The sequence below is a fragment of the Physeter macrocephalus genome, chromosome 19 (assembly GCF_002837175.3).
Source record: "Physeter macrocephalus isolate SW-GA chromosome 19, ASM283717v5, whole genome shotgun sequence".
In the NCBI taxonomy this organism is placed as follows: domain Eukaryota; kingdom Metazoa; phylum Chordata; class Mammalia; order Artiodactyla; family Physeteridae; genus Physeter; species Physeter macrocephalus.
In genome coordinates, this window is record NC_041232.1 from 26,015,188 (window position 1) to 26,066,503 (window position 51,316).

The following is a 51,316-nucleotide window of genomic DNA, read 5'->3' on the forward strand; positions in this document are numbered from 1 at the left end:
ATCTTCCCAGACCGGGGCACGAACACGTGTCCCCTGCATTGGCAGGCGGACTCTCAACCACTGCTCCACCAGGGAAGCCCCTTTACCGCCTCTTTACTGGGGTCCTCCTCGTTAGGGGGGACGCCCACACCCTCGCTCTCCGGGTGTGCATCTCTGCCCTGCTTCTGTCTTAACTAAACAAGCTGTTTCTCTGTGTTCTCTCCCACTTGTTGTTGTGCTGTGTCTCTAATAACAAACTTTGCACCTGTTTTTACAGTTTTGCCTCCATGAGAAATGCATCTTTCACTGGGGGCAAGAGCCAGGGGGTGTGGTGGCTGGGATTCCTGTTTTATTTTTTTAAAATAAATTTATATTTATGTATTTATTTATCTATCTATCTATTTATGGCTGCGTCAGGTCTCTGTTGCTGTGTGTGGGCTTTCTCTAGTTGCGGCGAGTGGGGGCTACTCTTCGTTGCGGTGCGCAGGCTTCTCATCGTGGTGGCTTCTCTTGTTGCAGAGGACGGGCTCTAGAGCTCAGGCTTCAGTTGTGGCACATGGGCTCAGTAGTTGTGGCTCACGGTCTCTAGAGTGCAGGCTCAGTAGCTGTGGCGCATGGGCTTAGTTGCTCTGCGGCATGTGGGATCTTCCCGGACCAAGGCTCAAACCCGCGCCCCCCGCACCGGCAGGCGGATTCCCAACCGCGCCACCAGGGAAGTCCAGGATTCCTGGTTTTCATCCAGGCTTCCCAGGTTCAATTCCTGGGCAGGGAATTAAGATCTTGCTTCACACCACCACTCACTGCTGCCTCTCTGAGATTACCAGGAGAGCCAGCTCTCTGCTGTTTCTTCTTATAAGGACATTAACCCTATGGGATCGGGGCCTGACCTTATGACCTCGCTTAACCTTAATTTCCTTAGAAGCCCCATCTCCAAATACAGCAACATTGGAGGTTACGATTTCAACAAATGAATTTTGGAGGGACACAAACATTCAGTTCACAGCACAATTAATAGGCAAAAAGAAATTATACTGGGGGAAAAAAGTTTGTCTTCATAATATCACTGGGAATGATAAACTACTTAGGAATACATCTGATAGAATGTTGAATTTAAAATGAGAACTATCTAGGAATAAATCTTTTTAAAAATATTTATTTATTTATTTACTTTTGCTGCACCTGGTCTTAGATGTGGCATGCGAGATCTTTAGTTGTGGCATGTGGGATCTTTAGTTGTGGCATGTGGGATCTTTAGTTGTGGCATGTGGGATTTAGTTACCTGACCAGGGATTGAACCCCGGCCCCCTGCATTGGGAGGGCAGAGTCTTATCCACTGGACCACCAGGGAAGTCCCTCTAGGAATAAATCTTTAAAAAACTATATAAACTGAGAATTTATTAATAAAATGATAAAATTAAAGTTCTATAAAAGTTCATAAAAGAACTGAAAATTGAAAGATATACTATCTTAATGGAGTAGAGTCAATATCGTAAAATATTAATTCTTATAAAATATATATTTAATATAATTTAAATCAAAACAAAATAACTTTTTTTGAAATGTGATAAATTCTAATATTTACATGAATGTTTACAGGTCTCAGATATACACGACAATAATGAAAATGCACAACAATCAGTGGAGCTTTCCCTCTTAGATACAAGAGGACAAGAGGTTTTTATCAAGCTAGAATAGTAAGACAATGTGGTATTCGCATAGAACTTCTCAGACAAGCAAAAACTGAAAGAGTTCATCAATACTAAAATGACCCAACAAGAGGTGTTACAAGGTCTTCTCTAAGTGGAAAAGAAAAGGCTACAACAAGAAGTAAGAATTTTATAGGAAAAGTAAAATTCCACTGGTAAAGGCAAATGTATAGTAAAGGCTGAGGATCAACCACTTAAATAAGTTAGTAGGAAGCTTAAAAGACAAAAATTGTAAAATCAACTGTAAGTACATTAAACTGTTAAGGGATAGATATGAAGATGTAACATATGACATCAAAAACACAAAACATGGGCTTCCCTGGTGGCGCAGTGGTTGCGCGTCCGCCTGCCGATGCAGGGGAACCGGGTTCGCGCCCCGGTCTGGGAGGATCCCACATGCCGCGGAGCGGCTGGGCCCGTGAGCCATGGCCGCTGAGCCTGCGCGTCCGGAGCCTGTGCTCCGCAACGGGAGGGGCCACAGCAGGGAGAGGCCCGCATACCACAAAAAAAAAAAAACAAAAACACAAAACGTGGGGGAAGGGAGTAAAAAAATGTAGATCTTTTAGAATGTGTTGAACTTAAATGACTATCATTTTAAAACAAGTGGATATCATTATAGGTAACATATATGAACTCCATGGTAACCACAAATCAGAAACCTACAAAAGATAACAAAAACTAGAGAGAAAGGAACACAAGCATACTACAAAATAAAGTCATCAAGCCACAAGAAAAGAAACTAAAAGAACAAAATAGAAAAGAATTTGAAAAACCAGAAAACAAATAACAAAATGGGAATAAGTATAGACCTATCAATAATCACTTTATTTTTTACTGTTTGTTTTTATTTTTGTTTAATTATGTTTTGTTTTTATTGAGATACAGTTGATTTACAATATTACTTTAGTTTCAGGTGTACAACATAGTGACTAAAATTTTTTGTAGATTATACTCCACTTAAAATTATTATAAAATATTGGCTGTATTTCTTGTGCTGTACAATATATCCATGTAGCTTATTTATTTTATACATAATGGTCTGTACCTCTTAATTCCCTCCCCCTATCTTGCCCCTCCCCCTGCCCTCCCACCACTGGTAACCACTAGTTTGCTCTCTGTATCTGTGAGTCTCTTTCTGTTTTGTTATAGTCATTCATTTTTTAGCTTCCATGGATAAGTAATTACAGTATTTGTCTTTCTCTTTCTGACTTATTTCACTAGGCATGATAATACCTTGTATTTCCCATCCATGTTGTTGAAAATGGCAAGATTTCATTCTATTTTTTATGGCTGAGTAATACTCCAGTATATATAACACATTTTCTTCATCCTTTTATCTACTGACAGGCACTTAACAATTGCTTCCATATCTTGGCTATTGTAAATAGTGCTGCTATGAACATTGGGGTGCATGTATCTTTTTGAATTAGTGTTTTCCTTTTCATCAGATATATACCAAGGAGTGGAATTGCTGGATCATATGGTACTTTTCTTTTTAGTTTTTTGAGGAACCTCCATACAGTTTTCCATGCTGGCTGCACCAACTTACATTCTGACCAACTGTGTACAAGTGTCCCCTTTTATCCACATCTTCACCTACATTTGTTATTTGTGGTCTTTTTGATGATAGCCATTCTGACAGGTGTGAGGTGATATCTCATTGTTGGTTTTGATTTGCATTTCACTGATGATTAGCGATATTGAACTTCTCTTCATGTGTCTATTGGCCACCTGCATATCCCCTTTGGAAACATGTCTATTCAGGTCTTCTGCCCACTTTTATTTATTTATTTTTTTTGCGGTACGCGGGCCTCTCACTGTTGTGGCCTCTCCCTTTGTGGAGCACAGGCTCCGGATGCGCAGGCTCAGTGGCCATGGCTCACGGGCCCAGCCGCTCCGCGGCATGTGGGATCTTCCCAGACCGGGGCACGAACCCTCGTCCCCTGCATCGGCAGGCGGACTCTCAACCACTGCGCCACCAGGGAAGCCCTGCCCACTTTTTAATTTAGTTTTTTTTTATGTTGAGTTTTACAAGCTGTTTATATATTTTGGATATTAACTGCTTATCATATCATTTGTAAATATTTTCTCCCAGTCAGTAGATTGTCTTTTCATTTGATTGATGGTTTCCTTCGCTGTTCAAAAGCTTTTAAGTTTAATTAGATCTCATTTGATTATTTTTGCTTTTGTTTCCTTTGCCTTAGGAGACAGATCCAAAAGAATATTGCTATGATTTATGCAAAAGGGTGTTCTGCCTATGTTTTCTTCTAGGAGTATTATGGTTTCTGGTCTCAAATTTAGGTCTTTAATCCATTTTGAATTTATTTTTGTATATGGCTTGAGAAAATATTCTACTTTCTTTTACATATAGCTGTCCATTTTTCCCAGCACCACTTATGAAAAAGACACTCTTTTCCCCATTGTATATTCTTGCCTCTTTTGTCATAGATTATTTGACCATAAGTGTGTGGGTTTATTTCTGGGCTTTGTATCCTGTTGCATTGATCTATATGTCTATTTTTGTCCCAGTACCATACTGGTGTTTTTTTTTTTTTTTTTTTTGAGGGACGGTGGGAGCTACGCTGAGTAGCCTTGACCAGGGATTGAATTGGGCCCTCAGCAGTGAAAGTGCATAGTCCTAACCAGTTGACTACCAGGGAATACCCTACCATATTGGTTTTTTTTTTTAATTTTTAAAATTTATTTATTTATTTATTTTTGGCTGCATTGGGTCTTTGTTTCTGCACATGGGCTTTCTCTAGTTGTGGTGAGCGGGGGCTACTCTTTGTTGCGGTGTGCGGGCTTCTCATTGCAGTGGTTTCCCTTGTTGCGGAGCACAGGCTCTAGGCACGTGGGCTTCAGGAGTTGTGGCATGTGGGCTCAGTAGTTGTGGCTCATGGACTCTAGGGCGCAGGATCAGTAGGTGTGGCGCAAGGGCTTAGTTGCTCTGCGGCATGTGGGATCTTCCCGGACCAGGGCTCGAACCCGTATCCCCTGCATTGGCAGGCGGATTCTTAACCACTGCACCACCAGGGAAGCCCTACCATACTGTTTTGATTACTGTAGCTTTGTAGTATGGTCTGCAGGCAGGGAGCGTGATTCCTCTAGCTCCATTCTTCTTTCTCAAGATTGTTTTGGCTGTTTGGGGTCTTCTGTGCTTCCATATACATTTTAGGATTATTTGTTCTAGTTCTGTGGAAAATGTCATGGATATCTTGATAGGGATTGCATTAAATCTGCACTGTGTAATGTTAACAATATTAATTCTTCCAATCCATGAACACAGGATATCTTTTCATTTTTTTGCATCCTCTTCAATTTCCTTCATCAGTCTTTTATAGCTTTCAGTGTATAGGTCTTTCACATCCTTGGTAAAGTTTATTCTTAGGTATTTTACTCTTTTTTATATAATTTTATTTTATTTATTTTTTGGGCTGCATTGGATCTTAGTTGTGGCACACGGGATCTCTGTTGAGGCATGCAGGATATTTCATTGGGGCACGCAGTCTTCTCTCTAGCTCTGGCGCGGGTTTTCTCTTCTCTGGTTGTGGCATGCAGGCTCCAGGGCACATGAGCTCTGTAGTTTGTGGCACATGGGCCCTCTAGTTGAGGCACGTGAGCTCAGCAGTTGTGGTGTGCAGGTGTAGCTGCCCCGCAGCATGTGGGAACCTAGTTCCCTGACCAGGGATCGAACCTGCGTTCCCTGCATTGGAAGGCAGTTTCTTTACCACTGGGCTACCAGGGAAGTCCCTTGATATAACTTTATTTTTAAATCTATTTATTTATTTATTTATTTTTGACTGTGTTGGGTCTTTGTTGCTGCACGTGGGCTTTCTCTAGTTGCGGCGAGCAGGGGCTACTCTTCGTTGCAGTGAGCAGGTTTCTCATTGCGGTGGCTTCTCTTGTTGCGAAGCACGGGCTCTAGGTGCACAGGCTTCAGTAGTTGTGGCACGCGGGCTCAGCAGTTGTGGCTCTTGGGCTCTAGAGCACAGGCTCAGTAGTTGTGGCGCACAGGCTTAGTTGCTCTGCAGCATGTGGGATCTTCCCGGACCAGGGCTCAAACACGTGCCCCCTACATTGGCAGGAGGATTCTTAACCACTGTGCCACCAGGAAAGCCCGTTTGATATAATTTTAAACAGGACTGTTTTCTTGCTTTTCTTTCCAATAGTTAATTATTAGTATATATAAAAGCATCAGATTTTCTGTATATTAATCTTGTCCTGCAACTATTCTGAATTCATTTATTAGTTCTAATAGTTTTCTTTTTTTTCCTTCAAAATGGCAAGGGAGGTGGGGGAGGCTAAAAATAGGTGAGGGAGATTAAGAGGTACAAACTTCCAGTTACAAGATAAATCAGTCATGGGTATGAAATATACAGTGTGTGGAATATAATAAATAATTATATAATGTCCTATATGGTGACAGATGGTAGCGAAACTTATTGTGGCGATCATTTTGAAATGTATAGAAATATAGAATTGAGACAGGCTGGCACCTGGGATCTGGGACCCTTTGCTGCAGTGCTGGCACCTGGACAAACATCTCCTTGAGCAACAGATACAAAGGAACTATAAGGGACTAAAAATAACTGCATGCATGCACAATTGGGGCAAATTATGAATAAGATACTAAAAGGCTAAAAACCACCTGATGCTTCTGAGGTGCAGTGAGCAAAAGCAGGGTACTGTGCATGATCCCTGCACCAAGGGGGTGGGCAGACCACCTAAGCCACCCCTCTGGCCCGACCCACTGATCTGCCCCTACCCTCACCCCATTTAGGGGACCAGCTTGCCCCACATCAGTAAGCAAGCAAGGGCACCTGTTTCTTGTTTTGCAGAGTCCCAGTAAAGCCTTGTTTGTGAGTTGTTCTTGTTCTTGTTTGTGAGTCCCAGTAAAGCCTTGCCCGAATTCCTCCTCTGGCCACTTACCAATTTCTGTTGATTAAAGTGTCCAAGGGCTGAAGTCAGTAACAGAATCACTGTGTTGTGTAACAGGAATTAACTTTTAACTTCCAGTTATAAGACAAATAGGTACTAGGGATGGAACGTGTGACACGGTAAACAGAATCAGCACCGCTGTGAGTTGTGAATACTGCTCCAAGTCATTAAGAGAGTAAAGCCTAAGAGGTCCCATCACAACGAGAACAAACTTCTTCTATTTCGTTAAATTTGTATCTATGTGAGATGATGGATATTCACTGAATTTATTGTGGTCATCATTCCATGGGGTAGGTAAGTCAAATCATTATGCTGTACACCTTAAATTTATACTGTGCTGTATGTCCATTATGCCTCAATAAAACTGGAGGAAAAAAAGAAGAGGAGATTAGGACACAGACACGCACAGATGGAGGACCATGTGAAGACACAGGGAGAAGACGGCCACCTGCAAGCCAAGGACAGAGACCTTCGAAGAAACCAAACCTGCCAACACTGTGAAATCAGACTTCTAGTCTCCAGAATTGTGACAAAATACGTTTCTGGTGTTTACCCCACCCAGTCTGTGATATTTTGTTATGGCAGCTCTAGCAATTGAACGCACTTGGGATGAGGAAATTGGCTTCCCATGTGGAAAGAAAATGAAATTATAGGGACTTCCCTGGTGGTCCAGTGGTTAAGACTCCGAGCTCCCAATGCAGCGGGCCCGGGTTCAATCCCTGGTCAGGGAACTAGATCCCAGATGCCACAACTAAGAGTTTGTATGCTGCAACTAAAGATCCTGCATGCTGCAACAAAGATCCCACACGCGGCAGTGAAGATCCCATGAGCCACAACTAAAACCTGGTGCAACCAAAAAAAAATAATAAATAAATATTTTTAAAAAAATGAAATTATATCAATATCTACACTATATGCACACACACAACTTCAGACAGATTCCAACTTAAATGTGAAAGTAAAATGCTGAAACTATTAGAAGATAATACATGGAAATCTTTTGTGATACCAGGATGTAGAAAGATTTCTTAACAAGACACATAAGTTAACCACAAATGAAGCCATAAAGGAAAAGCTAGATAAATTTTATGTCAGAAATAAAGCCTACAGGATCAACAATTTTATAAACAAAGTTCAAAGACAAGGAATAGACAGAAAAAAATTAAAATATACATTGCATATTGAGGATTAGTAAATAATATACATTCACCTGCATGAATAGATAACACACTAGAAAAATGGCAAAGATAATTGACAATTTATGGAAGAAAAACCCCAAATGGTGTAAAAATGTGTTTACTTCAGCAGTGATCATTGACACTTATCCTTGTGTCATAGGGAAGAATAAATCTGACTCCATATTTGATCTGTTTCTTTCACTTTAAGCTTTGTATTCTATTGCTTTTGCCATAATACAAGTTAAGAGTGTAGCCTATAGCCTGAAATTTACAGGATAACCCATTCTCAAGGCTCTGAGAATTAAGAGTATAACATTGTTATACTTATTAAGAGTGTAACACTGTTCCATTCATATAGAGGTAAAAAGTTGCAGAACAGAGAATAAGATTTGTCTTGTTGGGGGTTTAAAGGAACATTGTGACTGGACCTAGGTGGACAGCTGCAAGAACAAAGGATTCGGGCACCAAGAAGTTCGCAACAACCAACCACACCCCTCCCCTTTTAGTATAAAAGAAGCCTGAATTCTAACTCGGGGAAGATGGTTCTTTGGGACACTAGTCCACCATCTTCTCCGTCTGCTGACCTTCCAAATACAGTTGCTATTCATTGCCCCAGCAAATCACCTCTGGATTTACTGGCCTGTCGTGTGGTGACCAGCATGAGCTTGGACTTGGTAACACTTGTGTTCTGCATTTTAAGTATTAGTCCATTTTATTTGTGTGTTTTTGTTTTTGTTTTGGCTGTGCTGCATGGCTCTGGAATCTTAGTTCCCCGACCAGAATTGAACCTGTGCCCCTGCAGTGGGAGTGCTGAGTCCTAACCGCTGGACCGCCAGGGAAGTCCCAGCGTTAGTCCAGTTTTAAAAATCTTAATCCTGGGTATTAGTACCTTGTTCCTAACTCCTCCTTATATTCCACACTTAGGCAGCATACTGGCTTCATGGCTGAAGTCTGTATCTTTCATAAGGCTAAATTAGGAAACAACTTTTTCTGATTTATTTTTTAAAGTCTAGAATGTATTTTTTCAGTTAAATTTTTTTTTCATTTTATTGAGGTAATTCTATTTTCCCCTTATTTATTTATATTAACGTATATCCTGATCACCCTCATATTTCTAGAATAGAATCCGCTTGGTTCCTATTCTACAAAAATATTTCTATTTCTACAAAATATTGCCAAATAGTCTACAAAAATTATCTGTTGATAATTTCTCAGTATTTTTGCATGGGCAGCAATAATCAAGTTTTATCTGCGCTTCCTTTTCAAATCATACATCTGTCCATTTTGGTGCCTTTATGCTATTACATAAATAGAAAATTTCTCTTCTAATTCCTCTGTAACTATTTAAATACGAGTTCTCTGATCACTGGATGTTTGAAAGAATTAACTGGAAACTCAATGAACGATGCTTTTCGGCGAAGAATCTCTGACATTGTCTTCATTTCCATTCACGTTTGGGTTTTTTTGTTTCTTGGGTCGAATTTGACACATCTACCCCTTAAGAATCATTTGTGTCACAGAGAATTTAGAATTTATTAACACAGAGCGGATTCTCATTCAATCTCCTATGTATCTGTGATTATTCCTCTTTTTTCATCCTACCCTTCACTCTCTTTTTAAAAAAATTAGAGTGACTTATAATAACTCCCCCCACAGCCCTTGAATTATAAATTAACGTCCCTTTTTTTCTGCTTTACTATCTGCTTTTTTTTGTTTTCTTCAATTGAATTCTTAAGCCAATTCTCTATCACATCTGTCTACATACCTACCTATCACTTATCAATCTACCTGATTTGGATTCCCGGTCTTTTAAAAATCCTAATTCTTTACGTTTCCCCCGAACGCGCGTTGCCACAGCTCGCTGTGGCGGCCGCCGCCCGGGTCTCTAGGCGACCAGAGCTCCTATGACGCCGCACGCCGCGTGCCGCGGAGCCTCCTGGGAAGTGTAGTTCGGAGGCTCCTCTCTGTCGCGCACGCGCAGCGCACGCGGCAGGTTTGACCCTTCTCTTTGTCCTTCGCCGCCACGCGAGAGGCCAGTGGGCGCGTGTCCGCGTGCTCGTGCGCGCGCGCGGTTCTCCAGCCCGGCTCCGGGCCGTCCGGATCCCGTGGGTCCGCCCGGGTCGCGCAAAGGCCGGGGGCGGGGCGGTCACGTGGGTCCCGGTCCCGCGCGTCCGTGGTTCCGAGGCCTTTGTTGCAGGTTCCGGGGCTGGATTCCTGTGGGGCGGGCGGCTGGGGCTGAGGGGGCCCGCGGGGGAGGGGCTGGGGGGTCGTGCCAGGGCCGCCAGTCAGCGCTTGGGCCGGGGTCTCCGCGGCTGGGGTGCGGTGGGCACCGGTGGCCCCCGGGGGTCGGGGGGAGTCCCTTCGTCCGCCGCGGCTGTGCTCGTCGCGCCGGGGCGTCTCCTGCCAGGCCGGCTTGGAACGGCGGTGCCTCCCCGCGCGCGTCCCTGCGCGTCCCCGCCCGCGAGCCCTGGGCGGGCGCGGTCGGAGCGCCGGGACCCACGGCGGGTTGGGGAGCGTCCGGCCAGTGTTCGCGGCGTGACCCGATTGCAGGGCCCGTGTCGCCTCTCCACCCTGGCTCCACCCAGGTCGCCTCTGCCTTTATCAGGAGGGTTTTTCCGAGGCTCCAACACTAACGAGAACCCCCAAACAACTTTGACAGTAGCTGGCGGGGTGGGCACCGCGTTGGCTCAAGGCCTTGTCCCTGACCTGGACCGACGTCTGCCCCTTGGAACAACAGCCCACTCACGATTTCTGGGTCTCAGGCTTTTCATCTGAAAATGAGGGAATGGAAAGAAGTGACCTTTTCTGCCCTAGCCCGGAGGCTTTTTGCTGTCATCAAAACGTACATTATTTTATTTACTATTTACTGTTTACTTTGTTTCAGCCACGTGGTGCTGGACTGAAAGTGCTCTGCTTGCCTGTTTTCTTGGGTTAAGGACTTTAAAATATGTTCACTGTAGTTAATTTAGAGTATCTTGATAAACAGATTCAAATGAAAATCATTCATGATCCCATCAACAGGAAACAGTCACTGCTAACATTTTGTGCATTTACTTTAGTCAAGAAACGTGTGTATGTTTTGAATACACCTTAAGTGTTCCCTTTAAAAAAAAAAACAAAATTGGGAATATGCTGCAAATCCTGCTTAAAGCCCTTAAAGTATATCACAGATATGTTAAGTTGAAATATTTTGTCCCAAGTGGGGAGTTTAAACTTACCGGGGGAGTTTTTTTCAACTTGCCCCTGAGAACTTGTCTTTCTCTTGTTATTCTCCTTAGTCTGCCCTGGTGCCAACATTTCTGGACAGGGGACTGTGTCGTGCGTGTACTGGGACTATAAACAGGGACTCCCAAGGCCTTTGCCCACCCCTCCCAACACAGTTGTTGAGGGCCTGTGATCACAGGCTCTGGGGTGGGCTGCATGGGACCAGTGGCCCAGATTTGCCACTTCCTGTGTATGTCGTCTGTTTTTGGCATGTTATTGAACTTCTGTGCCTTATTGCTTCTTCTATGATGAGAACTGAATGCATCAAAAAAGTATGGTGTGTAGAACATCTGGCACATAGTAGGTGTAAGTAAATGTTATTTTTTTCATTATTCTTTCCCTTTCCCTTGCAATTCCACAGAATTTGATGCTGAGTGGGAGCTACAGGATGATGATGAAGGTGCCCCTTCCTCCTGCAGGTAAGTGTGAGTGCGTGGCAGGGAGAGCTGCAGTGCTCTGCGGGAAACTGCTGAGGCAAAGTCACACCCGTGAAGTTAAAAGGGGCCAAATTGGGGGCTTCCCTGGTGGCGCAGTGGTTGCGCGTCCGCCTGCCGATGCAGGGGAACCGGGTTCGTGCCCCGGTCTGGGAGGATCCCACATGCCGCGGAGCGGCTGGGCCCGTGAGCCATGGCCGCTGAGCCTGCGCGTCCGGAGCCTGTGCTCCGCAACGGGAGAGGCCACAACAGAGGGAGGCCCGCATACCACCAAAAAAAAAAAAAGGGGCCAAATTGTACAACGAAGGGTGGGTGTAGGCTTCCATTTGCTGAAGGGACACATAAGAGTCAAGTGTAAGAGCATTCAGGGAGAACTTCTCCCTCCAGGGCCAACTTGCAAAAACATTTGTTTAAATTAAAGGAAAATAAGGTCCAATCTGTACTGTGCTGAGCAACTAATATATCAGAAATATTTTAAAACTACCACACTGATGGTGTGTCACACTCTGTCCACCTCACATTCTCAACTCTGTGTGTTTGCGTAAAATCTGCCTCATTTTGACATAAGGGTCTCTACTCTTGATAAGTTTTTGCTGAAATCCAGCTAAACTTTGCCAAATAGTTTTTGACAAAACTACAAAGGAAATTTAAAAATCACACTGTGAATTTGGCTGTCTGCTTAAGGAAATAGTTTGAATGTAAACGTAGTTTTATTTGTCAGAATGCCGGAGTTTTTATTGCATGAAATGAGATGACGTGAAAGCATGACGCAAAGGAAATGATGTATTCACTGTAGGTATATTTTCCTTCTCTGGGGTGTGTGTGAGAGTGTGTGTGTGTGTGTGTGTGTTATGATTGATTTTTCTTGAACCACTCAGAGTTTATTATGTTTTTTAATGGTTAAATTTATTGACTTTTAAAATAAAATTGTATGGCTTTTGCCTTTGTATCATGTGTTGGGGAGACGTTTCCCCCCAAATTATACAAATATTCACTTGTGTTTTCTTTAGGTACTATCGTGGTTTCCATTATTTTAAATTCTGATCCATCTGGAAGTACAGTTGACCCTTGAACAATATGGGTTTGAACTGCATGGGTCCACTTATATGCAGATATTTTTCAATAAATACTACAGTACTATACGATCAGAGGTTGGTTGAATCTGCAGATATGGAACCTCTGATACAGAGGGCCAACTATAAAATTAATTATATGAGGATTTTCGAATGCGCGGGTGGGTTGGTGCCCCTAACCCCCAAGTTGTTAAGGGTCAACTGTAGTTTGTTGTAATGTATGAGATAGATAACTAGCTTTATTTTCTCTCAAGTGTTAATCACTTCTGTTCATTAAGTAATCCACTTTTACTTTGCGTGTGAAAAGCCACATTTATTGCATGCTAAATCCTTACATATTTGGACCATTATGCTTTATTTATCTATATATCTTTTCTGGAGGCAGTGTGAAATACTTTGTTGATAATATAATTTTATAATATATGTTAATATTACATGGGCCTGTTTACACTCATTATTTTGTATTTCCAAAAGTGTCCAAAGCTGTTCCTGAACCTTTCTTCTTCCAGGTGAACTTAAGAAAAGCTTTTTGAGATTGTGATTGGAGTTAACTAAAGATATAAATCATTCGGGGCTGACTTATTTTTACTGTATGAAATCTTCCTATCCCAGAACAAGACCAAATTGTGCATGTATGAAGTCTCTTCTTATAGTCCTCATTGGTGTTTTTAGTTTGTTTCATATGAACCTTACATATTTCTTGTCAAGTATATTTCTGCATGTTTTATGTATTTTTTTCTGTTATGCGTAGATTTTACTTTCTACCTTTTTATTTGTTTAAATAAGAAAGTTGTTGATATTAACAGAACTATGTCTGTTGATCTGGAAAGATGGTTTGCATAGCGGGAAGAAAACAAAAACAGTTTTTAAATGTGACCATATACCTCTTAAGAGTGGTTATGTGTGGTCACAGGTTATAGTTGTTTCTTATTTAGCTTACATACATTTCTAAGTTTTGCCATCATATTTTACTTTTGTAATAATAATTATGGCTTATATTTGTTTACTGCTGATGTGCACCAGTTCCAGTTGTAAGATGAGTATATTTTCACAATTTAAGATATATAAAGGAATCATTTTTTATGTAACCGGGGGGAACTTCAACATATGTTTCTGAGTTGGCACCGAAGGTTGAATCACAGGAAGACATGAAAGGGAAGAGCTTGGTGTTTTAAGTGCTGCTTTTTAGTCGTAGGGATGAGCAGGCTGTTCTTCATTTGTATTTCTGTGGAACTAAGGGGACCGAGTGTCTGCATGGAAATAAGAGCTAATTCCAGGATATATGGTGTGTGTGTGTGTGTGTGTGTGTGTGTGTGTGTGTGTGTGTGTGTGTACATATGTGTACATGAATACACACAAATGACATTATGATTTTGGTAGTAAATACCTTGAACAAGAGGTAGCAAGAAAGAGAAATAACATTCCATTTCTGATATTTAATAATTGTGCAATTATGGGCATATTCTAAGTCTCAGTTTTCTTTCTATAAGATGGAGATTTTGTTAAATGCCTTTTGGGTTGTCTGTGAGGGTTAAATTGTAAAGTGCTTAGTATTTTGTCATATATAGAAAGCACTCAGATGTTAGCTATTATTATTACAAGGAACTAGTCACTTTGCTTTTCATATCTTACTTATTCCTCAGAATCCCAGTGGCATTACATAATGATTAAAGAATAATCCTCCAGAAATAGATAGCCTCTGTGCATCAAGCAACATAGCTTTAAGCATACAATCAACAGAATTGCAAGGAAAAACTGACCAATCTGTAATCATATTGGGAGAGTTTAACACACTTCCTTCAGAAAATGATAGGATTGGCAGACATAAATTAGGAAGGTTATAGAAAATTTTAATAGGAAACCAAGGCTCAGAAAGATGAGCCTTAGTTTCCTATTTGTTTTTCCCCAAAGTCACAAAGCCAGCAAAGGGAAAAAGCTGATTGAAACTCAGATCTGTTATAATACAAATCGCATAAGCTTTCCAAAATTCCATCTGCCTAACACAGAGCTGTCATGCCCTTCACAGCACCTGTTCCTCAGTGTCCTCAGCGGACACTCACTGGATCTCAGAATTACTTACTGCTGGTACTTCTTTATCTGTGTGCAGCGACTTTTGCTGTTCTTTTACGTTACGTTCTGTTTCTCTCCCTGGTAGTCCTGTTTCTGTTATAGAGGAAACACACTCTGGCCTTAGATGATCATGAATTCCTAGTTCCTAGCAAGAGAGGAAAGGATTTTTGGTGCAGCGTGAATATACCAGTTGAAGTTCGTTTGTTTCCAAGTCCACAGATCCTGGTTCCACACAGATAAGCCTGCTCGTGTGAGATAAGAAAGGTGTTCCCAGAAGCAGAAATTCATTCCTAGTGTAAAAGACCTCACACCAGAGCTTCGGGGCAGAAGCAGAGGCTGCAGGACAGAACAAATCTCAGACCTGCTCCTCATCTTGCAGCAGAAATGACCATGTTACAGGTGAGTTCATGTTTATTCCTCATTATTTTTCCAGGGAATTAGAAGAGTTGTTTAAGACCGCTAGTGAAAAAGGAAAGAATAAATGGTTAAGAAATCGGGGAAAATACCCTCAGAATGGAAGATCCAAGTCGGAACAGAATTGAAGCAGCGATATGTTAACTCTAGGGCCTTGAGAAATTCTTAAAGTTTCAGTTTTTACAAGCCTTACTGTCCTACATAATTATTGAATTTGAGCTGTAAACTGGGTTCTCAAATTTTTGACAGGTGTAATGAGTAAGTTTATATGAATTGCATTAACCAAAGGAAAAAGCAAACTGATTTTTCATAGAAAGTAAATGTTTCTTGGTCATTCCTTGGTGAAGCCTTTGAATAAATGATATAGTGGGTAATGTCCTTAGGAGAAAGATTGTAATAAATACATGGTATGATAGCCATTTTTCATAGTTTTCCACAGAGTGTGACCCACGGGGAAAATGCCAAAGCAGAATTTAGTCCCCGTAATTATTTAAATTATTTATTTACCTCTTTAGTTGTGAAGCAGAATTCACATGGAGAAAAGTTCATAAAATGTAAAAAGTACAGCTTAATGTATTATCAAATGAATACCCATGAAGCCACCATTTCATTTCAAGAAATAGAGCATTCCCAGCCCAAATGAGGCCCTTCCTGTGCCCCCTCCTAATCACAACTTCTCCCTCCTGACAGACGGAGCCGGGACTCCATCTTTTGTAACCATTTCCTTGCTTTTCTGTATAATTTTACTCCTAAGTGTTTATCCTTAAACACTGCCATTTGGTTTTTGTCTGCTGTTGTGTATACTTGTTTGTGTTTTGCTTCTGTCACTTAGCAATTACAGCCTTCTCTCCAATTAAGGTAGCTTCTCAATATCACCAAATCCAGCCATTGTCAAATTTCCAGTTGTCTCATAAATTGTCCTCTGTTTGAATCAGAATCTAAGTAAAGTTCATACAGTGCAGTTGATTGATCTGTCTCTGAATCTTGTCTCTGCCTATTTTTTTCTGTCCAAACTATCTGTTGAGGAAGCCAGGCCGTTTATCTGTAGTTTCCCACGGTCTGAAGGCTTTGACTAAGTGGCATGGTGGGTAATGTCCTTGTTTGACTGATTGCACCCCCCAGTGTTGTTGGTGTGTTCTGCCATCTGTGTTTCCTGTGAATTGGTAGATTCAAAGCTGCGCTGTCCAGTCCTGAAGCCTCCGGCCGCATATGACTGTTTGAACTTAAGTTAATTCAATTAAATCCCTTTGTCACAGTTGACACGTTTCAAGTGCTCAGTAGCCACAGATTGGACAGCCACGAATTGGGTGGCACAGGTAAAGAAAATTTCCATCACCATAGGAGGTTCCACTTTGAGGCTCGATCAGATTTAAGTGTGACTTTTTGGCAAGAGTGCTTCCGAGGTTGTGGTGGTACTTCTTTCAGGAGGTGCATAAAGGCCACTTGTCTCTCTTTGTCTTGCTGATGGCTTTATTCTCATTTTTTTTGGTTGTGTTGGGTCTTAGTTGCAGCACACGGGCTCTTTGTTGAGTCATGTGGGATCTTTTTGTTAGGGCGCTCGGTCTGATCGGGTTTCTGTCTGGTTGTGCTGGGCAGGTTCCAGGGTGCATGGGCTCTGTAGTTTGCAGCATGAGGGCTCTCTCATTGAGGCGCGTGAGCTCAGTAGTTGTGGCGCGCGGGCTTAGTTGCTCCGTGGCACGTGGGATCTTAGTTCCCCGACCAGGGATCGAACCCGCATCCACCGCACTGGAAGGCAGTTCTTTACCACTGGACCACCAGGGAAGTCCCTTGCTGATGGCTTTAAATGATCGTTGCCCAGGTGGATTATTTCATCAGGGGCTGCAAAATGGTAACACCCTCCTTGTAACATTTCTTTATTGACTAGAAAGAAGCTTTCTAGCATGACAAGATATATCAAGGGTCATTTTGTACATTTTCTGCCCCAGAACTGCAATTAGTATCTTAAAATTTAGTCATTAGTTTTAAAAGTGTTTGTTGCCAAAACATGGAAATATACTAGGTTTTTGCATATTGACTTGGTATTCAGGAACTTTGTAAGCCCATTTACTAATTTTAATAATTTTTCTTTAGATTTTCCATGTTTATAAAAATATCAGCAGTACATTTTTTTGAGTGAAACAAAATTCCACTGACTTCCTAGTTTGATGGGACTTTCTATAACAAATAATTGTTGATTATTTTTCAGTTTTGGGTGTGTTCATTTGTTCTTTGTTTCATCTGTTTGTTCTTTTTCATACTTTTATAGTCTTATGAAATCTAGTCCTTCTTTTGAAAACTGTAAACGTGCTTTTGAAAAGCTCTGTTAGATTTTTCTGTTATCTGTAGTTCTTGTTATATACATTCTTCCATTTACAGATATGCTTTATCTGCATCTATCGAGGCGATACTATGTTTTTTTCTTAATCTGCTAAAGTAGTAAATATCAGTGACTTTTTAAAAAAATGTTAAATCAACCTTGAATTTTTGGGATAAGCTCCAGCTTGGTCTTTATATATTTTCTTCTTTATGTTTTGCTCAATATAGTAGTTTGGTAACATTGTTTAGGATTTTCACATCAGTGTTCATGTGTAAGTAGGCCTTTGCTTTTCCCTTCTTGCAATACCCTTATTGGATTTTGTTATCAAGGTCATGTTAGTATCAAAAAGTTTATCAAAAGTTGCTTCCATATTCTATAAGAGTTTAGTAAAATTGGAATTATTTCTGCATTAAATGTTTACAGAATTAACTGGTAAAGCCATTTTTTTGTGAGAAGATGTAAACTCAGGGAACCAGCGTTTTCCACATGACCAATGCATGATTTATAAAATCATTAGTGGGTAAATGATCCATTTAAGGAGGAAGATAAAACAATAGATCTTAATGTGACAGTGTGAGAAGTTCATTGATATAGTTGAAGATTCTACATTGTAGCTCATCTTTGTGAGACCCGTTGATTAGTTTTAGTGTTTATGAAAGAAGAATATCCACAATTAACTAATTCTAATTGTTGTAAGGTCTTTTGGATTTTCTTTATGCAGTCATGCCATCTATGACAGTTTTACATCTTCCTTTCAATATTTATACTCTTTCCTTGCATTATATTATACTGACCTCCTGGCCAGTACTGTACCTGTAGTACCTTGTGGACTAGAGGTGGCATTGGGAACACCCTTGCCTCGCCCTAGGCCTGCACTGTCCACTACATAGCACATCACAGCTGCTCACCTCTGACACCAGTCACCTGGAGTTAGCACAGACTCTACGGGGTGAGGGCACCATCCCCAACAAGAGTGCTTTCACTTCAGTAGCCAGCTGTAAGTTTCGGGGTCCCCAGGTCACCTGCACTTCTGACCAATAGGCTGCAAATTTGGGGGGTTCCTATGACCCCCTCAGGTTCACTGGAATAGTTCACAGAACTTAGGAAAGTGCTATACTTAAAACTGCAGTTTTATTGTAAAGGACACAAATTGGGACCAGCCAAATGAAGAGACACACAGGGTGAGGTCCGGCAGGGTCCCAAACATGGAGCTTCTGCGCCCTCTCCCCATGGAATCAGGGCACATCGCTTTCTTGGGCCATGTCTGTTTACCACCCAAAAAGCTAACATGAGGCAGCAGTATCCGGAGTTTTTACTGGGTATTCATTGTGTAGGTGTGATTGATAAAATCACAGCCATGTGACTGAACTCAGCCTCCAGCCTGGAGGGTGGGCTGATAGCGTCTGCCTCAAAGCCCCAACCCTCCAATCAAATGGTTGGAACTTCCAGCATGGGCAGTGCCCACCTGGAGACTCCAGGAGCCCACCATGAGTTACCTGTTCCATGAACTCAGGAGGGGCCCACCACGAATTACAAAGGAAGCTCCATCGCAGGAACCTGGGACAAAGACCAGACAGTCTTTATTATACAACAGGTAGCCATTAGCTACACATGCTCTTTAAATTTAAATTAATTAAAATTAAATAAAATAGAAAAGTCAGTGCCTAGTCACCTTTGAAGTATTCAGTAGACACTGGTGCCTAGTGGCTACTGTATTGGATGGTGCAGATATAGAGCATTTTAGTTGTCACAAGAAATTCTGCTGGACAGTGCTGTTCTGGTCCTCAGAGAGCAAGTACTCAGTGTTTTACCATAAAGTATGTACATATTTTGTAGATTATGATTATCAGATTAAATTTCCTTCTATTCCTAGTTTGTTGATAGTATTTTACAATGAACAGATTTTCACCGTATACCTTTTCTGCATTTTGAGGTGATAATGGCTTTTCTCTTTTATTCTGTTAATATGACAGGGATTTCTGAATCGGTATCTTGCACAGCTGAAGGAACCCTCATTTGGTCAGGCTATGTTATACTTTTTATGCATGGCTAGATTCAGTTTGTTAAAATTTTGTTAGGAATTTTGATTCTATGAGTTATTTGCTTGTAATGTTCTTTTCTTGTTGTGTTCTTGTCTGATTTGGGATTAGAGGTCTGCTGGCCTTATAAAATGGTTGAGAAGTTTGCAGTCTTTCTCTGTTCTCTAAAAGAATTTATGTGAGATCATTTTATTTATTCCTTAAATGTTGGGAAGAATTCACCCTTGAAGCCATCTAGACGTTGAGTTTTCTTTGAAGGAAGGTTTTAAAATGTGAGGGTTAATTCCTTTAACAGTTACAGACTAATTCAGACCTTTTTTCTTGTGTCACTTTTGAGTAGATTATTTTTCAAGAAATATATATGTTTCATCTAAGTTGTCAAATATGTTGGCATAAATTTATTAATATTATCTTTTTAACGGCTTTATTGTACTATGATGTCAGTAGGATCCACCTATTTTAAGTGTACAATTCAGTGATTTTTTTTTTTTTTTTTTTTTTTTTAGTAACTTTATGTTGTGTAACCATCATCACAATCCAGTTTTAGAAGGGTTCCATCACCCCAAGAGAATCTTTGTGACATTTGCAGTCAGTTCCTCTTCCTATCCCCAGCCTGTGGCAGCTACTAATTTGCTTACCCTCTATATAGGTTTTCCTTTTGGGCATATCATATAATGGATTTATATAAATGTGTAATCGTTTTGTGTTAGCCTCTTTCAATAAGCATAGTATTTTTGAGGTCCATCTATGCTTTAGCATATGTCAGGAATTCATTCTTTTTATTGTTGAATAGTATTCCATTGTGAGGATATACCACTTTTTATTTATCCATTCACCAAATGGACATTTGGAATATTTACACGTTTTGTTGGTTATAAGTAATACTAATATGAACGATCACGTACAAGTTTTTTTTTTTTTTTTTTTTTTAATTGAAGCATAGTTGATTTACAATGTCGTCTTTCAGGTTACAGCAAAGTAATTCAGTTACACGTATTTGTGTATATATATTCTTTTTCAGAACCTTTTTCATGATAGGTTATTACAGGCTATTGAATATAGTTCCCTGTGCTATACAGTAGGTCTTGTTAGTTATTGATTTTATATATAGTAGTGAGTATCTGTTAATCCCAAACTCTGAACTTATTCCTCCTCTCCTTTCCCCTTTGGTAACCGTAAGTTTTCTATGTTGGTGAGTCTATTTCTGTTTTGTAAATAAATTCATTTGTATTACTTTTTTTAGATTCCACATATAAGTGATATCATATATTTGTCCTTCTCTGTCTGACTGACTTCACTCAGCATGATAATCTCTAGGTCCATCCATGCTGCTGCAAATGGCAGTGTTTCATTCGTGTATATGTATCACATCTTTATCCATTCATCTGTCGATGAACATTTAGGTTCTTTCCATGTCTTAACTATTGTAAATAGTGCTGCTACGAACATAGGGGGTGCATGTATCTTTTCAAATTAGAGTTTTCATCTTTTCTAGATATATGCCCAGGAGTGGGATTGCTGGATCGTATGGTAACTCTATTTTTTAAGGAACCTCCATAGTGTTCTCCATAGTGGCCTCCATAGTGGCTGTATCAATTTACATTCCCACCAACAGTGCAAGAGGGTTCCCTTTTCTCCACACCCTCTCTACCATTTACTATTTGCAGACTTTCTGATGATGGCCATTCTGATTGGTGTGAGGTGATACCTCACTGTAGTTTTGTGTTGCATTTCTCTAATAATTAGCCTTTTTGAGCATCTTTTCATGTGCTTTTTGACCAGCTGTATGTCTTCTTTAGAGAAATGTCTATTTATGTCATCTGCCCATTTTTTGATTGGGGTGTTTGTTTTTTTGTTATGTTGAGCTGTGTGAGCTGTTTGTATATTTTGGAAATTAAGCCCTTGTCAGTCACATTGATTGCAAATATTTTCTCCCATTCTGTAGGTTGTCTTTTTAAAAAAATTTAATTAATTAATTAATTTTTGGCTGCGTTGGGTCTTCGTTGCTGCGTGCAGGCTTTCTGTACTTGCAGTGAGCGGGGGCTACTCTTCGTTGCAGTGCATGGGCTTCTCATTGCGGTGGCTTCTCTTGTTGTGGAGCACTGGCTCTGGGTGCGTGGGCTTCAGTAGTTGTGGCACACAGGCTCAGTAGTTGTGGCACACGGGCTTAGTTACTCCATGGCATGTGGGATCTTCCCAGACCAGGGTTTGAACCTGTATCCCCTGCATTGGCAGGAGGATTCTTAACCACTGTGCCACTAGGGAAGTCCCAGTGGGTTGTTTTTAATTTTGTTTCTGGTTTCCTTTGCTGTGCAAAAGCTTTTATGTTTAATTAGGCCCAATTTGTTTATTTTTGCTTTTATTTCCATTACTTTAGGAGACAGATCCAAAAAAATATTGCTGCGATTTATGTCAAAGAGTGTTCTGCCTGTGTTTTCCTCTAGGAAAGTTATAGTATCTGGTCTCACGTTTAGGTCTTTAATACATTTTGAGTTTATTTTTGTATATGGTTAGAGAACCTAATTTCATTCCTTTACCTGTAATTGTCCAGTTTTCTTAGCACCACTTATTGAAGAGACTGTCTTTTCTCCATTGTATATTCTTGCCTCCTTTGTTGTAGATTAATTGACCATAAGTGTGTGGGTATATTTCTGGGCTTTCTATCTTGTTCCATTGATCTATATGTCTGTTTTTGTGCCAGTACCATACTTTTTTGATTACTGTGGCTTTGTAGTATAGTCTGAAGTTAGGGAGCGTGATTTGTCTAGCTCCCTTAAAGATTCTTTACTGGCTATTTGGAGTCTTTTGTGTTTCCATACAAATTTTAATACTATTTGTTCTAGTTCTGTGAAAAATGCCCCTGTTAATTTAATAGAGGTTGCATTGAATCTGTAGATTGTCTTGGGTAGTATGATCATTTTAACAATATTGACTTCTCCAATGCAAGAATACAGTATATATTTCCATCTGTTAACGTCACCTTCAATTTCTTTCATCAGCATCTTATAGATTTCAGATTACAGGTCTTTCGCCTCCTTAGGTAGGTTTATTTCTAGGTATTTTATTCTTTGTGATGTGATGGTAAATGGGATTGTTTCCTTAATTTCTCTTTCTGATATTTTGTTGTTGGCATATAGAAATGCGAGAGATTTCTGTGTACTAATTTTGTATCCTGCAACTTTACTGCATTCATTGATGAGTTCTAGTAGTTTTCTGGAGGCATCTTTAGGACTTTCTATGTATAGTATCATGTCTTCTACAAAGAGTGACAGTTTTACTTTTTTTCCAGTTTGGATTCCTTTTATTTCTTTTTCTTCTCTGATTGCTGTGGCTAAGACTTCCAAAACTATGTTGACTAAAAGTGGTGAGAGTGGGCATCCTTGTCTTTTTCCTGATCTTAGAGGGGATACTTTCATCTTTTCACCATGGAGTATGATGTTAGCTGTGATTTTGTCATATATGGCCTTTATTATGTTGAGGTATGTTCCCCCTATGCCCACTTTCTGGAGAGTTATTATCAAAGTGAATGCTAAATTTTATCAAAAGTTTTTTCTGCATCTGTTGAGATGATCATATTGATTTTATTCTTCCATTTGTTAACGTGGTGTATCACATTGATTTGCGGATATTGAAAAATTTTTGTATCCCTGGGATAAATCCCCCTTGATCATGTTGTATGATCCTTTTACTGTTTTGTTGGATTGGTTTGCTAGTATTTTGTTGAGGATTTTTGTGTCTATGTTCATCAGTGTTATCGGCCTGTAATTCTCTTTTTCTGGTGACATCTTTGTCTGGTTTGGGTATCAGGGTGATCATGGCCTCATAGAATGAGTTTGGAAGTGTTCCTTCCTTTGAAGTTTTTTGGAATAGTTTCAGAAGGATGGGTATTAACTCTTCTCTAAATGTTTGATAGAATTCACCTGTGAAGCCATCTGGTCCTGGACTTTTATTTATTGGGAGATTTAAAATTACTGATTCAATTTCATTACTGGTAGTTGGTTCATATTTTCTGTTTCTTCCTGGTTCAGTCTTGGGAGATTGTACCTTTCAAAGAATTTGTCCATTTCTTCTATGTTGTCCATTTTATTGGTATATAGTTGCATCTAATAGTCTCTTATGATCCTTTGTATTTCTATGGTGTTGGTTGTAACTTCTTTTTCATTTCTGATTTTATTGATTTGGGCCCTCTCCCTTTTTTCCCTGATGAGTAATTTTATCTTTTCAAAGAACCAATTTTTAGTTTTGTTGATCTTTTCTATTTTTTTTTTAGTCTCTATTTTATTTCTGCTCTGATCTGTATGATTTCTTCCTTTCTACTAACTTTGGGTTTTGTTTTTCTTCCTCTAGTTACTTCAGGTGTAAGATTGGGTTGTTTTTTTGAGATTTTTCTTGTTTCCTGAAGTAAGCTTGTATCACTATAAACTTCCCTCTTAGAACTGCTTTTGCTGCATCCTGTAGGTTTTGGGTCATCGTGTTTTTATTTTCATTTGTCTCTATGTATTTTTTAATTTCCTCTTTGAATTGTTCAGTGATCCGTTGGTTGTTTAGTGGCATGTTGTTTAGCCTCTACGTGCTTGTGTTTTTTTGCCGTTTTTTTCTTGTAGTTGATTTCTACTCTCAACAACATTGTGGGCATCCTTGTCTTTTTCCTGATCTTAGAGGGGATACTTTCATCTTTTCACCATGGAGTATGATGTTAGCTGTGATTTTGTCATATATGGCCTTTATTATGTTGAGGTATGTTCCCCCTATGCCCACTTTCTGGAGAGTTATTATCAAAGTGAATGCTAAATTTTATCAAAAGTTTTTTCTGCATCTGTTGAGATGATCATATTGATTTTATTCTTCCATTTGTTAACGTGGTGTATCACATTGATTTGCGGATATTGAAAAATTTTTGTATCCCTGGGATAAATCCCCCTTGATCATGTTGTATGATCCTTTTACTGTTTTGTTGGATTGGTTTGCTAGTATTTTGTTGAGGATTTTTGTGTCTATGTTCATCAGTGTTATCGGCCTGTAATTCTCTTTTTCTGGTGACATCTTTGTCTGGTTTGGGTATCAGGGTGATCATGGCCTCATAGAATGAGTTTGGAAGTGTTCCTTCCTTTGAAGTTTTTTGGAATAGTTTCAGAAGGATGGGTATTAACTCTTCTCTAAATGTTTGATAGAATTCACCTGTGAAGCCATCTGGTCCTGGACTTTTATTTATTGGGAGATTTAAAATTACTGATTCAATTTCATTACTGGTAGTTGGTTCATATTTTCTGTTTCTTCCTGGTTCAGTCTTGGGAGATTGTACCTTTCAAAGAATTTGTCCATTTCTTCTATGTTGTCCATTTTATTGGTATATAGTTGCATCTAATAGTCTCTTATGATCCTTTGTATTTCTATGGTGTTGGTTGTAACTTCTTTTTCATTTCTGATTTTATTGATTTGGGCCCTCTCCCTTTTTTCCCTGATGAGTAATTTTATCTTTTCAAAGAACCAATTTTTAGTTTTGTTGATCTTTTCTATTTTTTTTTTAGTCTCTATTTTATTTCTGCTCTGATCTGTATGATTTCTTCCTTTCTACTAACTTTGGGTTTTGTTTTTCTTCCTCTAGTTACTTCAGGTGTAAGATTGGGTTGTTTTTTTGAGATTTTTCTTGTTTCCTGAAGTAAGCTTGTATCACTATAAACTTCCCTCTTAGAACTGCTTTTGCTGCATCCTGTAGGTTTTGGGTCATCGTGTTTTTATTTTCATTTGTCTCTATGTATTTTTTAATTTCCTCTTTGAATTGTTCAGTGATCCGTTGGTTGTTTAGTGGCATGTTGTTTAGCCTCTACGTGCTTGTGTTTTTTTGCCGTTTTTTTCTTGTAGTTGATTTCTACTCTCAACAACATTGTGGTCGGAAAAGATGCTTGATATGATTTCAGTTTTCTTAAATTTACCCAGGCTTGTTTTGTGGTCTAGCATGTAATCTGGAGAATGTTCCATGTGCTCTTGAAAAGATTGTATATTCTGCTGCTTTTGAATGGAATGCTCTGTATATATCAATTAAGTCCATTTGTTCTAATGTGTTCTTTAGGGCCAGTGTTTCCTTATTGATTTTTTTAGTCTAGATGATCTGTCCCTTGATGGGCTGTTAAAGTCCCCTATTATTGTTGTGTTGCTGTCGATTTCTCCTTTTATGTCTGTTAATATTTGCATTATATATTGAAGTTCTTCTATGTTAGGTGCATATGTATTTACAATTGTTGTATTTTCTTTTTGGATTGGTCCCTTGATCATGATGTAGTGTCCTTTTTTGTCTCTTGTAACAGTCTTTATTTTAAAGTTTATTTTGTCTGATATATAAGTAATTACTACTCTGGTTTTCTTTTGATTTCCATTTGTGTGGAATACCTTTTTTCATCCCCTCACTTTCAGTCTGTGTGTGTCCCTAGATCTGAAGTGGGTCTCTTGTAGACAGCATGTATATGGGTCTTGGTTTTTTTTATCCATTCAGCCACTCTGTGTCTTTTGATTGGAGCATTTAATCCATTTACACTTAAGGTAGTTATCAGTATGTTTGTTCTTATTGCCATTTTGTTAATTGTTTTAGATATGTTTTTGTAGGTCTTTTTTTCCCTTTCTTTTGTTCTCGTCTCCTGTGATTTGATGGCTATCTTTAGTGTTATGCTTGGATTCCTTTTTCTTTTTTGTGTGAGTATCTATTATAGATTTTTTGGTTTGCAGTTATCATGAGGTTTTTGTATATCAGACTGTATATATATGTGATTGTTTTAAGTTGCTGATCTTTTAATTTCAAATGCATTTAAAAAACCCTGCATTTGTATTCTCCTCCCCTCATGATTACTGTTGTTGATATCATATTTTACATCTAATTGTTTTATGTATCCCTTAACTGCTTATTGTGGATATAAATGATTTTACTAGTTTTGTCTTTTAACCTTCCTACTAGCTTTGTGTGTAGATGATTTCCTCCCTTTACTGTGTGTTTGCCTTTACTGGTGAGCTTTTTCGTTTCATAATTTTCTTGCTTCTAGTTGTAGCCTTTTCTTTTTCGCCTAGAGATGTTCCTTTTACATTTGTTCTAAAGCTGGTTTGGTGATGCTGAATTCTTTTAGCTTTTGTTTGTGAAGCTTTTGATTTCTCCATCAAATCTGAACAGGAGTGTTGCTGAGTAGAGTATTCTTGATTGTAGGTTTTTGCCTTTCATCACTTTAAATATATCATGCCATATATGGCCTGCTGAAAAATCTGGCCTGCTGAAAAATCAGCTCATAGTCTTATGGGAGTTCCCTTGTATGTTATTTGTTGCTTTTCCCTTAATGCTTTTAATATTCTCTCTTCATCTTTATTTTTTGTCAGTTTGATTACAGTGTGTCTTGGTGTGTCCCTTTTTGTGTTAATCCTGTATGGGACTCTCTGCATTTCTTGGCTGAGGTGACTGTTTCTTTTCCCAGGTTAGGGACGTTTTCAGCTGTTATCTTTTCAAATATTTTCTCAGGTCCTCTCTCTCTTCTCCTCTGGGACCATGTACAAGTTTTTTTGTTTGTTTGTTTTTGTTTTTTGTGGTACACGGGCCTCTCACTGTTGTGGCCTCTCCTGTTGCGGAGCACAGGCTCCAGACGCGCAGGCCCAGCGGCTATGGCTCATGGGCCCAGCCGCTCCACGGCATGTGGGATCCTCCCGGACCGGGGCACGAACCCGTGTCCCTTGCATCGGCAGGCGGACTCGCAACCACTGCGCCACCAGGGAAGCCCCCATGTACAAGTTTTTGTATGAGCATGTATTTATTTCTCTTGGGTACATACCTAAGAGTGTAATTGCTGGGCTGTATGGTAAAATTATATTTAACTTCTAAAGAAGTTGCCACAGTTCCAGTATCTGAACGTTTTATATTTCTCCCAGTATGAAGTTCCAGTTTCTCCACAACTTTTTGAACACTTGTTATTGTGTCTTTTTGATTATAGTCATTCTAGTGAACATGAAGTGGTGTCTCATTGTGGTTTTAATATGCATTTCCTTAATAAGTAATGATGTTGGCCATCATTTCATGTGCATATTAGCCATTTCTGTATCTTCTGTGTTAAAATGTAATTCAAATATTCTGCCTATTTTTTAATTGGGTTACTTATCTTTTATTATTGAGTTTTTAAAATAAGCTCTTGGGTCAAGTTCTTTCTCAGAAATAGGATTTACAAATAATTTTTTTCAGTCTGTGGCTTGTCATTTCATTTTTCAATTACGTTGGTTGAAGTGCAAAGTTTTAAATTTTATTTTGCCACTTCAATAGGAATGTAGAAACCTCACCACTGTCTAGGCCCCTCATCCTCTTTCCTATAATCGTAACCGTCTTACACAGTTACACCTGCATACACTGAAAACTCCATCAGAATACATTATGATTTTTGCTGTCAACCATGAAACATATTTAAAGAACTGAAGAAGAGAATAGTGTATTTTATTTGCCCATATATTTGCCATTTCTGTTCTTTCTTCATTCTCGATTTTTTTAAGTTGCCTTCTGGTATCATGTCCATCTAAAGATTTTCCACTAGTAAATCTTTTAGAGCAGGTCCGCTACCTTTGAATTCTCTTAGTTTTTCTTCATAAGAAAGTATTATCTCACACTATTCCTTTTTTTTAATGTAAGTTTATTTATTTCGGGCCTCTCACTGTTGTGGCCTCTCCTGTTGCGGAGCACAGGCTCCAGACGCGCAGGCCCAGCGGCTATGGCTCATGGGCCCAGCCGCTCCACGGCATGTGGGATCCTCCCGGACCGGGGCACGAACCCGTGTCCCTTGCATCGGCAGGCGGACTCGCAACCACTGCGCCACCAGGGAAGCCCCCATGTACAAGTTTTTGTATGAGCATGTATTTATTTCTCTTGGGTACATACCTAAGAGTGTAATTGCTGGGCTGTATGGTAAAATTATATTTAACTTCTAAAGAAGTTGCCACAGTTCCAGTATCTGAACGTTTTATATTTCTCCCAGTATGAAGTTCCAGTTTCTCCACAACTTTTTGAACACTTGTTATTGTGTCTTTTTGATTATAGTCATTCTAGTGAACATGAAGTGGTGTCTCATTGTGGTTTTAATATGCATTTCCTTAATAAGTAATGATGTTGGCCATCATTTCATGTGCATATTAGCCATTTCTGTATCTTCTGTGTTAAAATGTAATTCAAATATTCTGCCTATTTTTTAATTGGGTTACTTATCTTTTATTATTGAGTTTTTAAAATAAGCTCTTGGGTCAAGTTCTTTCTCAGAAATAGGATTTACAAATAATTTTTTTCAGTCTGTGGCTTGTCATTTCATTTTTCAATTACGTTGGTTGAAGTGCAAAGTTTTAAATTTTATTTTGCCACTTCAATAGGAATGTAGAAACCTCACCACTGTCTAGGCCCCTCATCCTCTTTCCTATAATCGTAACCGTCTTACACAGTTACACCTGCATACACTGAAAACTCCATCAGAATACATTATGATTTTTGCTGTCAACCATGAAACATATTTAAAGAACTGAAGAAGAGAATAGTGTATTTTATTTGCCCATATATTTGCCATTTCTGTTCTTTCTTCATTCTCGATTTTTTTAAGTTGCCTTCTGGTATCATGTCCATCTAAAGATTTTCCACTAGTAAATCTTTTAGAGCAGGTCCGCTACCTTTGAATTCTCTTAGTTTTTCTTCATAAGAAAGTATTATCTCACACTATTCCTTTTTTTTAATGTAAGTTTATTTATTTTACTTTAGTTATTTATTTTTGGCTGCATTGGGTCTTTGTTGCTGCACACAGGCTTTCTCTAGTTGGGGTAAGCGGGGACTACTCTTCATTGCGGAGTGCAGGCTTCTCATTGCGGTAGCTTCTCTTGTTGCGGAGCAGGGCTCTAGGTGCGCGGGCTTCAGTAGTTGTGGCACACGGGCTCAGTAGTTGTGGCACACGGGCTCAGTAGTTGTGGCTTGCAGGCTCTAGAGCGCAGGCTCAGTAGTTGTGGTGCATGGGCTTAGTTGCTACACGGCATGTGGGATCTTCCTGGACCAGGGATTGAACCCACATCCCTTGCATTGTCAGGTGGATTCTTAACCCCTGCACCACCAGGGAAGTCCCTCTCATACTATTCCTGATGAATATTTAAGCTGGCTACAGAATTCTGGCTTAACAGGTCTTTCCTTTCAGCGCTTCCTTCTGGCCTCTTTGCTATTTAATAAGACATTTGCAGTCATTTGAATCACTGTTCCCTATAAGTGATGTGATTTTGTCTTCATCTTGTAGTAGTTTGGTTGTGATGTGATTGGTCATGGATTTCTTTGTGTTTATCCAGTTGAGGGGTTCACTGAACTTGTTGAATCTGCAGGCTTATATCTTTTGACAAATTTGGGGGAGGATTTAGCCATCATTTTTTGAAACTTTTTTTTTTCACCATGCTCTTTCTTTTCTCTTTCTGGGACTCCCATGACATGCATTTGTTGTGTCTTGCAGTGACCTGAGCTCTGTCCATTCTCAAGTTTTTCTCTCTTGGTTGCTCAAAATGGATACTTTCTATGGACTGTCTTTCAGATTCCTTTGCTGCTCTCAAAGTGTGTGGTGTGCTGTTTCTTATTTTCTGATGGTATTCTGGATTTTTAAAAGAGTGTGTTTGTGCTTTCTTGTCATCTTAGGAGACTTTGGGACAGAAATCCATCTTGATCTAAAATCCAGATACCTTTCTAAAACTTAAATTTGGTTATATCACTTCCATCCTGTAAAATCTCTAGTGGCTAACTGTCGGCAGCAAGAAGGTGGTGTGGTCACCACGTCTGCCCTGCCCCCACTGTGGCCTGCAGTCCAGTCACTACCCCACGCCCTGTGACCTTGTCTGATTGAACTGTTTGTACCACCTCAGCCCCAGCAGTGTGGGGCCCCATATTGGAGCTGCTGTCTCTCAGAATGCTTTTGCACCCCCTTTTCTGTAGAAAGCACTACTAATTTCCTAAAACTCGTTTCAAGCTTCACCTCTTCAGTAGAGGCTGATGTGACCACAGGTGGAGTGCCATGCTCCCTGCTCCTGACCCATGTCATGCCCTCCCTGTCTTTCTGTCTCAGCTCTTAAAGCAGTTTCTTTTATTTATAGGTGTACATGTTTGCAGCTGTCTACACACTGAGCAGTTTCTTAGGATACTATTTTATTATCTTTCTTTTGCTGCCATCTCTTCCAGTGCCAAATTTGAGGTTCAATAAATATTTTGTTGGTGGTTTGGAAGATTTAAAGTCATGTATTTCAGTTCTCATGTAAGTGGAAGGATGAAAGAATGCATAATGGCATTTTATTTCACAAAATAAGAGTGCAGAACTAGGGACCCAGTAGACATTCTGTAACTTGCCTTGGTGAGAATGATGTGCTCAAGCTCTGGTACTTCTTTCCCACATCACCTAGTGATACCTGCTTCTGATTCACTGGGATTGTGCTCTTACAGGAGTCGTTCTCATTTGAAGATTTATCTGTGGACTTCACCCAGAAGGAATGGCAGCTTCTGGCCCCCTATCAGAAGGACTTATACAAGGATGTCATGTTGGAGAACTATAGCAGCCTCGTGTCACTAGGTAAGAGAAGCTGCCTAGAATTCCCTGGCGGTCCAGCAGTTAGGACTCTGTGCTTCGACTGCAGGGGGCAAAAGTTCGATCCCTGTTTGGGGAACTAAGATCCCACAAGCCGTGAGCATGGCCAAAAAAAGAAAAGAAAACAAAACAAACAAAAAAGGAAACTTGCCCAGAGGACCTCATATTGTGTCTAGTACCTGCTTGTTCTTTTTTAGTTGCTGAGAGCTCTGGGACTTCCAAATTTTTTAATGATTTTGGACCTAAATTTAGGAGATTAAAGTTCTTGGACTGTGACTCCAGGGAAAGTATTTGGATCTCACCTTCCAATAATGAAGTCTTAATTTCATTGTGCGGCCTCTGAAGCTAATAGTAATAGTGATAGTGGTAGCTCCTGAGGCTTGTAATTAACTGTATTTCACATATTGTACATATATTGGCTCACTTAATTATAAGAGCAATCCTGTGTGGCAGGTGTGTTACTTTCCTTTTTTTTTTTTCTAATGAGGAAATTGAGGCAAAGGAGGTTAAGTAACTTTCACAAGGACTGACAGCTAGTAAATGAAAGAGCCCGAATTTGAACCCAGGCAGACTGGCTACAGAGTCTCTGAATGGTTTATGGTTTTGGACTTGAATTATAGAAGTCAAAGATTCTTAGACCTTATTAGCCACTGGGGAGACCATTACCTTTCCTCTGAGAATTATTTACTCTGTTGGTATTCAGATAGGTGGCTTCACTGGGTCAACTAATGCCAAACCTTGCTCATTCTTCAGAGGCCCCAGAGGCCAAGCAGTGGGGGCCAAGGCCTTTGTGATTTCCCCTGAACAGGGTATGAAGTTATGAAACCTGGTGTCATCCTCAAGTTGGAGCATGGAGAAGAGCCGTGGACAGGAGATGGAGAAATTCCAGGTTCAGACTCTCCAGGTGAGTGTATGAGGACCAGACATAGGGGAGAAGGTGGAAGTTCAGTCTCAGCTGGGTAGGGGTTGGCATCTTTGAAACGTGCCTTAGAGAGCTCTTCTCAAAATCTCCAACCTTTGAGGGCTTCCCTGGTGGCGCAGTGGTTGCGCGTCCGTCTGCCGATGCAGGGGAACCGGGTTCGCGCCCCGGTCTGGGAGGATCCCGCGTGCCGCGGAGCGGCTGGGCCCGGCGGCCAGAACCGGGTTCGCGCCCCGGTCTGGGAGGATCCCGCGTGCCGCGGAGCGGCTGGGCCCGTGGGCCATGGCCGCTGAGCCTGCGCTCCGCGACGGGAGAGGCCGCGGCAGGGGGAGGCCCACATACCACAAAAAAAAAAAAAAAAAAAAAAAAATCTCCAACCTTTGATGGCGATTCAGAACAGTTGATGTGAGCTACTCAGGTAAATCACATTTACATGTGGCTTCTTTGCTCATAGCTTGAAGTGAAATATTTCCAGCTGGTCTGGGCCATGATGTTATTCCCTGTTTGTCACATCTGGGACTTTGACTTCTCATTAGGTATTCTGTCCCCTGATGTGGTTAATCCTCTTTTGTCCTCCCTCCTTCTGTGGTCAGAGACACCTGTGCTTGTCCATCAGGGCTTTATTTTCCCTCACTTTGGGCATCTCTGGCATGAAGCGCTCTCTGTTCAGTCTCATTATGTCAGAAAATGGATTTTCGTTCCTTCCAAACCATTGGTCCATTTCTTCCCTTTTTTTTAAAAGGAATATAGCGCAATCATTTTTTTTATTTTAAAAAATTTTTTAACCAATTTATTTATTTGTTTATTTTTGGCTGTGTTGGGTCTTCATTGCTGCACGTGGGGTTTCTCTAGTTGCGAAGAGCGAGGGCTACTCTTCGTTGCGGTGCGCAGGCTTCTCATTGCGGTGGCTTCTCTTGTTGCGGAGCACGGGCTCTAGGTGCACAGGCTTCAGTAGTTGTGGCATGTGGGCTCAGTAGTTGTGGCTCGCAGGCTCAGGAGTTGTGGCACACAGGCTTAGTTGCTTAGTTGATCCCATGGCATGTGGGATCTTCCCAGACCAGGGCTCAAACCCGTGTCCTGTGCACTGGCAGGCAGCTTCTTAACCACTGTGCCACCAGGGAAGTCCCATCTTCCCTTTTTAAATTAGGTTCTGGTGTGCTTTTTCTGTGGCTTATAGACACCATGGAATACCTGGAATTATCTCTCCCTAACCTGTTTTCTATTTTTTAAGTTTTTTGCCCTTTGAAAACATCTTTTTAAAGACTTCTCAATTCCCACTTAAAACTGGGCCTAATCTTAAACTTCCCAAATTGCTAGATAGATCCAGGTTCTCATCTCCTTTTGTAAGTTGTCTTATGTGACACCACCAAGCATCCAGCAGTGCTCTGATCAGCTGGACCTCCCTCTTTCCCTGCTGTGATATTGACTTACTTCAAGGTCCCTCAAAAACAGACCCTGAGATACTTATCTGAGTGCAAGAACTTAGTGGGGCTGTGATCCCACAATGTTAGTGGGAGAACGGGAAGTGAGATGGGGTGGGGGAGGAATGCACAAAGGGTGTGCTGCTGGGAAGGAACCCTCTGAGGGACCAGGAAGCTGGTATCACCCTAACCGTCCTGTCTCTCAGTGACTGAGCACTGCTGCAGGGAACATTAGGGCTCCACAGTGTTTAGCATCCCTGCACACGGCCCAGACGTGCACTTGCAGCCCATGGAAGGTCTTGGTGGAGAGATGTGGGCACCTGGGGTGGGCCCCACATTCAGCCCGAGCTGCAGTGTCCTCTGAGTGTAGCTGAGGGAGCAGCTGAGGCTGAGGACCCACGGAGCGAGCCCATGTGGCCTGTTCAGCTCTTTCCCCCTTTCCCCCAAGTTGGTGGTCAACTCCATTCAAACTTAATTTACTGTCTGCTTTCTGTTCTTGTTTACAGCATTTAAGTTTTTTTCAATACCTAGAGGATAGACATTGTATTCAGACTGGGAAACTAAGCTTTAGAAGGCATTCATTCCTTCAGATAGTATTTCTAGGTTTTATTCAATAAGCACAACTATAGAAGGGTTCACAGGGTTTTTTTTTTCCTAGAACAAGTCTTGCAAGTAAATGGTCACATCACTTGGCACAAGGATAACCAAGAGAAGCTTAAAAATATGAAACAAGATCAAGAATGTGATGCACTTGGAAAAAATTTCAATCTGAGCATGAACTTTGTTCCTTTAAGGAAATCAAACAGTGAAGGTAACATAGGTGGATTAATTTTAAAACATCATATAGATTTACTTATTCCAAAAGCAGATTATGGAAAAACAGAACCAGCTGACTTAAATGTATTTGATAAATTGTTTCTCCATACCAAGACTGAGGAAACTGATACTTGGTTAAAATACTATGAATGTGATAAGTATGCTAAAGCTAGCTGTAAGAAGTCACAGATTATCATATATCACAGAACCCGTTTAGGGGAGAAGCTCTATGAATGCAGTGAATGTAGGAAACGCTTCAGTAAGAAATCAAGTCTCATTAAACATCAGAGCAGACATGTAAGAGAAATAGCCTATGGCTGTGGTAAATGTGGCAGAACCTTTCCCCAGAAGTCACAGTTTATTACACATCACAGGACGCACACAGGAGAGAAACCTTACAGTTGTAGCCAGTGTGGGAAAGCCTTCTCCCAGAAGTCACAGCTGACATCCCATCAGAGGACACATACAGGAGAGAAACCGTATGAATGTGGTGAGTGTGGGAAAGCCTTCTCCCGGAAGTCACACCTCATATCACACTGGAGGACACACACAGGAGAGAAGCCCTATGGATGCACTGAATGTGGGAGAGCCTTTAGTGAAAAGTCAAATCTTATCAATCATCAGAGGACTCACACAGGAGAGAAACCTTTTGAATGCAGAGAATGTGGGAAAGCCTTCAGCAGGAAATCACAGCTCGTCACACATCACAGGACCCACACAGGAACAAAACCGTATGGATGTAGCGATTGTAGAAAAGCCTTCTTTGAGAAATCAGAGCTCATTAGACATCAGACAATTCACACTGGAGAGAAACCCTATGAATGCAGTGAGTGTCGGAAAGCCTTCAGAGAGAGGTCCAGTCTCATTAACCATCAGAGAACCCATACAGGAGAGAAGCCTCATGGGTGTGTCCAGTGTGGGAAAGCCTTCTCCCAGAAGTCACACCTCTTATCACATCAGATGACACACACTGGAGAGAAACCCTTTGTATGCATTAAATGTGGGAAGGCCTTCAGTAGGAAATCCCAGCTTGTCAGACATCAGAGAACTCACACAGGTGAAAAACCCTATGAATGCAGTGAATGTGGGAAGGCTTTCAGTGAAAAATTAAGCCTCACTAATCATCAGAGAATTCATACAGGAGAGAAACCCTATGTGTGCAGTGAGTGTGGGAAAGCCTTTTGTCAGAAGTCACATCTCATTTCACATCAGAGGACTCACACAGGAGAGAAACCCTATGAATGTAGTGAGTGTGGGAGAGCCTTTGGCGAGAAGTCAAGTCTGGCAACCCATCAGAGAACCCACACGGGAGAAAAACCTTATGAATGCAGGGACTGTGAAAAAGCCTTCTCCCAGAAGTCACAGCTCAACACTCACCAGAGAATTCACACGGGAGAGAAACCTTATGGATGCAGTCTTTGTCAGAAAGCTTTCTTTGAGAAATCAGAACTAATTAGACATCAGAGAACTCATACAGGAGAAAAACCTTATGAGTGCAGTGAATGTAGGAAAGCCTTCAGGGAGAAGTCAAGTCTCATCAATCATCAGAGGACACATACAGGAGAGAAGCCCTTTGAGTGCAGCGACTGTGGCAAAGCCTTCTCTCGGAAGTCGCACCTTATACCACATCAGAGAACCCACACAGGAGAGAAACCCTATGGTTGCAGTGAATGTAGGAAGGCCTTCTCTCAGAAGTCACAGCTTGTTAATCATCAGAGAATTCATACTGGAGAAAAACCTTATCAATGCAGTGAATGTGGGAAAGCCTTCTCTCAAAAGTCACAGCTCATTAATCATCGGAGAACTCATACAGTAAAGAAGTCCTAGAAATGGCATTAACACTAGTCTTTGACAGAGATTTTAACCACATTGTACTTCAGAGGATGCAGTTATGGTAAATCTTCCAGGTAATAGTCGCATCACGTTACATGTCTGAGTCCCTGTTTAGGGTAAGAACTCTAAGTGAGGTTCAGCAGATTAACGTGTTTATTATTACATGTTAAAATGCATAGAGGAGAATGACCCTATGAAATGCAGTGGATTTCAAAAACCTTTCAAACCATACTCAAACCTTACACAGCAGAGAACTAACAGCAAAGAAGAATCCTGTGAATATCAGGAAACCTTCCAGAGATCAGATCTCATTAGTTGTCAGAAACATTTCCACTGGGAACGAATCCTAGTCCAGTGAGTTAAGGAAAACTTCATGAACACAGCAAGTGAGGTAATATTTTCATCAAGAAATGAAGCTCATTGTACACAAAAAGATGCCCTCAGGAATGAAAACCGATGAAAATACTAAATATGGGACGATCTTCAGCAAGTAACCCCACCATATTGTATTCTGTGGGTAAACCTAACAATTTAAAAACATTAGGAATATGTGCCCCTAGAAATAATGCTATAATGGAAAGCCACGCATTCTTTATAGACATGGGTACCAAAAATACCCAATTCTAAATGATATTTAGGCAGAAGTATGAAGTTTTAAAAAATATGTGACTAAATTGAGTCACTGGAATATCTAAATGAGAAATTTCTCAGTGGTATGTAATTATGGCTTATTTTCCTGAGTCACATAATGTGTTTTGTATTTAGGAATTGCGTATGGTAATGTAATGGGGAGCATGAGATGCACATGCCTTGTAGTGCCTCTGATGTCTGTCAAGACACACCACATGCCACTGGTTTTTCTATTTTAATGTTACTATAAAAATGGTAACTCATACATGTCTTGTTGCTCAGTAAGTAGCATGGGTAATATCACCACATTTCCTTTTCCTTATGATTTGTTGGTTTATAAAAGGGTCTATTGTTGTTAGTGACCTTTCTCTTTAGTAACAAAAGCCAACATTATATAAAGTCTTTTGCATCCCCAGAGTCTGAGAAGCAGTTTATATAAAACCTGGTTAACAAGTATTCAAGGGCAGAACCGCAGAACAGCACAAGTGACTTGTGAGCAGAGGAGAGGAGGTGTGTGGACTGCGGCTCTGTGCTCACCCTAAACGGCGGGACCCTCTCCTCATGGAGTGCGGTGCCCCCGGTATCGTAAGTGCCATGTCACCCAAGTACAACTTGTATTTTACTGTGATGAAATAGCATGGATACTGTGTGCTGCAATTATGTATTTGCTGTTCTGTAAAATATCTTGTAAAAAAATTAGATGCAGAAACCAGTTATTTGAGAATTTTGTGGTGAGAAGTATATTTTTGATGTATTCAAGGAAGCCTATTTGCCTTCCTGCAGATTTCTGTGATTAGTGGACAAGTATTAGGAAACAAGTTTTTAATTATTTCATCATTTGAAATATTTGTGTTTCACCGGCCTTTCACCTGTTACATCATGTACATGGGAATGTTACCATCGCATAAGTGTGGTTCCTTTTGAAAATGCATGAAGTACTCCTGAGCTTGTTTAGAATTTTGTAGTAATCTCTCTATAATGTTGCTTGACAAAGTCAACTGTATTTTTTGTGTGATGGTGAAATTCAGAAAAGTCCAGGATTGGCCTTGTTTCCAAACTTGGAAAAATCAGGCCTTCTCTCATGCATAAGTTGTTTTATCAGTGTGATGTATGGTACCTTTGATTCTAGCAGTATCTTTCCCTCTAATTACCAATTTTACATCATGGTTGGAAAATTGGGACTTTTAATAAATGATAATAATTTTGTGAACCATTGTTCCAGAATTTCAACAGCCAGATAATCCTTTTTTTCCACATGGTAATTTTTAAAAGTCCCATTTCCCAAATTTTTATTCATACTCAAATTTATGGACTTCCTACTTTTCTCCCTAATACCTGAAGGTCATTTTACCAGGTGGGGGAACAAGTAGTTACAGTGTGGTGTTTTACTTTGCGGTTTTTTTCCCATTTTTTCCTTTCCATCTATCCTGGGTCTCTTTCCTCAGCCTAGAGGTTGATTCGTTAGGTCTTGGATTGAGCTCAGGAGTCTGTTGTCTAAAAACTTTCTAATTTTGCTCAGTCCTATTCTAGATTATTCTATTAACTATTAAGTACTTAAGCTTAGAACTTCCTTTATGAGTTGATGGAACTTCAGCACTAGCCTCTTGATTGAATCCCAAGAGCAAATGTGTTTTCTAAGGGTCTGGTGTTAATCATGAGGAGGGCTGATGCTGGCAGCAGAGGTTTTGTTTATCAGATTACCTGAGGTGGAGACCCAGGTGTGTCGTGTAGAATTCACTGGGAGCTCTCTCTTCTGAAGGGTCACAAGAGGGCTCTGATTCTGAAATTGGAGATTCTTAGTGTCGTGTTTTAAAATTACCTTGGTAAACCACAAAAAAATAGGTCTCCACACTTCCCCTCATTGATTCCTACCACAAACCCCACATCAAGAAGAAAGCCACTTTTAAAGCTAGGCTGGATTTACTTGCAGTTTCATGAAGCACAATAAATTACAGTGAGATTGAATACGTGAGGGGGAGCATCTCCTTTCCTTTCCTCTTTCACCACCCAGTTCCCTCCACTGGCCTGGGGACAATCCTGCAGAGCACAATTTCTGTTGTATCCCTTTTACTAAGTAGTGGATCTTCTGGAGGTCCCGTCTGTGAATTTTGAGACCTGTCTCAGGACTGCCTTGTGTTCAGCCTTTCTTTGTGGGCTTTGATATCTTCTGACAGTTATCTGTTTGGGTCCATGTGTTCCTGACATTTTGGTTTCAAGAACATCACTTGTAAAACCCTGAAATAAAATGAACCTAAAGAATACCAGATTTATCTACCAATACCTGTATTACATAGCAGAATATACATTCATAGACATTTGGATTCTACACTTGATACCTCAGTCTTTTGGTCATTTATTCCAGCAGTACGTGCCCAGGTTGTCAATTTCAGTGAGTTTGTTAGTCTACAAACATGGTACCAACAAGCTTTCAGATGTTGAGCACCTAGTCCTGGCCTACATGCTGGTAAACTAACTCAACCATGACCCTTGCAGCTGTATGCATATTTTTTGCCCCTTTACTTTCATCCTTTTTTAGTCCATTTTTCGCACTTATACATAGTAGTTATTTTAAGATGCAATTCTGATTATATACTCCTGTGCTGAAGTATCGTGTGGCTAATTGTGGACTTAAGGTGTAATATCCTTGTGGTACATGAGGACTTTACCCATCATTTCTGAATACTTTATCCTTCCTCTGTACACAGTAGTTTTTTGGCTTTCTTGAACTACTCGCAGTTCCTTGAGATTTCTACAATCTCATCGTATGCTTTTTGCAAATCTACTGCCAGTGAAATGCCCTTGTTACTTGTTAACGCCTGTTCAGCATATGTGAACCTGTACATGTATTTGTCACTGGTGATATTGTCATTGCATGTTTTATCTTTCCCATTAGAAAGCTTCTGGAAAGCTGGGACTATCTTGTTTGTCTGTATAATTTTAGCAACTGAAGCTTTAGTACATAAATGTGGGTGGTGTCAGTGGCTGTGTTTTCTACCACATGGGGAAGTGTAGTCTGCATTGAGAGAGAAGAGTGAAGCCACCATGGAAGCAAAGTCATGAGCACCCTGGCTGCACCCCAGGATCTGGTTCTTGTCTTGATGTCCGGGTTCATCTCTGCCCTTTTTTCTGCCTTGGTTGTTGGATTGTTCTGTGAGATATCCCAAACATCCTTCTAATAAATCCCCATGTTTGCTTCAGCTGGTTCAAGGTGTGTTTGTTACAACCCAACTAACAGTGAGGTCAGGCCGTGTCGTAAGTTGGGGCTTCTGGAAGCAGATACTGAGATGAAGTTTGGGGTGCAAGATGTTTATTGAGGATCAACATGAAGTGATGGGAGAATAAAAAGGAAAGGATTGGCCAGAGGAAGAAGTGACACTGCACTGTAGCTTGTGGAGACCTTGGCCACGCCAGCGGTGGCGCTGAAGTAAGCATCACTCGTAAGAGCGTCTCATATTTGGCCAGGATGCTCAGGCCCTTACAGCCCTGAGTGGTCAGTCAGCAGAGGCAGGCTGCCCTGGGAAGGGAGTGACCTCGGGTGAAGCGGCTCTTTTCCCCCTGAGGCCAACTCTGGACACACTGGCAAGGGGGCGCGTCCCTGCCACTGGGCAGAAAGAGGGACCTGGTTGGTGCATCTCCACGACTGCACAGGGCATCCCTTCCCAGTGCTGGGCGTGTCTAAAGAGAGACGAACAAAAGGGAGATCAGGACAAACTACAGCCCTCCTGTTGCAGTTGTTTCCTCTCATCTGTTACCCATTCCAGATTCTCACACAGCTACCATCCATGCTGGCGTCAGCGTGAGCCAGATCCTCGAGGACCTGAGGGGCGCCTGAGGCCTGGTCACCATGCCCTTCTCAGATCCCAGCTGCTGAGTTTCTCCAGGTACCATCACAAGTGGGCAAGGAAGCCCCAAGAAGCCCCTCGGTGGGTCACCCGAGTCCACTCAGACCCCTCCCGGCCCAGCTGTAGCAGCAGCCTGTTCTCTCCATGGTGTGTCAGACACCCCAGCAGAGACCACGGCTTCGCTCACGTGATGGTCCCTGGGTACAGGCACACTGTCCCCAGGTCATGGGCTTCTTATAATTAAGTGGAAGATGCTCTGTCCCTGTGAAAGGTGTGTCCCTTTTGGGGTTCAAGACCTCTAACTCTTCAGAGCCCAGAGTGGATGGTACTGGAAGCACAAAGGCCCCTGGAGGGTCGTTGGTAGTGGTGGCAGGTGAGGCCTACCCTCACTTCAGCACCCAGACCGATGGGTTCTTCTACTTTGAGGACACAGCACCATATAAAGGGCTTTTGTCCAGTTCATAGGCTGCACTCTGAAAGGTGGCACTCTGTCCTGACAGAATATTGCTTCTGAGCTGGGGCTTCAGCTGTGCTTTCGCTAGGCTGTTCCAAAGCTCTCTTGCTACAGGTGCACCCAGTGGGTCCTTTTGTGCTGGGCACAGTCTTGCACACCCTTTGGCTGCAAAGTGGGTTCTCTGGTCTGATGCAGCGCATGTGGGTTCCCGTATTGGCTGATCAGACATTTCATAAGCCTCTGGATAGTGGTGCTGGCTGAGGCCCTGTGGGCAGGAAAGAAAACGCATACTTGGAATATGTGTCTCTTCTGTGAGAAACACACCGGCCTTTTGAGGGCCAACATGGTCAAGTGCCAGTTGGTCTCCCCAAGGAATGGTACTGTACTGGGGCTCAGTCTTGGTCTCTTATTTTAGACATTCTGTAGTGGCCAAATCAGCCATGGGGAGAGAGGCTCTGTGCTGTTGGACAGGGTGGACATTCTTGGCAATTAGAGTAACCCTTGCATTAGATCCCTGGCCTTTGGTTAAGGGCCACCATGGTGGGGAAGGCCAGATGGGTGGCTCTGAAACTTACTCCCAGATAAGGTAGTAAATAAAAACAATACTGGGACTTCCCTGGTGGCGCAGTGGTTAAGAATCTGCCTGCCGATGCAGGGGATATGGGTTCGAGCCCTGGTCCAGGAAGATCCCACATGCCGTGGAGCAACTAAGCCCGTGCGCCACAACTACTGAGCCTGTGCTCTAGAGCCCACACGCCACAACTACTGAGCCCATGTGCCACAACTACTGAAGCCCACGCTCCTAGAGCCCATGCTCTGCAATAAGAGAAGCCACCACAATGAAAAGCCCACGCACCACAACGAAGAGTAGCCCCCGCTCACAGCAACTAGAGAAAGCCCGCGTGCAGCAACGAAGACCTAACTCAGCCAAAATAAATAAATAAATAAATAAATAAAAATAAAATACATTTATTAAAAAAAAACAACAACACTACTGCCTTCCAGGTAGGGGCTGAGAGGGAGGGTGGCAGAGATTAGTGCTGTTCTAAAAGACCTGAAGGGTGCCTGGGTGTCCCTATCATGTCCCTGTTTGATTCGGTAGCATAGCCCGGGTAGAAGCCCTACATATCCTAGAGAATGACTATAGGCTAAACACTAGGCTAGACCATAGCCAAGTAGTGGTCCAACTTGCACACATGGCCTTGTTTCTGTAGCAGATTTACGTGCCCTTGGGTACATGGCATGCAGCCTTTGATTTGACAAGAGCACTCTTTTTATCCTGCTCAGGAAAAAGGGTCAGAAAATGTTTGCATTACCATGGAGCAGACAGCATTACACATTCACAGTTTTATCCCAGGGCTGTCATAATATAGTCTGAAGAGATCCAGACTATCTGGACATGCATAGGACATCAGCGTGCTCCACTGAGGCAGTGAAATCACTCCAGTCAAGCAGGATGCACATGAGGTGGCCAGCAGCCTGGGGACCTGATGCACTACATGCATCCCAGAGGCTGGGCGACACCCTGTGAAGGGTTAGCAACTTACCGCAAAGGTAACATAGGACTCACTTTGCTGCACACTACTTTATAGATTACTCAGGAAGTTTGGGGAGGCTGGTTTTCTAGTCACTTACACATTTATTGACATCAAGTTATAGGTATTTTCTTACTAATTTTGGAATCTTCTCTATCTGTAGTTACGTTGATTTTTCTTTTTGAAAAATTCCTTTTTTTTCTTTTTTGGCTGCGTTGGGTCTTCGTTGCTGTACGCAGGCATTCTCTAGTTGCAGTGAGCAGGGGCTACTCTTCATTGTGGTGCGTGAGCTTCTCACTGCGGTGGCCTCTCTTGTTGCAGAGCACGGGCTCTAGGCGCGTGGGCTTCAGTAGTTGCGGCACGCAGGCTCAGTAATTGTGGCTCGTGGGCTCTAGAGTGCAGGCTCAGTAGTTGTGGCGCACGGGCTTACTTGCTCTGCGGCATGTGGGATCTTCCTGGACCAGGGATTGAACCTGTGTCCCCTGCACTGGCAGACAGATTCTCAACTACTGAGCCACCAGGGAAGTCCTTAATTTTTCATTAATAATATTAGTGAATTCCCTTTTATTCTTGTTCCATCTTGGCAGAAGTTTATTTATTAGCTTTTACAGTGAACAAGATTTTGATTTTGTTGATCTGTCAGTACCTTTGTTCCTGTTCAGTTAATTAGCTGAAAGCTGGACATGGCAGAGGCCAATCCTAAGGCACCAGAAATTCCTTGGCATAAGTATTTAAAGAAATATGATTGTTGATCTAGATTTAGCATAAGTAATTCACTCACCAATTCCTCCAATTTTGACCCCCAAGAGGGACCAGAAGACATTTCTTTTACCCGGACACTGAGACCCTACGGGGAGATGGGAGTCCCAGCATCCTATAACAATGTGCTTGTTTTCCAAACTGCCCCCCATACCAGCCCTAACCATGGATCTGCTTGCTTTTACGTTATGCCAGGTCTAGAATTTTGGATAAATGGAATCTTATGAAAGAAAATGTGCTTATCGGCCAAGGGTGAAGAGGGAAGATGCTGCCGCTGAAGTGAGACCCCTGCTATCAGAGGGGAGTGTAGGATTCTGGGAGGGAGCAGTCCTGGTAGCAGAATTTAGTTTTGAGAAGCCAGGTGGGCATGGTTACTGTGTCACCGAACATAAGTCCATGTACCCGACAGCACAGTGAGGCCAAAGAATAACAAAACGTCAGAGTTTGGAGCAGAGGAAGGTTTATTGCAGGGCCAAGCAAGGCGACGGGTGGCCTTATTCCTTAAAAACCCTGAACTGCTGGAAAGCTTTCCCCAAAGCCCTTTTATAGGAAAGGTAAGGGAGGGGCCTGGCTAGCTGTTGCAAACTTCTTGGTGTCAGATCCTTTGTTCTTGAGGTCAGGTCACCGTCAGGTCATGATGTTCCTGTAAACCTCTAACAAAACAGATGCTAGTCTCTGTTCTGTTTCCAAGCCTCCTGGCGGCTTTTAACACTTAACAAATCCCATGAGCAAAGCAACATCATTACCCCTCGTTTACTTGTTCAAAGGCCCAAGGCTTGACTTTTGCCCCCAAGGTCCAGGTCCTGCCTATGAGCAGAGGGTCCCTGCACGGGCTGGTCACCCTGCCCTGGAGTGTTCATCCAGCACCCGGTCCGGGTCCTCCCGCCGGTACCCAGGCCCGGCTGAAGAGGCAGATCTCAGCTGGTGGTGCCCTCAGGGCCAGGTCCCCAGACCCTGCCCAGCCATCATCACCGAGGGAGCCAGGCTCCCAGGACCCAGCCGGCCCTCAGCTCACCCACCAGCCCCAAGGCTGGAGGACCTGGAGGGCCCTGGGGAGAAGGCTGCGATCCACCTCTCACTGCACTCTCTGACCCAGGACCCGTGTGCGTCTGACTGTTGGCCCAGTGGGACCTCGAACCGCCGGGCTGACGGTCCCGAGCTAAGGGTCTCTCCGTTACGGTCATCCGCTAATGGCTGCTGCCCCGCCCTGCCCCTCTTATAACTGCAGTGGGTTCAGGCCATGAGGGTAGTCAGGATTGCTGGACCTATGGAGACCTTTGGAAGTGGTTAACTGATCATGGGATCTTAAGGTCCAAAATAAAGGGACAGCTTATGAAGGTCTTATCTTTGTAATAAAAAGTACAGAAGCTGGATATCCTCGAGGATAGACCCTGTCATTGCGTCACAAGTACATACTGTAAAACTTAGGAACCGTCCACAGGCCATTTTACTGACTGTTTCTGTGTAAGCAGATAAATGTTAACACTGGTGGACTTACCCATGATCACCATCCCATTATTACACTATCTTTGCTTAAAATGGGTCGTTGGATCTGCACAAGATGAGTCACCCTGTCTCGTTTTCTTTCTCTGCCTCTTCTCGACATCAGTGTGAAACACAAAACCCCACATGCTTGATGTCCCTGATCAAAGTGCCAAGCTCAACCACATGGCCTTTCCCTCGTATTTCTTTGTCCCGGCTGTCCCAGTTTTGTTCCTGTCGGGAACAACCAGCCAAGTCAGTTACTTCTGCCAAGAAATTGGTCCATGTCCATGTTCCCAGCCACCCCTCGTCCTACATGAAGCAGGGTTCCAAGAGTCCTGCTGACAGCTTTGACCACTGGGAAGGTCTCCCTTAAAACTGTCCTTTAGGATCTTCACAGAATGGGGGCTGCACATCATTTGTCCCTTCAGATGGTGCTGATGCATCTGTGAGCCAGGCCTGAGTTGTCTCCTCCTCAGCCAGTGGTCATAGGGAGCCCCCCACGAGGGACATAGGGCTCTGGACTCCCTATTTAAACATTTTACTTTTGGACTTTCCAGGGCCTGGTCCCAAATAAATCATTTCCACAATACGATGAATTGCAGCAGCAGTCAACGAACCCGATAATCCACCTGAGGATGGCCATCACTGGTCAATGACTGCACAGCGGTGAGGCTTGGTCTCTATTAGAGCGTGTGGCACACCGGAATCTGTTTCTCCAGTGCAGAGTCGTTCTCTGCCACAGAAGTCATGGCCTTGCTACTGAATCCGAGGGCTTTGTAGCTCTCTTGGAGACTGAAGAAGACTCCCCACAGCATCCCATCTGCCTCGGGTCCTAACAGAGCAAGAGCTGCAGCATCATGTGGCTTCATCTGGAGGATGAAGCCCTGGGCCTTGCTGCTGAGCTCTTCCTCTGGGCTCCGCTCAAAACTGGAAGCATTCCAAGATACCCACAAATTATTCACAGTAGAATTTCCAAGTGTGTCCCAAACTGCCTTCCAGATTCAAAGTTGTACATCTTTGTGGTGTGGGGGTGTGAGTTTTAGTACCTCATCCCTTACTTTAGAGGGCTGTCCCAGCATTGCTGGTTCACTAAACTTCTAAAAACGTCACTGATATCAGGCTCCTAAGTCTTTGGGGGGTTTACCTCCCACCATTTGGGGCATGTGTGCATTATCAGGGCATCTTGGGTACTTGCTACCTCTTATAAAACATCAGGGCCCAGGTTCTGATCAATCGCTGCTTTCTACGGGGTTAGACCTGCTATTTTAAAGATTGTCCCTTTAACAAATTTTAGTCCATCCATCTTCATTCTTTCTTCAGAAGCACATTTTAAAAATAAATTTTATTGATAAAATGTACCTATTGTAATGTAGAGTTCAAGTTCCATGCTTTTTTGTTCTTTTTTGGCTGCACCACGCGGCATGCGGGATCTTAGTTCCCCGACCAGGGATCAAACCCGGGTCCCTTGCAGTGGGAGTGTGGAGTTCTAACCACTTGACTGCCAGGGAAGTCCCGAGTTCCATGCATTTTGATAAATATCTGTGCCTGTATAACCACCACTCCCACCAAGATGTAGAACATTTCCATCACTCAAAATGTTCCCTTATGCCTCTTCCCAGTCAGATCTCACTCCCACCGCTGACCCCAACCATTGATCTCTCCTCTAACGCTGTAGATTACTTCTGTCTTTTCTAGAATTTCATATGAACGGAACTATACAGTAAGTAATCCTTTGTGTCAGCCTGATGTTTTTGAAATTTGTGCATAGTGCTGTGTGTATTGGTAGTCTGTTTTTTAATTGCTGAGTAGTCCACTGTATGGTTATGCCAGTTTGTCCATCCATTCACCTATTGATGGACATTCGGATTGTCTAATGTTTTTAGAAGAAACAATTAAGCTGAGATACCACACGACACTCATCAGAATGGCCAGACATAAAAGACTCCAGTACAAAGTGTTGGCAATGATGTGAGGAACCAGAATGCTCATACATCGCTGGTGGGAATGTAAAACAATGTACAACCACTTTGGAAAACAGTTTGGCAGTTTCTTAAAAAGTTTAATGTGTACTGACCACAGGATTCAGCAGTATATACCCAAGGAAAATGAAAACATATGTCCATAAAAACTTGTACACCGTGCTCATAAGGTTTGCTTTGTCTCTTGCTTCTGATCCCTGCTGCTGAAACGATGGTCATAGAACAGGAAAAAGTTAGTCAATTAAAGGAGAAACCTGAGGGGGATATATTTATATTCTTATTCTTAAAAAATATGTTCAGAAGTTAGCTTCATGTGACAGAGTCTGGGAGCCCGTTTGAACAGAAGACTTCTGGTTTGTCCCTACGTGATCTCTGGGCCACTGAAGAAATTTGATTTAAAAATTAAGAGCAGGATGTTTTATTCAATACATGTTCTTGGGACCTACAACCAAACATTTTGGACAAAACAATAACACTGCATCCCTACATCACACTAAAAGATAGAAATTCCCAAAGGGATAATTTTATAATTGCAATATAAGAAACAATAAAAGCATCATATACGATTATATGAATATCTATAATATCATGGATGAAAAAGATTCTTCAAACATATATTTAGATCAACTATAAAGCATAGATTTCACCTCATGAATTTAATGTTATAGACTATAAAATTGTCTTGTTACTTGTCTATAGTTTTATTTTTAACATTTAAGTCTTTTATCTGTTTGACTAACATGATAAATTGATACAAGAGTGCACATTTACAAAAAGATACTTAATATATTCAGTTATGCAAAAAATATTTTATGAGCCTATACATACCATGTGCTACCTATCATGTACCACAGTTCTAGGCAATGAGGTAAAGGTCCAAATAGGTTTCTGCTCTCAGGAGCTTATATTCTAATGAGGGGAGATAGACAATAATCATTAAAAATTTTTTAAAAGAAGAAGATATCTAGTAAAAAATACTATGATAAAAACAAAACAGGGCAATATGATGTAGAATAAGTTGAGTGTGAGAGAAGCTGCAATTGGATGGAGTAGTTCTGAAAGGACTTTGTGAGAAGATAATTTGAGTGGAGACCCTACAGAGTGCTGTAGGCAGAGGAAAGAGTAATCAGTGAGAATTTTTAGTATGTTTGTGAAAGAGAAGGAAAAACAGTAAAAAAATATATAGTATAATCACATCTAAATAGGTGTGTGTACTGTCTTTGTACATAAACAGACGTTGGGACTTTTAACATTTTTTGTTCCCTGTTTCTCATACCTCTTTTCCATTTTCTTGCTTTTCTGTGGGTTACTTGAACATTTTTTAGAATTCTATTTTTAATCGTTGAAAGTATTTTTGAGTGTGTCTATGTATTTTGTGTGTGTGTGTGTGTGGTTTCACTAGGTATTACAATATACACACCCTACTTAACACAGTCTACGGGTATTGACATTTTACCATTTTGACTGACGTGGAGAAACCTTACCTCCATTTAAGTCCCTTTACCCTCCCCATGCATTAATATAACTGTCTTAAGTTCCACATCAGATGGTATTATAATTTTTTGTTTCAACCATCACATGTGATTTTGAAAACTCATGAGAAGGACAGTCCATTATGTTTACCCTTATTTCCACTGTTGTTTTTTCTTTTGTTACCAGTTCCTTTATAATTGTAGAACCTCTTTAGCCAGTCTTTTACAGTTAGGCCTTCTGGTGACAAATTCCTAGCTTTCCTTCATCTGAAAGTCTTCATCATCTGGAGGTCTTTATTTTCCCTTCATTTCTGAAGAGGATTTTTGCTAGATAGAGAATTAGGGGTTTAAAGTTTTGTTTTTTTTTCAGCACTTGAAAAATGTTGTGCCATTTCTTTCTGGCCACCATGGTTTCAGATGAGAAATCCACCATCATTCAATTGTCTGCTTATATGGAATGCATTGTTTCTGTCTTCAGATTGAATAGTCACAACTGAATTTCTAGTGAATTTGCATAGGGAATTAGGCAAGATGATTCTAAAATTTATCCAGAGAGGCAAACTCATAACACTAACCTAGAAAAATTAGAAAAGAGAAAAAGAGGGTACATGCCCTCCCAGAAAGCTACAGTAATTAAAACCATATGATATGTACAGGAATAGAAGAACAGATCAGTGGGACAAAACAGAGGAAAGAGATCCAGATATAAGGGATTTAATATTAGAAGAGTATAGGGTATATTTTAAAATTTGGTGTGTGGATACCCTTTCTAAATGAGAGAAATTCAAAAGTCAGAAGGGAAAAGACTGATAGATTTGACTGCATAAAAATTTCAAAGTACAGCATGTATACACACGCACACACACACACACACCCAAAGGGAAAATACAAGTAATGACTTTTGAGAATATGCTGTATCTGAAACATACATATTAAAGTTATAAAATCCCACACTAAGAACTCCTATAAATCAATAATAAAAACACAGGGATCGGGCTTCCCTGGTGGCGCAGTGGTTGAGAGTCCGCCTGCCGATGCGGGGGACACGGGTTCGTGCCCCGGTCCGGGAAGATCCCACATGCCGCGGAGCGGCTGGGCCCGTGAGCCATGGCCGCTGAGCCTGCGCGTCCGGAGCCTGTGCTCCGCAACGCGAGAGGCCACAACAGTGAGAGGCCCGCATACCGCAAAAAAAAAACCCCACAGGGATCCTAATGGAAAAATAGGCAAAGGACAAGAACAGGTATTTCACACAAGATAAATAAGACCTAGTCAATAAACAGAGTTGTTTAGTCTCGCAAAAAGTACATTAAAGCGAGATATTTTCACTCACCATGCGACAATATTAAATTTTGATGCTGTCCATTTGTTCACTGAGCCCTCTGTGGCAAGCAATATGCTAGTTATGGGCGTATCTCATAGTGCTTATAGGCTAGTGAGGAAGATAATTACTAACAATCATAAATACACATAAATAATTATAAATACAATTGCAAATTATTGTAAATGATAAAGAGAATAAGTATAGGATTCAAGGAGAGTTTACAATCAAAGGAACCTTATTCGGAGATCACACTGGGATCAGAGAACACTTCTCTGAGTAGGAGTTGCTTGAGCTGAAATATGAAGGATAAACTGAAATGTACTAATTATGTTATTATATGAAGGGATAGATAACCTTTTCAGGCTTAGAGAAAATTAACATGCTCAAAGGTCCTGTGATGTATGGTATATAGGGAAAGAAGGTTAGCACAGTCAGAGAGGAGGGAAATACCATAAGAAGAGCTTGAAAAGACGGGGTAAGATCATGCAGAGTATTGAGGACCATGTTAAGGACTTTTGCCTTTACTTCAGAGCAATCAAAAGCCATCAAATTATATTAAGCAGAGGAATATATTTGGAATTGCTTTTATAAACATGAGGCTGACCTCTGTATAAAGAAAAGATGTGGAGGAAATTGATGTGAAGTTACAGCAAGACTGCAGGTGAGAAATAAGTTTGGACAAGATTAGTAGTTAAGATTAAACACGGACACGCCGATTTCAACATGTCCCAAACGAATCCATTTCTTCTATCCTAAATTTGTCTTTTCCTGTGTTTCATCGTCTTAGTGAAATACGATGATTAACCAAAATATCTGGGCAAGGTGTATAAGTGGAAGTTGAAGTCATGAGAGTGGATAACAGTGGTAGAAGCGGTTTTAAAGAATGTACTTCTGGAAGCATTTCATCCAAGCAAGAAACCTAGTTCCTCCCTGTATGCAATTCATTACCAGGTCCTTTACATTCTTCTTTTAAATTGTTTCCTGAATCAGTCTTCCTTAGCCCCAGCTCCCGGGCCCCAGGATACAGAAGCACTGCCTTCAGTGGCCTTCCTGACTCAAGTCCTTCTTCCTGTTGGTTCACCCTTACCACTCTGCACCACACTGCACATGAGACGTCACAGCCTCTTTAAAACTCTTCATTGTCTTGTCACTTCACAGCATGCACGTTCCTTCACAAGGATGCTTACTTTTTCAGTCTCTTCTCTTTTCAAGCCACCTCTCCTTTGACCTCTTTTCACCAGGCCAGTGAATTTCTTTCTTCTTTTTTTCTCTTCCAGTTTTTATAGTGGACTGTAACCAAGCAGGACCCCATGGGGCCTTCCCAGGACAGACTCTCCCCCCACCTCATTCTCCACCTGCCTCATATTTGTAGAAAAACTTTAGCCTCCTAGGTCTTCCCCAAGTTCCAAAGAACAAATTTAATCAGAGAAGTGAGAAAATGCAGAAAGAAAGGAAAATAGTCAAGCAAGACAAAATAATAATAGTTTAGCCATGAAACAAAGTCAAGGAACTTTAGTTCCTCCTCAAGGGCTGTAGATACTATTCTGAGCTGTGTCCTTTGAGCTGTTTTGCAGCTCTGAAACCCCTACCAGGTGGGAGAAGTAAACTGTAGGCTGCCCACAAGCACGTAGACCCCAGACAGCTGGAACCAGAAGGTTGATGATGTTGACTCCTGATGACCTCACCACCAACCAATCAGAAGAAGGTCCACGAGCTGATCACACACCCCACAACCCCCCTCCCTCACCCCGTCTTTATTTATTTATTAAAATTTTTTTTTTTTTTTTTTTGCAGTACGCGGGCCTCTCCACTGCTGTGGCCTCTCCCGTTGTGGAGCACGGGCT

At 41.4% G+C, this 51,316-nt stretch overlaps 1 protein-coding gene across 4 annotated transcripts; it reads left to right on the forward strand.

Moving 5' to 3' along the window:
- Window positions 1–9,775: 9,775 nt before the first annotated feature.
- On the forward strand, window positions 9,776–39,822 carry ZNF84 (zinc finger protein 84). Of its 4 annotated transcripts, XM_024120852.2 has the most exons (7): window positions 9,910–9,998; window positions 10,461–10,643; window positions 11,427–11,484; window positions 14,855–15,041; window positions 30,865–30,991; window positions 31,815–31,910; window positions 34,005–39,822. In XM_024120852.2, exons 4-7 carry the CDS (start codon window positions 15,027–15,029, stop codon window positions 35,987–35,989), a joined length of 2,223 nt encoding a protein of 740 aa, XP_023976620.1. In that variant the 5' UTR covers window positions 9,910–9,998; window positions 10,461–10,643; window positions 11,427–11,484; window positions 14,855–15,026; the 3' UTR covers window positions 35,990–39,822. The 4 variants fall into 4 exon arrangements, with proteins under 4 accessions (XP_028336376.1, XP_023976620.1, XP_028336375.1 ...); XM_028480575.1 differs by lacking the exons at window positions 9,910–9,998; window positions 10,461–10,643 and adding an exon at window positions 9,776–9,794; XM_028480574.2 differs by lacking the exon at window positions 9,910–9,998 and having other exon boundaries at window positions 10,206–10,643.
- Window positions 39,823–51,316: the final 11,494 nt, after the last annotated feature.

What these genes read in the sequence shown, in the direction of transcription:
- ZNF84 (XM_028480575.1), top strand. An exon ending in TAGCAGCCTCGTGTCACTAG is followed by an intron (nt 30,992 to 31,814) that starts GTAAGAGAAGCT and finishes TCCCCTGAACAG; the next exon opens with GGTATGAAGTTATGAAACCT. An exon ending in TCCAGGTTCAGACTCTCCAG is followed by an intron (nt 31,911 to 34,004) that starts GTGAGTGTATGA and finishes TTTTTTTCCTAG; the next exon opens with AACAAGTCTTGCAAGTAAAT.